At 35.4% G+C, this 59,862-nt stretch overlaps 1 protein-coding gene across 1 annotated transcript; it reads right to left on the reverse strand.

Moving 5' to 3' along the window:
* Nucleotides 1-23,610: 23,610 nt before the first annotated feature.
* On the reverse strand, nucleotides 23,611-35,847 carry NTS (neurotensin). The gene is made up of 4 exons (XM_025882337.2): nucleotides 35,625-35,847; nucleotides 33,111-33,172; nucleotides 26,530-26,754; nucleotides 23,611-24,365 (listed from the first exon to the last, which is right to left on the reverse strand). The coding sequence occupies exons 1-4, from the start codon at nucleotides 35,695-35,697 to the stop codon at nucleotides 24,213-24,215; spliced, it is 513 nt and encodes a 170-aa protein (XP_025738122.1). The 5' UTR covers nucleotides 35,698-35,847; the 3' UTR covers nucleotides 23,611-24,212.
* Nucleotides 35,848-59,862: the final 24,015 nt, after the last annotated feature.

Below are 59,862 nucleotides of genomic sequence, written 5' to 3' on the forward strand. Positions count from 1 at the left end.
ATTGTTGCTTTGAGCTATTTTTATAGACTTCTGCTGAATTTCTCAGTCTCATTTATTATTTCCTTGAACATATATAGTACATTTATTTTAAACTCTCTATGATGGTTCCATTATAAGGACTGCCTATGTTAGGCATTGAATATGAAAATTTTCAGGTGTTTTGAGATGTAGAATGATGTTATCTCCCCCCCTAGAAAAGATTTATATTTGTTTCTAGCATACAAATAAAGGCACTATGGATACAATCCTTCAGAACTAAAAATCAGTTGGACTCAACCCTTTTCCATTAAGAGAGATTCCATCTGATTCTCTTGTTCATGAATCTGAGTTTATAAAAAGCAGTTTTGAATTAATTAGGAAAAAGTACCTTACCTGTATTTGCATAACATTTACTTCTGACAAAGATGATAATATTCGGGCGCCTGGGTGGCTCAGTTGGTTAAGCGACTGCCTTCGGCTCAGGTCATGATCCAGGAGTCCCTGGATCGAGTCCTGCATCGGGCTCCCTGCTCGGCAGAGAGTCTGCTTCTCCCTCTGACCCTCCCCCCTCTCATGTGCTCTCTCTCTCTCTCTTTCATTCTCTCTGTCTCAAATAAATAAATAAAAAAAAAATCTTTTAAAAAAATTTTAAAAAATATGATAACATTCACTATGGCCTAAAGAATGCAGTTCTGCTGACATTTTTGTCAAAATTTACTTTTTGGAAATTTACATATATAAAGATATGAGAATTAGTGTTCTAATAGCACAAAAACCTATTGTAAACAATGGTCCCGTATTATTTTAAAGCTGTGAACATATTAGAGAAATGCGCTATGTGTTTTACTGTCTGATTTTTAAAATATCCATTTGGAACAACAAAATAGGTGTTGTTCAATACTATGAAGATTTAACAGCATTAAAATCTCAGCATATAAATATTATTCTTTAAAAAACTTAGTTTTTCTGTATTGATACTTGCCTATATCTTCAAAGGAAGGAGTCTGAATTACTACACTTTACTCGTACTAACTTTATGATACTTAAAAACAGAAAATTATAATTTAAAAAAAACCCTGCAGAAATATTACCTATAAACTGCCCTCTTCCCGCCTTTTAAGAATATGGCTGCATAAAATAGAATATGTATATGTGATATTGAAATTCACTGGCAAAGTATTTATGTGAGAAACCACTGATTGACTAATTTAAACCTTACTTTAAAAATTAGTCTAAAAATAACAAAAGGAATAAACGTCCAAAAGAAAAAATCTTGAGAGCTGCTTTATTACAATTCTGTGGATTAGCAGTACCACCTAGTGGTCAACGATATTTATGCTTCCCTAACCGCCTTTGATGTAGATGCCTACCTACTTACATTCCTTCTTAATTTCATTTCTCTCTAGCATATTCTTACTTTCTTTTTAATTTAGAGTTTTGAATTTTCAATCAAATTAAAGAAAAAATAGTCTAAATCCATGCAAATATATTTACTTGAAAATAAAGTGGCAGAAATACGTGAGAATATATGAAAACAATATATATTTTTAATTTTTACTTCTGGTTTAAATTAATTTTGATGCAATAAAATATGAAATGTAAAAGAGAGTAAGAGTTGAACAAAAATTTACTAAAATGTAAGTGCTTATAATGTAAATATTTGGAATATTTGAATAGGAGATTGATAATTGATAATTACCAATCTTCATAAATGCCTCTATGAGAATTTCATTTGCTACCTGACCCCCAAATCATTGCCTTCCAAATAAGTATTCACAGTTATCGATTTCAGCTACATAGGGACTGTAGTAGGTTGAATAATGGCTCTTAGATATGTCCACATCCTATGCCCAGAACCTGTGTATATTATTTTATAAGGCAAGAGGGACTTTGCAGATGGGAATAAATTAAGATTATGTTATAGAGAGACTACTCTAGATTAGCTGGCTGGACCCAATGTGATTGCAACGGCCCTCATAAAACAGTAGCCGGATGAGCAAACCGCAGAGGGGCAGGCAATGTGATGATGAGTGCAGAATTCAGAGTGATGAGCTTTAAAGGTGGAGGGAAGGGCTACAGGGCTACAACAAGGAATTTAGGCTGCAATGAGAAGCTGAAGGAGACAAGGAAACAGATCCTCCCCTCAGAGCTTCCAGAAGGAACCAGCCGGCAGATACCTTGACTTGGCAACTAGTAAAACTGATTTCAGACTTCTGGCTTTCAGAACAGCAAGAGAATGTAGTTATGTTGTTTTAAGCCACTCAATTTGTGGCAATTTGCTGTGGCAGCAATAGCAAATTTATACAAATACAGTCATCCTTTACACAACACAGGCTGGAACTGCATAAGTCCACTTAAATGCAGGTTTTCTTCAATAAATGCAATACCGTACCGTAAATGTATTTTCACTTCCTTGTGATTTTCTTAACATTTTCTCTTCTCTAGCTTACTTTATGGTAAGTTTATAGTATATGGTACATATAGCATATAAGATATGTGTTAATTGACTTGTTTATGTTACAGGTAAGGCTTCTGGTTGACAGTGGGCTATTACATTTTGGAGGAGTCAAAGTTCACGTGTGAATTTTTTACTGTGTGGGGTATGGACGCCTCTAACTCTTGCATTGTTCAAGAGTCGGCTGTACTTTCCTACAAATCATGAGTTTGCTATTTGTAGAGCAATGACAGTTTTATTTAGAGCTGGAATAATCCTGTGACTTCACTGAAAATTTTAGTTCTGAACTGATTTCGAGGTTTAGTCATTAGTGTTCCATAAAAAGAATAAAAAGTGTTTATTAAGTATTTTATTTAAATTTTTTTTTCATTTCAAAATTCTAGTTTTCTATTAGGATAGCTTATTAGAAGATATATTGACAGACTTTTCCATCTGATTTTATCTTAGTGCTGGTAATCCCTACACCTTCTATTTAGGAGGTTTTCACTAATATGTGCCTCAAAATGCTCTTATGTGTTTCCATTGGTAATAACTCACTGGTTCTGGGCCTACGTTGCATCCCAGGGATACCAATTTTTATCTTCCCTTACTGTATACTATAGTCCATCTTGTTAAACAGTGTCCAGAATATGGTAAATGGGGAAGGTCCTGCAAGATGGTTTTAAGAAAAACATGATGGGGCTCCTGGGTGGCTCAGTCGGTTGAGCGACCCGCTCTTGATTTCGGCTCAGGTCATGATCTCAGGGTCTGTGAGATCAAGGCCCATGGCAGGCTCCGTGCTCAGTGGGGACTGTGCTTGAGATTCTCTCCCTCTCCCCCTTCCCCCCCGTCTCTCTCTCTCTCTCTCTCTCTCAAATAAATGATAAATACATCTTAAAAAAAAAACAAAAACATGAGAAGCCTATAAGTACACACATACATACCATCACTGTCACTCCCACTATAACACCTTTGGAATCTAAAGGCCTATTAACAACTTTCTCTTTGTATGCCTCTCAGCAGACCAGTGATCTCTCTCTCTCTCTCTCTCTCTCTCTCTTTTTTTTCTAATTTGGATAGCTGGTTGTTATACGTAGAGGATTAATCAGGGTAGACTATTAGGGATGCTGCCACTTTAAGTGACAACCCTTCCCCAAGAATCCTAGGAAGGGCAACACTGGGTATGCATAGAAGAAGCAGAACATTAAAAAAAATGTTCCACTAATGGACAAATTAAGATAATTTTTTACGTTTACTATTTGCACTCATGAAGGGAAAGAACCTCTTTATAGACATTTGCCACTCTATCCACTAATACATCTGTTCATTTGTTCATTTAGCCATTCTTTTGCTTATTTGATTAATATTTAATGATGGCTTATTATGTATCATCAAACTATTCTTCTCTGGACATCCACCAAGTTTTCTGAGTGCATTATAATTCCTGCAGTCTTAATCTCCTCTAAGCATCAGAGAATCATACATATAATATACAAATCTTATATACTGCCAAGGAAGGAGTTAGCAATGCCAGGATAGTGGTTTTATAGTGCAATTTGTACAATTAAGCCTCTATTAAATGGAAATCTTCATTTTTATTTCAAATGTGAGATAAAGATGCAAACAGTAATACTTTTATTTTAAAATGCAAGCTATACCATGTGACTTATGGTCAGTACACATTCAACTCAAATTATATTTCCTATAATATTATACAAGAAATGCTGGTTCACAGTGTGACAGGATTAACTGACACCTCTCTTTTCATGTGAGCTTAGAAACGTCAGGACAGGGAACACTGTTTGGTATTAGCTCCCTATTTTTGGTGGCTTAGCAGGGGAATTTTCAGCTAGATAGGGTTCCTTGTAATCAACAAGAAAAATACTCCTTTAACATAAGTGGTAGGACTATTGAATAGGAGACATACTCTTATTAAATACTAGACAGTATAGTTTTTATAAAGAAATCAACATTCATGACAATGGTGTATGCTTGTCTTTAGGTAAGTAGTTCAGTAGAAACTGAACCACATTCATTGCTGGTTCTGAGACATTTCCTCTCCTACTTTCCAGGGAGCTGGTGCTCACCTCTATAAGCAGGTGTACAGAGAAAAAAGAAAAGAATATGAAAGTGTATGCAAGAAACAAGAAGGGACAGAAAACTGGGTTTCCCTTATATTTCCATTATACTCAGAAGCATTATGGTGGGATTAAAGAAGGGAATGCTTGCAAGCTCCTCTAATCCATTTATCTATCTCCTTCCTGGATCTGGCCAAGATCCTAAGGATCCAGTTTTATGGTAAACAGTTAAAAATTGAGCAAAGAGTAACATATTCATAAATGTGTGTGGCTTAAACTTGACTCATTCTCAAACCAATATGAAAATATGTAACCATTATTTGATTAATTTTAAGGTAATCTACCAAAAGAAAAGTGTATATTATACTTATCTCTTGATTCTTTTCAGTATTTATTGACTATGATGAAGCTTCCTGCCTTCAAGGTGTAAAAAAAAAAAAAAAAGCTTTCCTTTTCATACCACTTACAACCATTAGGTGGCAATATAATGCAAAAAATAAAAATAGTTAAACCCTTCATCTCTAAATTTTCTTTTGCTCGCAAATAGTCTTAGGGACATTTTCTGTGCTTCTCTGAGGTTTACTTTTTAATTCAAGAATAAGATTCTATAATCGCTGTGTTTATCACCTTATACACCTTACTATGAAATTATTTCTAGGTATATAATCGCAACTGAAAATTATGCCAATGATGACTTTAAAATGGATGGAACTTAAAACGATGTAACAAGAAATACTAGAGTATGCAAAGATAACTTACAGGTTCTCTTTTCTGGTAAGATCAGGAAAGACTACTTTCCAAAATAATTAAAAAGCTGTAAGTAGGGGCATCTGCATGGTTCAGTTGGTTAAATGTCTGCCTTAGGCTCAGGTCATGATCCCAGGCTCCTAGGATCTAGTCCTGCATAGGGCTCCCTGCTCAGCGGGGAGTCTGTTTCTCCCTCTGTCTCAGCCCCTTCCCCCTCTCCCCTGTTCGTGCTCTCTCTCTCTCTTTAAAATAAAAAGGGTAAAAAAAAAAAAAAGCTGTAAGTATATCCTCTCCTTTAACTCATCTTTGATTACTACAAAGGAGTATATCAGAGACCCTCCAGGACACATGTGAATTAGGCCTCAGGATTCACAGTTACTCAGAGCAACAGTGAACTGAGGAGCCCAGATGCAGCCATAGTCAGGAGCTCAAAGGTCTAAAACTGACCGATAATAAGTCCCTTCAACTACAAGGTGGATGGATTTAGATCATTGGTCACACCTCTACCAACATTCCTCAAACTACTTTTTAATTGTTTATTATCCCTTTAAAATTGTCCACGAATATTTATATTAACCCAGTTTACTACAAAAAGTATTAGAGAAAAAAGAGACACCATGAGACACAATTGCTGTTACAAGAAATTTGATCTTATATGTAGAAAACCCTAAAGATTCCCCAAGACAGACAGACACACAACCTGTTGGAACTAATAAACAAACTTAGCAAAATATCAGGGTACAAAATCAACACACAAAATCATTTGCATTTTTATAAACTAACAATGAACCATCTGAAAAGGAAATTAAGAAAAATAATTCCATTTATAATAGCATTAAAAATTATAAGATACTTAGGAATTAACTTAATCAAGGAGGTGAAAGTCTCATACAATGAAAACTACCAAGCATTGCAGAAAGAAATTAAAGATATAAATAAATGAAAATATTTCCATGTTCACAGGTTGAAAGACTTAATATTAAGATCTCAGTGCTACCCAAAATGGTCTCCACCTGACCCTTGGGAGCCCGGGTTTGAACTGCACAGGCCCACTTATACACAGATTTTTTTTTTATGAATATAATATATTACTATAAATATATTTTCTCTTCCTTACGATTTTCTTAATAACAGTTTTTCTTTTTTAAAAAAAGATTTTATTTGTTTATTTGAGAGAGAGAGAGCACAAGCAGAGGGAGTGGCAGGCAGAGGGAGAAGCAGGCTCCCGCTGAGCAAGGAGCCTGACTCCACTTGGGGCTCGATTCCAGGACCCTGGGATCACAACCTGAGCCAAAGGCAAACGCTTAACCAACTGTGCCCCTTAATAAGATTTTCTTTTCTCTAGCTTACTTATTGTAAGAATATAGTATATAACATACAAAATATGATTTTCAACTGTGCAGATAGTCAGTACCCCTAACCCCCACATTGTTCAAGGGTCAACTCTACATATTCAATGCAGCCCCTTCCAAAATCTTAACACAGCTTTAGGCCAAAATAGAAAAACCCATCCTAAATCATACAGAATTTCTGATAAAGAAGAACAAAGTTGTAGGAAGCACACTTCTTGATTTCAAAATTTACTTTAAGACTACACTTATGAAAACAGTGTGGTACTGGTGTAAAGACAGACATATGGACCATTTTAACAGGATAGAGAGCCCCAAAATGAATGCTCACACAGATAATCAAATGTTTTTTAGCAGTGGTATCAATATCATTAAATAGGAAAAAGACAGTCTTTTCAATAAATACATACAGGAAACCTGGATATCTACATGCAAAAAAAGTGAAGTTGGACCCTTACCTAATACCAAATACAAAAATTAACTTAAAATGGATCAAAGATGTAAAGATAAAAGCTGAAACTATAACATTCTTTAAAAAAAGGAAACATTCTTTTTAAAAAAGGAAAAGCTTCATGACATTGATTTGGCAAAAATTTCTTACATATGACACCAAAGGCATAGGTAACAAGAGAAAAAAGTAGACAAATTTGACTTTATCAAATTTAAAAAAATTTTATGCATCAAAGAACACCATTAACAGTAAAAAGGCAGCACACAGAGTGGGAGAAAATATTAGCAAATCACATATTTAATAAGGGATTAATATCCAGAATATATACTGAGCTACTTAAACTCACAAAAAGCAAACTATCTAATAAAGAAAATATGGACAAAGGACTTAAATAGATCATATAGGCTACAAAAGAAATTATATTGCTATGAAGCAGAAAAATAATGTTATTATTTATAAGGGCAATTACAGTATCAAATATTTAGGAATAAATTTAGCAAAACTTTGTGAGACATCTATGTAAAACTTTTTAAAAATATATTATTGAGAAGGATTAAAGGAGGATTAGATAAAAGAATTGAAAGGCTCAGTTATGTATATGGATTGGAAGACTCAATAGTATGAAGTTGCCAATTTTTCCCAAACTGATCTATGGATTTAATGCAACCTTTATAAAAATCCTTGCAGGTTTTATTTGTGTGTGTGTGTGTATGTGTGTGTGAGTGTGTGTGTCTGTATGTGGTACTTAACAAGTGAATTCTACATTTTTAATCGAAGGCAAGTTCCAAGAATAACTAACAGTCTTTGAAAAGAAATTAAAATTAGGAAAACTTGTTTAATGAGCTATTACAAGGTTATAGTAATAATGAAAGTGTATTTATGCTTCAAGGACAGAAACTTAACTGATGGAAATGAGTAGAGGTAGGTTCCAGACTATCACCCAAGCATAAAGGAACACAATTCTTGATAAATTGGACACTTTGGAATAGTGGCAAAAGTAAAGACTCCTCAGTAAGTGATGCTGGGAAAATGAATACCCATATGGAAAAAAAAGAAAATTTATCCTTTCTCTACATTTATACAAAAATCATTTCAAAGTGGATTTTGGATCTAAACAGGAAAGGTAAAATACTAAAGCTTTCAAGACATTACAGAAAAATTCACAAGACAGTGAATGATTTCTTAAACACACAAAGGATTAAACATAAATAAAAGAAAATATTTACAAATGTGACTACAATAGAATTAAAGATAATCATTCCTTTATAATACCATCAATAGAATGAAAGACACCACAATTCTATTTAAAAGATATTCACAGTACCATGCAATAGTGTAAAAAATAAAAAGATCTTTTTTTGTCTTATTATTGATTTCTAGGTGATAAATGTCAAAATGAGGATATTTAAATAGCCAGTAAAGATATGAGAAAGTGTTCAATTTCATTAGTCATTAGGGAAATGTGAATTAAAAACAAAATTCAATACAACTGTATATGCGTGACAATGACTAAGATTACAGACTGACAGTACAGCATGTTGGTAAAAGTGTAGAAGAATTTTCATACATCACTGGTGGGATTATAAATTATAAATTGGTATGACATTTTCAGAAAGCAGTTTGATTTTCTTTAGAAAATTTAAGAAATGCATCATCTAAGAGCCAGCATTTCCACTCCTCGATATATGTTTCAGACTAGATGAGTATGTAACTAAATGCACCAAGAAACACACTTAAAAATGTTCATAGCAGCATTACTTGTAGTAGCAAAATATTAAAACCATTCCAATGGCCCCCAAGAAGAAAATGCATAATGTATGTGGTGAATTCCATTGAGCAATAGAAGGCAATGAACTACAGTTACATAGAGCAACGTGGTTAGATCTTACAAAGTAATGTCGAGCAAAAGAAGCAAGACACAAATAGAACATTGTGCATGATTCTATATAGGAGACAGACATAACATAAATACATAAATACATACCATAAAATACATAACAACAAGTGAGGGTGATCCAGAAGAGTCAGGACAGTGATTGCCCTCATGGAAAGGTCATTGCTCGGGATTGTGGAGATTCTGGCAGTGTTCTCTTTTTTCAGCTAGGGGTTGATCACACAAGCTTTTGCTTTATAACAATTTATGAAGCTGTACTTTTAGATTTTATGCATGTTTCTGTGTTATATTTCCCAGTAAAAAATTTTAAACATAAAAAAAGAAATTTAGTCTCATTTTGTCTTGTATTGCACTCACTGAGGAAAATAGAAATTTATCAAAATATCTACGGAAAATTTAAAAAGTTCGTAACTTTAACCTGAGTACGTGGGATGTTTAAACCTGAAATTTTAACTCAGGAAGTAACCATTTCATATCTTTTCTGAGGATCTGATCACCCAACCTAAAGTTGCCCCCATAATTTTTCATGTTATTTTATTTTTCTTCAGAAAGCAACTTACTAGGTTAAATTTTATTGTTTATTTGTTTTTTTTAAATTTATCATTATCTTTGTTCCCAGGTCTAGAAAAGAAGCTTCACAAAGCAGTGACCTTGGATAGCTTGTTCTTCTTGTATTCCTAGCACCTATAACCATTCCTCAAGGGGTTCAGGGAGTAATTGTTAAGTTAGTGTTGGTGTAGGTGATATTTCTCAAAATGTGTACATGGACATTGTCAAAAAATGTTCCAATAAAGAGAGTTCTCTGATTCAATCAGTTTAGGAAATCCTGTATCTTATATTTTCCTCATGGTGATATGCAATGTATATCAACATATTAAGGGTGGTGCCGAATCTTAAATATAGCGAATTAATTTCTCAGAGCATTTTCCAAACTTTGTGTAAAATATTTTCTCAGAGTAGCAGGCCAGAGGCTTGTCAAAAATGAGGAGTCTGACAAATAAATCCTAAAGAAGTTATGGCCCACTCAGCAAAGCATATTGGAGTTATTAGATTATAGGAATGTTTGGTGAAAGTGGCTTCCCAAGTTCCCAATTCCTCAGAGAAGACAGAATGTAGTAGCTGATAATGATATCCTCCCTGCCCCGAAGTGGGCCTTCATGTCATTGGAAATTCAGAGTAGGTTTTTCTATATATTTTATATCCTAAACATGTCACCATGAAATCTCAGCGTAATTACCTTATATGGTTATAAAACTACCTTTTACAAGCTCTATTTCTTGGATCTCACATCTGGGTTTGAGGTATAATTGCTTCCTATGGCCTTAGCCATAGGAAGTTACTTGTAATTATGTCCAGGCATCAAAAATTTGGCGTTCCATCGAACCTACAGTGTGATGAATAGTCCCAGGACACATACAGTTGTTCAGGTGTCTTGAAGGAAATGACCACACTAGGCCTGGTGGGGCCTCCTCCATCCAGGAAACTTAAAAAAAATAATAATATTTCAGGGAACTAGTGTCATATGTAAATATTTTGGAACAACTCGGCTAGGTAATACAATAAATGTCTACATATTAATTGATTTTTTTTACCAAAGATTTATTCTTTTTAAACTTTGGATGAAAATACATTGACAATGTTTCAATTTTCACACAAATATTTTGACATAATATAAATAAAGTCAATGCCAACTAACAATATTTTTCAGGCCATCCCAACCTAAAGGTAAAAGTTGGATTGCTCTTCATCATTTTAGAGAAAAACTTCAAAATACACTGGCTTTTATATTTCATTCAGTTTTCCTTTTGATATCGATTTGGTGTTTCCTTTCGTTATTTTAATATTGAACTCTTTCATCACTTCCTGTCATTGAGCTCTTGAAAGGAGAAAAGCTTTTTCTCTCCATTCTCATGTTGGCATATTATTTCCCCCACTCCCTTCCAAAATCACAGGGGCTACTCTCCTTTACATATTTATGGCAAACTTTGACTAATGGCCCAGAGGATTGAGCTACATGTAGAATTCTACCCCTTTCCCAGTTAACGAGTGTGACTTTGCTGTGGAGGCAGAGTGGCTCTGGGAGCTGTTTTCCCTTAGCTTTTAGTCACAAATAATGGAGCAACACAGGTTCTGCACCATTACCGATAACTCCTCTGGATTGATGCAGCATGCTGATTGCTTCAATGAGAGCTACAATGAGAATGATTCTCAGAAATTGCCTGTTGTCAAAAAACATTGAGCTGACCTGGTTGACATACAGCCCATTGCAAAGAGATGAAGAGATGCTTTTCAAAGATGTAGCCAACTAGCTACTGGGTACTTTTCATCTTTGCATTTGGCTGAAGGATCCAAATAGAACTGTATACATACTTATTTCAAAGACTGTTTGGGTCCTGGGAACAGGGCAAAATATGATTCATAATAGTCTCCTTGCATCAAATCATAGATTTTTTTGAAGCTGCTGTGCTCCTTTGTAGTTCATATAAATGTCCAAAACACATGTTGGTTCTTTGTCCATAAATACATAGAAATTCTGACTCTGGTCTCAGCATGTTTACGTTATTTCTCAAACCACGATTGATTGAAAAAAACTGAACTAAAAATTGAAAAGGTCGTCAGTAGCTGGTGGAAAACAAAATTAGTTTGGAATAACTCTAGCAATTCTCCAAGCTAAGTTTTGTTTTGTTTTTTTAAAGTTCTCATTCAAAATACCTCATTCCAAATCTTCACCTCTAAAACTCAAGCCATCTGATACAGACATAGGCACACAGCGTTATGAAGGAATTAGGTTTTTAAACTGCTACTGGAAGGAGAGAGAATGCTTATGACAATTTAATAGGGTGAAGTCCAGCCCATATTACCTTCCTATTTTGTTCTGAAAGATGATGATGTTTTAGTGTCTCCTTTAATTAATGAGTTTTGTGTTCTGTCTTCAATACAGTACTTTCTATATGCCCTTATGGATAGCTGAATAATGATATTATTAATAAATGTGGTTCTAGTCATTTTTCTTCAATAAAGCTCAATGTACCATCCCAGCTTCTCTTTATTATCTTTCCCTAATTAACATCATTAATTAATTAATTAATACCTATATAGGTCATTAATTAATACCTATATAATTATGATTCCTAATTTTATAATGTGTATCTACAGCTTGATCTTGCCTTGAAGCACTATCTTCTATGGGAATATCAAAGAATGTCTCAAACATTTATGAGACCCAGTATGAGCCAACGTCAACTCCTGAACTGTGGTGTCCTTATTATGAATTGAACTGTGTCCCCCTCAAATTCTATGTTGAAGTTCCAACCCCAGTACCTCAGAATGTGAAGTTATTTGGAAATATGGTCCTTGCAGATGTAATTGGTTAAGATGAGATCATATTGGAGTAGGGTGGGCCCCTCATCCAGTATGACTGGTGTCCTTATAAAAAGGGGGGATTTGGACATAGACACCCTCACAGGGAGAGTGCCAATGAAGATGAAGGTAGGGATCAGGTTGATGTTTATACAAGCCAAGGAATGCCAGTGATTGCTGGCAATCCACAGTAGGGGAGACACAGAAGAGATTCTTCCTCACAGCCCCTGAAGGTGCCAATCTTGCTGCTACCTTGATCTAGGACTACTTTAAATATCCAGAACTGTGAGACTCTACATTTATGTTGTTTAAGCCGTCTAATTTTTTACTTAGAGGAGAAGTGGAGAAAACACTCCTGTGTTTAGCTGATGTCATGCAGCAGAAGGTGGGAACTTTCCAGGTCAGAGAGCTCTGAAAGGTGGCAATGATTTGGGGCTGATATACAGGGCCATCTTTGGGCCATTTATGTCACAGGCTCCAGACTCATCGTATTAACTATTTACTGGACCTTGCCATCCCAAATATCAAATAGATATCAGCAACACAAATTTCCCCAATCTGACTACATAATCTATTCCTGAAAAACCTGTTATTCTTATTTCTTTCTTTCTAATGAAATGGCATCATTATTGTCCCAGTCAGACAAGTTAGAAATCTGAGCATCACGTTCGATTCTTCTTTCATACTCCATTTCTTGTTCAGTTATGCGACTAGAAAATCCTTTATCTCTTCCTTCCTAATTGTTCTTGATTTTTTTTCTCTCTCTTTTCTCCATCCCCTTGTCATTGCATGTGGGTCATTCCCTCTTTATTTGTCACGGCTTTCCTTGTTTCCAGTCACACTTCTGTTCAATTCATTTTTTGTATTTTTAAATTAAGATTTTCCCAAAAACCAGGTCATGTCACTTCTCTGCTCAAAATTTGTATATATTGCTTAATTACTTTGAAGGGGAAAAAAACTTATAAAAAATGCTGAGCACGTGGCAGGTTAGCCCTTTTATGTTCTGTTACTGAGCCTAATCTTGTTACATGACCTCATGCTGTTCCATGAATGGACCATATCACTTATGGAGCCCTTCCCACAGGCCAGGCACTGCTCCCAGGGCTTTCTGGGAATTAACTAATTGATCCTCACAACCATCTCAGGAAGTAGGTATTATGATTATCAGCTCCATTTCTTTTTTTTTAAAGATTTTATTTACTTATTTATCAGAGAGAGAGAGAGAGCCCAAGCAGGGGAATGGCAGGCAGAGGGAGAAGCAAGCTCCCTGCTGAGCAAGGAGCCAGATGCGGGACTTGATCCCAGGATCCTGGGATCCTGGGAGATGCTTAACCAACTGAGCCACCCAGGCGCCCCAACTGGCTCCATTTCAAAGATGAGGAAACTGAGGTGCATAGGTAAATAGGTGCATAAATAAATAAAATCTTTAAAAAAAATTAAATAAAAATATTTTTTAATTAGTTTCAGAGGTAGAATTTAGTGATTCATCAGTTGCATATAACACCCAGTGCTCATTACTTCACATGCCCTTCTTAATGCCCATCACCTGTTACCCCATCCCCTCCCCTCCAGCAACCCTCACTTTGTTTCTTAGAGTTCTGCATCTCTTATGGTTTGCCTCCCTTCCAATTTTCATCTTATTTTATTTTTCCATGCTCCTTCCCCTATGTTCATCTGTTTTGTTTCTTAAATTCCACATATGAGTGAAATCATATGGCATGTGTCTTTCTCTGACTGACTTATTTCGCTCAGCATAACGCAAATGGTAAGATTTCATTCTTTTTGATGGCTGAGCAATATTCTGTCGTATATATATTCCACATCTTTTTTTTTAAGGATTTTATTTATTTATTTGACAGAGAGAGACACAGCGAGAGAGGGAACACAAGCAGGGGGAGTAGGAGAGGGAGAAGCAGGCTTCCCGCTGAGCAGGGAGTCCGATGCGGGGCTCGATCTCAGGACCCTGGGATCATGACCTGAGCCGAAGGCAGATGCTTAATGACTGAGCCACCCAGGCACCCCTATATTCCACATCTTTATCCATTCATCTGTCGATGGACATCTGGGCTCTTTCCAGGGCTTGGCTATTGTGGACATTGCTGCTATAAACATTGGGGTGCAGGTTCCCCTTTGGATCACTATTTTTGTATCCTTTGGATAAATACCTAGTCGTGTAATTCCTGGGTTGTAGGGTAGTTATATTTTTAACTTTCTGAGGAACCTCCATACTGTTTTCCAGAATGGCTGCACCAGCTTGCACTCCCACCAACAGTGTAGGAGGGTTCCCCTTTCTCTGCATCCTCACCAATATCTGTTATTTTTCTGAGTTGTTAATTTTAACCATTCTGACCAGTGTGAGGTGGTATCATTGTGGTTTTGATTTGTATTGCATTTTGGCACATTTTAGGCAGCAGGAAGCCATTTCAGGAAGAAATAAACGGAACATCTATAAACTGTTGTCTGTAGGCAGATTTCCCTTGAATAAAAAAATTGGTTAGGAACAGCAAGTGAGTCAGATTGCTTTCTTGAAGACACAGCAGGCTTCTATCTACTGAGGAAGTGGTAAGATTTTAAGTGAACAGGAACTAGCTTTACAAGCAACACACTAAGGGTATTTTTACATTCATTGAATTTAAGTCTTAGGGACTTGAAGCCTTTTTTGTAAATGTCAGATGCCTTTGTCTTTCATTAGGTGGTACCATGGTAAATGAAGCTGCCCATTAAGTGAAGCTTTACACCTCCTTTTAAAAGGTACCAATAATAATAGCGCAAGAAATGGCTTACATCCTCTCCCTTTATTTTTCCCCTGGACCTTGCTGAGAACACTTAAAAACCCTTATTTAGGTTCATTGGGCTCATATTTCCTGCTGATAGTATTTCAGTATTTGTTTGAATTCTCCTAAAGTGAAAATCCATATATTGAATGCCCTATAAAAGTCTGAAGTAATTTAAATTGAAACAAGATCAAAATCAGATGCCATCATTTGCAAAAAGCTTCGAAGCACTGAAAGATTTTCTGTCACCGAAAGCCTGCCTGCACGTAAGCAGGGAAAAAGGGATTTGCCTTGGTCCCACTCAGGGTAGCGAGACCTGGGGAATCCATTTGTGGACCAGAGTAGCTGGACTTGATAAGAAGATATTAAACTTCGAATGTCTCCTGGATGGATCTCAGACAGCTAGGATTGCTTTCTTTCAAGAAGGACTCTGTTATGTATGCTACTTATCACACACTGAGCTCCATAAGTGAATCCTTAAAGCCACTAGCTCTTTACGGTGCTGATGGCACTCCAGATTTTGGGAGAGCTCCATAGCCATTCTGAAATAAGAACTGGAGAACTGCTATAAGCAAAATCCTTACAGAAAGCGTGTATCTTATAGCTGAGTCTACAAAGGGGTAGATTTGGTTCTTTCTAGAGGGCATCTTGAGGATTATCTGCAAAGAAGTAGGTTGAGAGTAAGAGATGGCACCGTGACAGTTGCCTATCTCAGCTAAGCAATGATTTATTCATTCAACAAACATCTTCATGAGTGTGCCAAGAACTGTGCCAGAACAGTGAAGGGATATAGAGATGAGTAAGGCATAGTATCTAACTTAAAGATGTTTGGACAGTTTCCAGAGAAGCATACAACCTCTTATTGTAACAGGTGGAAAATATCCCAACAGAGACATCCGTAGGGTATTAGAGCAGTGCAGAGGGGAGCACAGAGGAGACCTAACTGACCTCTGGGTGGTGAGGTGGTAGGTTAGAAAATGCTTCCAAAAAAAGAAAAGAAAATGAAGTGGCATTTCATCTCATTCTCAAAAAGAATGAGACATGATCAATTGGACAAGGGTAGAGCAAAGTGTAGGTACAATAAACGGCATGAGAAAAGGTGTGGAACAAAGAACACAAGAAAAAGAATCACTATAAACGCACAGAAGGTGAAAACGAGGGAAGGGGAACCCGAGAGATAGACCATATACTCGTGTGTAATGTATGTCATGCTAGAGGCTGTGCGGCCTCTTCAGATGTGCTTTCACATTCAAGTTTGGGGCAGAAGGCAAGTTCAGGCTCATTTTCATTACAGTTTTCAGTTTTATCAGGGTGCACAAATTTAAAGCCTTGTACTATTTTGATCCTGTGAGCTGAAATGTCTGGATGCTTTATTATATCGGTTTCCACTGCCTTCAAGAGTCTGTCTTCACCATTAACAATCATTCGGGTGAAAACTGAAAGACCGGTAACCAGCAGATGTCCCCCTCTAGGACACCCAGCAGATGTCCTATCTTAGTGTGGCACGGAAGTTTTGTGGAGGAATGGGAGGAAGATTGTCTAAACATCAAGAGCCTATGTAAGGAAAAAACAGATCTTGTTTCTAATCCCAGTTCTGTAGTAAATTACCACTGTGGCCCTAAAACATGTCACTTCACTACTTTGTACCTTGTTATGCCTGGGAAGCTAAACGTGTTGTATAGGAGGGACCACAGAGCACCTTCCTCTCTGGCCAATCACAGAGAGCTCGGTGACTCCAGGACACATATCCCCTCTTCAACAGGAGAAGAAGCTGTTTCGGAGGCAAGAATTCCCTCCGAAACAAGCTTTATGATGAAGCATCAGTGAAAGGACAGAGAAGGCATACCTGGAAAGATAAGGGACTTTGCAGAAGAGCCGGTAAGCTCCTGACAGAGAGAACCACCCGCCCCCCAGTCTGTCCATTCACTGATTTGTCCACAGTGCCTACCCCAAGACCTGGCATAGGCTCAGGAAATATTTGCTGACTAAATGAATGAATGAGACTAATTTGTTTTCATATTTCTGTAGCTGCTGTAAATGATTTAAAAACACGATATTCGGCCCTGCAGGCCAAGATTTGATCCCAAGAGAAAGTAATTAAAATCATGTTAATAAATTTACTGAGGGGTAATGAAGAGGTCTGAGAGACTCGTTTTAAATTCCTACCCAGAGGAGGAAAAAATGATAAAAGATGGTGGCAGAAGATAAATTGGAGAAAATTATTTACTCGCAATTTTGTCCAGGATTAATTCTGACTTCCCCAAAGAATTATACCACAGAGATAGACTTGGAATTAACTCTCTTTCTTATAAAGTCTAATTTGTCACTTCAGTCAATTCATCAGTAAGTTAAAATGTTTTGAGCACTGAATGCTGGACTTGCAGTACAAGATTTTTTTGTTTTCTCCTTTAGAGTAAAATAGTACTTAAATCAGTATCCAGTTGATATTTGAATTGACAAGCACTTTTAAGTCCTTTGGCCATTGTCTACATTTGAGCAGGATGTGCCCCGCACAAGGATGGAGAAGAGAGGGTGGGTGGGCACAAGGCTGACCATATTCTGCTCACCCAGTCATGTCCATGAGCAACAAGGCTGTGCCCACTGGGAGGAAGGGGCACTCTTTTCTGAAGACGGTAACTGGCTTCTTTATGTATTCTCCAGCAACCTGGTTTCTAAGAGGGATCGTTTATTTGCAATGCACGTCTCAACAGGAGATAAAAGGCAAGTAAGAGTATAAAGTTTTTGAAAACCTTAATACATTTTTAAATTCCAAGATTCTGAAAGAGACATGTTTTATAATACTAATTGCTGTGTTTTACAAATAATAAAAAGATTGGTAAAGGATCAAATGGTTTAGTTTTTATGTCATTTTTGGTACAATAAAAGTTCTTCCATTTTAGGGAAATAGATGGCTTTTCTTTTCAAGATCTTTGTTTTTTGTAAAAGCTGAATTATGTTTTCATATGCAAATAAATAGGAATGAATAATAGCTAACCTTTTCAGTTGTTAAAAAAGGTAAAAAGATTTCCATACTTGGATAGTGCATGTATTAAAATACAAAATAGAATTTTGTTGACATTTCTGTATGGTCATTTAATGATTATATTTTGCCCAGAAAATGTAGACATTTATTCAGGGGAAAAAGCAGCAAAAGAAATATTTATGCGTAATGTAACAAATGTATTTGAAAAAGTAATGTTCTAAAAAGTTTTCAAACCATTCATCATTCAATTACTGATATTTATCTGATAAAATAATTAGAATGTATTGAAATGTTTTGTTTGAGAATGTACATAATTAGCACATTAATACAGAATTGGAAATTACATTTTCAGAAATATTGTGTTCATTTTCTTCATGCACCAAAAGAATGTATTTAAATGTTTTTTAGCCATTATTCATATAAAATTTCAAATATGGAACCTCACTATCTAAAACCCAAGTATGGTGTCAACAGTGTATTCTTACTGGGGTTAACAGGAGTATAGCAACAGGACCGTGGGCCTTTGAATTAAGCACACTTGAGTGCAAATCCCAGTTCTGTCACTTACACTCAGTTCAAAACTGGACAGGTCATTTAATCTCCCCTCAGATTCAATTTTGTCTTTTGTAAAATAAGGTTGATAATATCCACCTTTAAATAATATTGTGTGTTTTAATATAATAGTGTACCTTTTATATAATATTGTAAATATATATTTATAGGAAGAGAACATGCAAATAAAATCCCAGAAACGTAATAGGACTTCTAAATTTTTTTAAGATTTTTTTACTTATTTGACATAAATAAATTATGTATATATGTACAAATCACATTTTCTTTATTCATTCATGTGTTGGTGGACACTAAGGTTGTTTCCATACCTTGGGTATTAAAAATAATGCCACAGGGGCGCCTGGGGGGCTCAGTCATTAAGCGTCTGCCTTCGGCTTGGGTCATGATCCCAGAATCCTGGGATCAAGCCCCGCATCGGGCTCCCTACTCCGCGGGAAGCCTGCTTCTCCCTCTGCCACTCCCCCTGCTTGTGTTCCCTCTCTCGCTGTGTCTCTCTCTATGTCAAATAAATAAATAAAAGCTTTAAAAATAAATAAAACAATAAAAAAATAAAAATAATGCCACAATGAACATGGGAGTACAGATGTATTTTCAAGATAATGGTTTTGTTTTATTTGGATATATACTGTTTTCCATAGTGCTGTATCAGTTTACATTCCCATCAACAGAGAACAAAGTTTTTCTTTTCTCTACATACTTGCCAGCATTTATCTCTTGGTTTTTTGATAATAGTCCTAACAGATATGATATGGATCTCATGATTGTTTTGATTTGCAGTCCTTTAATGATTAGTGGTATTTAGCACCTATTCATACTTGTTGGCCATTTGTATAACATCTTTGCAAAAAAAAAAAAAAAAATTATTCAGGTCTTTTCCCCATTTTTAATTGGATTATTTGGTTGGGGAGGTTGTTTTGTTTTATTTTGTTTTTTGGGGTTTTTTTTGGCAGTTGAGTTGAATGAGTTTTTTATATATTTTGAATATATGATTTGCAAATTCTTTCATTCAGTAGGTTGCTTTTTCATTTTGTTGATTGTTTCTTTTGTTGTGCTGAAGCTTCTTAGTTGGGTATAGTCCACTGTTGTGTTTTTGCTTTTGTTCCTTATATCCAAAAAATCATTGCCAAGCCAATGTCAAGGAATTTTTCCCTATGTTTTCTGCTCAGAGACTTCTAGTTTTAGGTCTTATGTTTAAATCTTTAATCCATTTTGACTTAATTTTTGTGAGTGGTATAAGATAGGGAACCAGTTCATTCTTTTGCATGTGAATACCCAATTTTCCTAGTACCTTTTATTAGACAGACTATCCTTTCCCCATTGAGTAGTTCTGGCTTTCCTGTCAAATATTAATTGATTGTATACACATGGTTTATTTGTTTTTTTAAAATATTTATTTATTATTAATTAATTTTTTATTTGAGTATAGTTGACACACTGTTACATTAGTTTCAGGTGTACGACTTAGTGATTCAACTTCTCTATGCTTCATGCTGTGCTCACCACAAGCGTAGCTACCATTGGTCACCACACAACGCTATTACAATATCATTAACTATATTCCCTATGATGTACCTTTTACTCACATGACTTATTCAGTCCATAACCAGACTCTGTATCTCCCATTCCCCTTCACCCATTTTGCCCCTCCCTCCTATCCCTTTCCCTCTGGCAACCATCAGTGTGTTGTTTGCATTTATAGGTCGGATTCTGCTTTTACAGGTCGTTTATCTATGAGCTCTTGATTTTGTTCATTTGATCTTTGTGTTTGTTTTTATGCCAGTACCATAATGTTTTGATTACTATAGCTTTGCTACATAATTTGAAATCAGAAAGTGTGATGCCTTCAGCTTTGTTCTTTCTTAGGATTGCTTTGGGTATTGGAGGGGGGAGTTGTGGTTCGAGATGAATTTGAGGATATTTTTTCTATTTCTTTGAAAACCACCATTGGAAAAAAAAAATGAGAGATAAGCTCCCCAGGCTGTCACTGTAAGTGAAAGTGAGCTTCAACATCTCAGATTCTCTGTTGCTTCATATAAGACCAGGTACCTCTTGTAGATACTTGTGCTTTAAGTTAGGGCTTCAAAATCTGTAGACACTATGTCTAAACCTTATTGTTATAACAGAAAGTGCCCTATTGCTGCTAATTTATTCATCCATGAAATCAATCCTTGCTGACATCTACCAGGCCTTATGCTCAACCTTGGGGATTCAATGATGAATAGGAAAGATAAAATCCCTGTCCTCAGAGCCTACAAATTCTAGTAGGAGTGATAGACTATAAGTAAATAAATAAATGAGTATGTAATTCCAAGTTATCCTACGTGTTGTGCCGATGTCCTCCAACCGAAGACCACTGGAAATATCTTCACATGAAGTTGGGTTTACTGATCCTGGAGATCTCATTATTTGCGAAATCATGTGGTTTCTCATTAAGGGGGTTTAAGTAGGGGCTTTGTACAGGACTTGAGCTTGTGTTAGGTGCTTTGGGGAATATTCCAGAAGTGTGGTTTTGCTCTGGTCTGGGTGTTTTCAGAATGTGAAGGCAATTCTGAAAAAAAAAAAAAAGGGCAATTTTTTTGGGTGTTATAATAGTTTTTATCCAGGAAGTGGAAGAACAGAGAAGAATTAAAGCAATAGTTGGTTAAGAAGCAGTGGTCACTCAAATTATGTGGGAAAGGAGGGTGAACGTTTGATCATTTTTGTGGTTTACAGTGTTTTTGTTTTTGATTTGCTCAGTGTGGGTTTGTTGATTGTCTTTGCCATCACAGTTAGAGTGACCTTGTCTAAAGTCTTAGTTCAATGGAATTATTCATGTTTAACAGGAGAAACCTAGCTATAATGTGGCCTAGCTATAATGGTGCCAGGCCAACTCCCAGCTAATGGCTCTCAGTGACTGTTTTGTTTTGTTTTTCTTCTTAAAATATTCAAAAAAATAGAGCAAGTTAAATGGAGATAGTGACTCATGAACGAAGGTTATTTAAAACAGATTGTTAAGAAAAGGTCTCATTGTGCATATCATATGTGCAGAGATCTGGATGATCTGAAGAAATAAACCCTGAGAAGGCCTGCAGAAGACCGTAAAAATTAAAATAATGGTTGAGATGTTTTATCAACCAGGTTAAAAAGTATAGTGCTTCTTTAAGTAACTTAGAATGCATTTTTCTTTCAAGTAATGGTCTGGTTGGCCCAGGATAGTGAGGCAGCTTTTTTCCATGAAGTTGTTTAAGGATTAAGCTCTATCAATCAATGCCATCCTCAAGAAAATGATATTCTTTGTGTGGTTAAAATAAATTCATATTTAAGACACAAAAAATGAGGAAAAAGTCAAAGTTTAGGGAATGAGGTTTATGTTTAAGTTATAAAGGACCCACAAGTTGAACACATTTTTTTTTCCCATTTGATTCCCATTGGCTCCAGCTTAACCATTCCTACCTACATGTAGTCTCTAAGTGGGTATTTTCACAGGCTCATATAAGATAGAAAGTCAAGATGTTCAGGGTAACAACAAAGTGATTTTAGTTTTGGCCCACAGAATCTAAGCCAAGTAAAAAGCACAGTGGGGTCATGAGTAGAAGGTGAAGAGTGAAGGAGGTTGAGATAATGGATTAGTTGGCATGAGAGTGTTAGGTTATATGAACTGGAAAGAGAAGATGACGTGTAGAGAGCAGAGTACTTACAACTGAGATTTTGGAGAGGTTGAATTTATTGGTAGTAAAAAGTTCTATGGTGTGACCATGAAGTGATTGATAACAAAATGGATTAAATGTTTATTACTGGAGGTGAAGATGTCATGAACCGAGAAGGGAGATTATTGGATGGCTCTTGCACGTGGACATGGAAGTCCTCAAGGACATTGAATGAAGCAAGTAATTAGGAGATCAGTAGTTGCTCAAAACAGAAGGTTAGTATGAAATTGTGTTATGCTCTGTAGTTTTTGAAAGAGAGAGAGGAAAATAAGATGAAAGTGGCTGGAAGAATGTCAAATATAGTGTATTATGAATATGTTCAAACTCCATTCTAGGCATTTTACATATATAAAGCCATTTTATCCCCCTCCAGATTCCATTATTATCCACATTTTATAGTTGAGGAAACAGAGGTTAAATAAGTTGTCCAGGGTTACTAGTGAAAAGTAGAGTTGAGTCTGGACATTCTGATTCCAGAGTACACACTCATAAGCACTAGGAAATAGTTTTTGCCTTAGGATCAGGGCCTTGGACACTTTTTTTTTTTAAGATTTATTTATTTCAGAGAGAGAGAGAGAGAGAGCACAGGTGGGAGAGGCAGAGGAAGAGAGAATCTCAAGCAGACTCTGGGCTCAGTGCAGAGCCCAATGTGGGGCTCGATCTCATGACCCTGAGATCATGACCTAAGCCGAAATCAAAAGTCAGCTGCCTGACCAACTGCGCCACCCAGGCACCCTCCTTGGGCACCTTTTTAATGTTGAAGCTGATGAGATGGTGAAAGACAGTTGAGTGTTGGTCATGAGAATTCATGGTTTTACCAGAAAAACTCAGAGACTACTACGCTGTTGTAATATCCTACTGAGTGGGGTTTAGCCTAGGGGTAGGGCAATCTTATCAAAAGTACATGGAGTTCTGAAGCCTCCTTCATTCCACAACTTCAATTCTGATATTTTCTCTCATATGTGACTATGAGCTAGGTTGCAGCCCTGTGAGGAGAGGTCTGCCTAGACCTCATGTTAAGAGTGAGAATCTAAAAAGCCACAGCTAATGGTGGAATGTATAGACTGTGAGGGTTTATGAGACCATAAGTATGGTCTTAAAAGAAATTTATGAGGAATTATTTCAAGTATTCCTTCTGCCTCAGAAACGTTCTTCTAGTTGGAAAAAAATATTAGTCACATAAATTCCTTAGCCAAATTAAAAATAAAGCTATCATTTACTGGATCAAGGCGTGAGAAAAAAAAGTCTGTAAAGGGTGACACTTCTAATGGAAGTAAATTTGTGGAGAAACGTGTTGCTCTTTATTAGCCATTAAGTTTATTTAAGAAAGACAAATTCAGCTGAAGACCATTCATTAAGATAGGCATAATTAACAATCATTTATTAATCATTCCTTTAAGATGATCCTATCTTACCACTATTACCTTCCCCATATCTGAGAGATTTCTGTGAGTCTTGGAAAAGAACATGTAATTCTCTCAGTTCAAAAAAAAAAAAAATCGAATAAATAAAGAAGAACTATAACTTTGTTTTGAGTCAGTGATATCTATACTAGGCTTTGCCATAGGACTCTGTTGTAATCCCTTGTAATTTGCTTTAAAATGTCAAACATTTTGACTATTTAAATAACCCATTAAGTGCTCTGCAAAATCACAAGACATTCTATATGTAACTTAATTACTCTCTACTCCAATTACACACAACACATTATCATGCTCAAGATCTAGATTTATTTTAAAACATTTAGTCCAATTTATATTAATGCAGAAAAATCACAACCAATAAACCACGACTGCAGAAGAGACACAATAATTGTGTTCTGTCACATTACCACACAAATATAATTTGATATTTAATTAAAGGATGATCAATCACAATCACATGTAAATGAAATATTTATCCTCTCAGTAGTAGTAAGAACCTCTTTTGAGTATGTAGGGTCTTCTGGGTTTATTCTCATACAGCTGCCGTTTCAGAATGTAAGGGATTTTTCTCTTTATAACTTCTTCCTTTTCATTTTTGTCATTTCCAGCATCAAGAACATCTTCCTGAATTAACTGCAAGATAGGCAGAATAGAAATCAAACTTACATGCATGACATCTTCCAGAGTATTTTTCTACATTTTATCTCTTTTGCTATTCAGACAGTAAGACACATGTGGATGAGCTATATGAGGTTTAAAGCAATTAAATGTTTTGTCCTAGGACAGATGACTATCAACTGACTGAAATAGGATGAGAACATGTTTTTTTCTGACTCTCTGTTCAAGGCCACACACTAATAGCTCCAGCTGAAGCAACATGCCCAGTAAGTCTATGAGTATTTTTCAGGCTGTAGTTTATGATAGAGAGACAAAAATGTTATGAAAATATATCATAAATTACAACAAATATAGAATTTTGAATTTAGTAAGCCAAGTTTGGCCTCAAAAGGCAACAGGATTTTGTATTCTCTTTGGTTAATTACTGACTTGACTTGAAAGCCATTCCAAAGATCCATTTCTTAATCAAAGAGCGAGGAATGCCTGTTCTAACTTCGTTGTAGAAATTAACACATGTGAAAGCTCTGTTTAAATGGTAAAGATCTCTTTAGATTGTGGTGCCTAATATTTAGAAGCAAGTTCAAATTCAATAACTTAAGGGAGTTCATTTCCATGTAGAATCTAACCCAATATCTCATTGAATATGCCACATTCTAAAATTAGTTCTGAACACCTTTTTCTGATACAGTTCTGAATAAAAAATTTCAGCTAGCAGAAAATGTTTAAGAATTTGTCCCAGAATTTTGCCTTTAATTTGTGTGAAATTTTTAAACAAATGTTCAAGATAAGAATTGTATTTGTATTTGTGATTGTCTTCTAAACTTTGGGGTCATAAGAAACACTAAGAGGAGACTAAGTTTTTAATTATAATGCATATGCATTGAATTGTATCACCAAGTACTTTATCTCAACCCACAGCATTCAGTTTCAGAGAAGGTAAAACAAATACTGTCAGACAATCTAGTTTCTTAATCTTATGTTTCTCTGTGAACATAGTCTGTAATTATTCATATTATGTTCTGAATGATATTATCATTTTTTAAATCACTCAATAACATTTAAAATAATAAAAGTTCTAACCTTATGTGTGCCTGATTTGTGTGTATCATAGTTTATTGAGTTGTTGTTGTTGTTATTGTTGTTTTTAATTCCTGGATAAATAGTACACAGTTGACATTTCCCTATGTTAAAATTAGCATTTTTCAAGTTTTATTGACTTAAAGAATATTTTAAAGACCTAAGCTATTTAGCTGGAATCGGAATTAAGGGATGAGTAGGCCACCAAGTAAAATTAAAACTAGCTTTTTGGTTTTTCATTTAGAAAACATCTTTTTGTTTATAAGTTAGAATGAACACTAGAAATTCTGTTTTGCATTTCTTTTTTCCACAGGGTATCTTTGTGATAGTCATGTATAGAGATCGCTATATTAGCAGGAAAGGCACCCTCGGATTTCCAATGTTGGTGTAAACCCAAAATATAAAACATTAAGCAAATTTCTCTTAGACGTTAATAAGAAAGAAATGCTTCCCTTGTTGGGAAATTTTTAATTTTTTTTCTTTAAAGCATTTTCATTTCTCTTTTCCTCCTTCAAACAAACAAATATTCCAAAACCAAAGGCAGTAAATCACTAGTATTTAATACAACTGTTTTATCCTACTTCAGTGTAGTTCTTTCTGTATAATGGATTTTGGATGTCTTGGCTGTGATGGACCTAGTTTAGATCCTAAGGAGCTGAAATCTATGTATTCAATTGAAATAGGAATATATATATTTCTTTCCAGTTTTATTTGCCTAATATATTCAAATACAAATGGAAACTTTTGTGTTTTGTGCTTGTTTATAAACACACATGACTGTGTTTCTAAGAAAACATTTTGAATTCTTAAATTTTGTAGGCATGCCACCACCAAAAATTGCCTGAGTATGCCATCCATTTAAGTACAATAAAAGCATGTGGATCAAATCTGCCTTAAGATATACCTCCCTTTTAAGATTGAAGATAAAATATTTTGCTCCAAATATTTGAAGATCTGAAGGAATGTTAACCTCAACATGTGGTTTATTCTTTTTTAATATTTGTAAGTCTTCCTGTTATGCTGATCAGGGTAAAAAAAATCAGTACAAATGAAAGTTAACTAGTATATCGATAATTACATTCGTATTTTGTTTTTGCTTTACCTCCCATTGTTGAAAGGCCCTGCTGTGACAGATTTTTTGGAGCTGGTATATTGTCAGCATTGCTTCCAAGCTAAAGCCATCTAAGGCAGCGGGAAATTTCCTTCTTGTAACAAGCTCCTCTTCAGGAAACTCTCCTGTTTCCTCAGCTTGGTTGTTCAGGTTATTTACAAAACTGCAAACATTTAGCAGGGTCATTTTCCAAGAAGAAACGCTTGCTTTACTGATCTGAAGTATAGAAAAAAATAGGTACTTAAAATTAAAAAAAAAAGTAGTTAAAACTTGTATTATATGAACAAGAAATAAATTTCCATTGTGCTAAGTCATTACATTTTAGGGCCTGTTACTCTAGCCTAATAATTGTTATTTATTTAGTAACTTTATATCACCAAATTTATTATATTTATATGTATTTCCATTTTTAAAAATGTAATACAGTTATACACATGCACACAAGCACACATAAATGAGCAAAGCAAAAAGTAGAAATAATAATGAGTATAAATATGCAAATATATGTATACATCACAGATAAAAATACTAAAATTACCCTTCTTTTTGGTATACTTCAGTTTAGTGTCTAATGGAGCATGGACTACGATGATACTAATAGGTTTGGACAATTACAGTAGTGTGAGATCACTAATCCATTCCACACATTGATAGTTCTCATAGGCAGCATCATAGTTGATCAATATATTTATTTGCAAATTATAATATTTTCTAGAATTACCATTTTTTAATAAGATCTTATCCAAAATCACTATTACCATCATCAACTTTCCTATGTGCTAATACTAATCAATGAGGAAACATAAGGACTTAGGAGAGCCAAAATGCAAAATAAGAAAAATTAACAAAAATTTCAAACGGCATAGATGAAGGAAAGCATACATTTTTCCTAAAGACACACACACATAGATGGGAATGACCACTTAACCATGATGGGAGGATTCAAAAACAATAATATCACATGTGAATTCTCTCTGAATTACTCCCCACCTGTAATGAAATTTCGAATCAAAGTTCCAATTTGGAAAACATGGGGAGACTGGAATTTGGAGGTGGGAATTTGGCAAAATAATTATAATGTTAATTTGGAAGTATGAATGTGTGAGAATAACCAAGAATATTTAGAAAAATGAAAAGGTAATGAGGAGGAAATTATTCTACCAGATATTGAAATGTATCTGAAAGGCTCAGTAATCAAAGGAGTGAATTAATAGAGCAAGAGTAAACATTATACCCAACAGGAAATAATATCCTAAAATTGGTCCAAGTACAAATGAATGTGTAGCATATAGCAAAGTTTGTATTTGAAATCCTTGGGACAGTTGGCTACCAGGAAATCTGGACTTAGATCTAGTTATAACTTTCTTGACATATTGTTGTTTAACAGTATCCAGATGGGTTAAATATGAGTAAAAATAAAATAATGTCTAAATATATAGAATTTGCTTTATAAACCCAAAAAGGTATTATTAAACAAATATCCAAACCACAATCCACAATGAAAAGGATGATTTTAAATACATAAATGTGTAGAACATCTCTGGAAAATTAAGTCTGAACCAACATCAGAAGCAAGCTATATTGTAAAAGCTGTCGCAGAATGTTAATATCCTTAACACAGGTAGAGAGAGCTCTCCAAAAAGAAACTGTTGAATCCACCATTAAAAAAAAAAAAACAAAAAATTTTAAAACTTAGATACGTAAAATGAGTGAACAAGTCAGAATCACTCCTCGAAAAAGAAATATGTGGAAAGATGTTCAACTTGGCCACCACCAGATCAGAAGATTTTCAAAAGAATAGGCATACTCATTTGGTGTAGTTATAGGAACATGAGGAGACAGACACTTCCTCTTCTAAATATTTGTTAGTCTGGGTGTAGACTGTTGTAACTTTTTAAAGTGCGTTTTGCATTACAATTCAACGTGTGCACACCCTTTGATTAAGATTTTATCTGAAGAACATGCAAATATTTGAGTACAAAGATAGTCATTTGAAAACATTATTATGATATACAACAATATAATATATGATGGTTTTAATCAGTTTGGAAATCCTTTCAGCTATGCCCCGTGAATACAGTTATCCAGCCATTGCTTAAACTTTTCTGCTATGGGAAACTTGGAGAAGACATACTCCATTGTCTGGCAGCAACACCTTATATCATGCCAATTAATGGAATACCATATTTTTACATTTTGAAAGCTCTTTATAGATCATCTAATTGAGTGTTTTCTCAAGTGTACTCCTTAGAACACCAGTTCTGCACTCACTGTTTTTCCAAGAGCTCTACTGTCAAGTAAATTGGAAAACTTGAATTTAAAGAAAATTTAAAGATTTCTTGAACTTTGGTATCCTCTGAGCTTTTAACTTGCAAATGTTCATTGTAACTTTTATGTATTTTTAAATATTTTATTATTTTTATGTAATCTCTACACCCCATGTGAGGCTCAAACTCACAACCCCGAGATCAAGAGTCATATGCTCTACCAACTGAGTCAGCCAGGGGCCCCATTGTAAATTTTTAATGGTGTCAATATAGTATCAAATGTTTCCCAAACTAATTTGACCACAGAATGCTTTATTCATAAAATATTTGTTGGGACTAGTGTTATCTGGTTACTTTTTTGGATGAGGAAACTGAATTAATCATCTCGTTTCCTTCTGCCAGTTAAAGTAGTCAACTACATGGCTCAGTAATTATTTAAGGTCCCATTAGTCCCTGTCATACCTAGGAAGCCCAGCAGAGAGAGCACTACTGACTAAAGGATGTCTAAGTAGGTATCTTGCATTTGAGAACACTGTGTGTAAGGTTTCACTATTTCATTCAAAAAATGGCAAAGACTCTCTTTCTTTGAATCAGGCTCCTCTGAGCCCCCTTCTTGACTAGGTCCCAACTTTGGGCTCTGTCTTTGGTCTCCTTAGTCCAGTTTTAGCAAGAATCATGCTGAGTCAATTTACCACACGTACATGCCTCTCACCCTTGGTATCTGATCACCTTAGATACCTGATCAAATATCAGATACTTTAACAAATTTCTGTCCTTAATATCAGAATCCTGTTGTGTCTTCTAGCAAGAATTCTTCTAGCCTTAATGTTTCCTCTTATTCCATCCACTGAGCCCCACTCCGCCTCGGCTATAAATGCACACTTGCCCTAGTTGTATTTGGAGTTGAGCCAATCTCTGCAAAACCCCCATTTCAGTAGTCCTCTTGGCTAAAGTCTTCCATACTACCTTTAACTAGCATCATGAATAATTTTTCTTTAACAATAAACATTCTTAATTATCAAATTATTTTATACAAATGTTTATAATAGACCTAAGCCTATAGATAAGAAATTTAGAATATTATCTCTTCTTGTTTTCAAGATAAGGAAAACAAGAATATTTGTGGTTCTTACTTAGTATTACTTGAATCAAGTTTTTAATGCTAAATAAGATTCTGGTTGAACTTTTGTTACCATAATTAAATGGGAGCTAATCTATATGACCAATACTCACTCCCTGTACATTGAACTCAGATGAGGTTCACTCAGCAAATTGTGAATTCAAACATTTCACTGAATTGAAAATAATTTAAGTCATCTGTGGTGGAGCTTTGAAGTTTTGTAGTTGAATACAAAATGGTTAGTAATGAATCCTAGATTCCCATTGTTAGTTCAGAAATACTTATTAAACTCTTACTGTATACTAGGCATTAAGTTTGACCATAGAAAATTACAACATTGTAGCAGCTTTTTGAGATCCTGAAGAAAACATACTATACCAGGTTCTCTTTCTTAATAGAACAATACGAGGGGCGCCTGGGTGGCTCAGTTGGTTAAGCGACTGCCTTCGGCTCAGGTCATGATCCTGGAGTCCCGGGATCGAGTCCCACATCGGACTCCCTGCTCGGCGGGGAGTCGGCTTCTCCCTCTGACCCTCTTCCCTCTCATGCTCTCTATCTCTCATTCTCTCTCTCTCTCTCAAATAAATAAATAAAATCTTTAAAAAAAAAAAAAAGAACAATACGAAAGCACTAGCCCTGATAATAAAGAGAATTGTATTGTGAGAAAAAATTATCTTCCCCTTTTCAAGCTATGAACTCTCCCTTAACCTTCTGTTGCTTAAGTAAATTTTCCCATTAGTATTTCAATGTCTAAATAGCTTTACTTTAAAACTGAAATTGCTCACATATTCTACCTTTAAAAGGCGAAAGATTTATGCGATCTGAAGAGAAACCAGAGTATATATTATTATTCTACCTTTAAAATGGAAAGAAGAAACCTGAAGCTTTCTGAAGCTTTTAATAATGGAGTTCTACCAGTATCAATACTATTACTCTTAAGTTTTTAAATGTGGTAATTTAGTTAAAATGATCATAAGTTTGGAGTTTTCATTTGCATAGAACGCTACACACACCAAAAATCAATTGAGTCAAAGAGAAATAAACAATAGTAGTTTTGTGAAAAATAAGGAATGAATTGAGCGTTCTGTTCCCATCCTAGCAGCAAAACTGAAATAATGATGCTTCTGGGTGCTTTCTCATTATAGACTGTATTTCACTTTTCTCAATTAAAAGGAGGCAATGCAATTCCATTTTTTTCCATGATGCATTTTAGAGACATATTTCAAGACTAAATAAAAGAAAAATTTATTGTGCTGATATTTTTATGTATTTCTTTTAAGAGAAAAACCAAACCACTCCATAAACTGGAATTGTTTTACCCTTGTAACTCTAGAGAAGGAATCATAATTCTACTTCCACGCTTTCACAAAGTAACTAACACTCCCCCAACTATACTACATTTTGGAGATTATTTAGGAGTTTTATGTGTCAGTGTAAACTTGGAATTATAGAAGTAAAATCTCTACTGAGAAACTAAGGCATTCCAATCTGCCCCATTTGAAACATAGACTATTGGCTTTACTTGTCTTCCTATTTTTGAGTTGAAGTAATTGTCACTGTTGCTATTCAGACTGAGTATTAAACAAGGGATCCATTATCTTAAGTTATTATTTGGTTATTGAGGGTTTTTTTAATACTTTTTTTTTAAAGATTTTACTTATTCATTTGCGAGAGAGACAGAGAGAGAACAAGCAGGCGGAGAGGCAGAGGGAGAGGGAGAAGCAGACTCCTTGCTGAACAAGGAGCCGGATGTGGGACTCGATCCCAGGACCCTGGGATCATGACCTGAGCCGAAGGCAGACGCTTAACCATCTGAGCCACCCAGGCGCCCTGGTTATTGAGTTTTAATGACTAAACTAAATTTGACCTTTCCTGATATGAAGCCTACCGAATTATGAAAAAATTTGGTTTCAATCCATTCAACTTTTGTAGATCTGGGCAATGGTAAAAATATATGCACTCAAATTTTCCCCAAATGTCTTTTAAGGATCATAGTAGACGACATATCTTTGTTAGCTTTCAGATAATGATGTCTTATATTCTCAAATACCGACAAGAAATGGGTATTTCCCCTTCAAACCCACTATCAAACATGATTCTACAAATATAATAGGGATTGTTGTACCTAGAACATGCTCATCCAATTAGGGAACAGAAATGTGAGATGGCAGGACCTGAATTGGAGTATTTCTTCAAAAATTAGACAGGAGTTTTGAGCACTTACTTTCTTACTATAACATCTGTTGAATCCTCTGCATTGATATCCCAGTGCCTATAATAGTAATTGTAACAGGGGTCCGCCTCAACTCAAAATTTATTTTTCTTTGAGAAACATCTTTCGGTTGGGAACACTTTTTCCTTTCCTGCATTTAGATACCCACTGATCGACTCACCCTGGGTAAATCAATACTGTGTGGTAGCATGGTAATCAGGTATTCTCTAATTGTGTTTTATTCCTAGGTACAGGTTGGGATCTAGGACTCTTGTTTTCAAGACACCAACAGAGGAATAACAGGTATGGGTATACAAAATTTCACTTGTTTCCATAAAAACCATAAACAGGTGTAGATGATACTTCTGTTATAGGGAGAATGTAAATCTAGTTCCAACCCCAGCATTTAAAAATAAGGAAACAAAGGCAAGCAATGTTAACTAAGCCCCTTGCTTAAGATCAAATAGTTCGTAAGTCACAGTTGGAGGATTAGATCTCCAAGCTTCTGTTTGCAGTCTACTGCTCTTTAGTTTCTACCACATTTATTTCATGAATTATTGTCATGAACTTTCATTTTTAATTTAGAACTCCATTTTACTCTTCCCAATATAACCAAAATGTCAACTTCGTTTTCCTGAATGGATTTAACTTGAGGCATACCTTTTGCCATACACGATGTGATAGGAATGGAAACAGGATTCCTTTAAATACATTTTCATCTCCACATAAATAATATGTGACTACCTAATTAAAGTTGCAATATGCTGATTGATAGTCACTATAATTTCGTTCCCTTTTGCATCAACACCCTTAACTCCTTTGAACTCAAGGAAAAGTTTCCCGAGAAAGGAAATGCCTCTTGATGAACTTTTCAGTCTTGACAGGAAGTTATTAACTATAGGAAAAAGACACCATGTTTATAATGAGAGCTTATATGTTCTTCAGTCCTTGGTTAAAGAAAAGAAAAAGTTACCTTTGATGTATGCACATTGGTCAATAAATCTGCTTCTAATGCTTTCATTTCCTCTTCTGAATCTGAGTAAAATCAAAACCACATGTTTACTATATAATCATATATCAAATAATTATATTATAACCTACAGATTTTAGATTAATCTCAAAAAAATTTAGTCTTAGAGGCTTATTGTTTTTCTATGCATTTATTATCCTTAAAATAATATTCAGAAAAAAATAATTATGGTTTTATTTTGGACTAACAGGCAGCTAGAATAATAAAAACACTCCTAAGAAAATAAACACATGATTATATACCAAAAGAGCTATTGACGTATTGGAGTTGTTTAATCTCTGAATCTCAGTATTTAAAAAAAAAAAAAAGTGATTATATCATATAGTAGAGATTTCATAAAAAATGCTGGTTAATTTTTACCAGCAATAGTTTATATATATAGAATATATGCATATTGATATTTTTAAAACAACATGATGAAAAGATGTGTACAAAATGTTTTTCAAAACCAAGGGGAATTATATACTGATCATATTAGAATAAGAAAGACACTGAGATTTAGTCAACTTGAGATGCTATTTTACAAAACACTTGGAAAGATTTGTTTTTCTACTTTAAATAGGAATTTAGGATTGTGTGTATTTAGCTATTTTATCACAGGCTATTAAGCAAATTGGTTAAGCCAAAATGGGGTTATCCATCAATACATGTGTAATTGTGTTGAAAATGGACTTCCTTTTTTTTTTTTAAAGAATTTTATTTATTTTTTTGACAGAGAGAGACACAGCGAGAGAGGGAACACAAGCAGGGGGAGTGGGAGAGGGAGAAGCAGGCTCCATACTGAGCAGGGAGCCCGATGCGGGGCTCGATCCCAGGATGTTGGGATCATGACCTGAGCTGAAGGCAGACACTTAACGACTGAGCCACCCAGGCGCCCCTGAAAATGGACTTCTGACTTTTATTAGGATATCCTTTCCAGTTTCCCCTAGTGAATATATTGCAGAGAAGAAAACTTTAGAAAATACTGTAAGTAATAGAAATAAAGTTATAGAACATCATAATTACATGACTTATTTCACTCTCACTGATCTGTCCTAAAACAAAGCAGATGTTAAAATGACTATCTTCCTTGTAGTACACACTCTTTTTGAAAAGAAGTGTCACATTTAGAGTAACCACTTGTTAAATTGTATCCAGGACCTACGTTACACCAGAAATCTTTTTCTCCTATTTCTTCAAGGCCAGTCTGTTTCTCAAGGGAATGACAAATTCCTTTAGCCATTTATGAAAAATGTATATCAAAATCCCTACAAATTCTGGCTTATCACAGCAAGAAGCTCCAAGAGTTAATAAACACAGTGTTTAATCAATAGCCTAATTTTTCTCATACACTCTAAATATACCTTTAACTTCATGTAATAGACAAAATCATAATTGTAGAAAATTTGGTATTTATATCATTAAAAATTTTGCAAAGTTAGAAGCTCAAGATCTTTTTCTCATGATCAAAATAAATAAGAAATTTGGCAAAGTAACATTTATATCTTCTGCTATTTTTAATTTCATAATTTAAATAAAATCATAACAGGAGTGTGAATTAAATATTTCAATGTCATATTAATAAAATATGAAGGTATACAACAGGCTAAATGATTTTTGCTGCATTTATCCCCTATTTTTTCCCCACTTGGATGTGATATTGCAATATTATAACATCACATGTTACTCTTTTAAATTTAAGTCTTATTTTCAAGATAAGTTATTGGTAGATATTTAGCAATACATGGCTTCTTAATTATCACATGCAAAACACTCTATAGGTAAATAATTTCCATTAATATAACTATACAATTTTCCAGTTACATTTTGCATGAACTTAAACAACATGCAAAAAAATTAAATTAATAGTATGCTTATTTGTCACATAGAAAGACTATACAAAATGTATTATCTAACAGTACTTGGAATATTTTTATATTTTTTAGAAACAATTTTCTATAAATAATGGTTAATTCATTGACTCATTAAACATCAGTTTTCACTTTATTTGTATCTTAACATACACACATAGTTAAGAAAATAATTTGGGGGAGGGAGAAGCCACTGCTTCCTAAGAGAATGACTGAGGATGAGAAAAAGCATTTTGAATGGACTGGGTTTTAACTATGGGTTCTCACTTTGACAGGTAATGCAGCTACACTTCTCATCAGATTTTGACCAGCCTAATTTAAGTTCTCCACCGTTTTTTCTACTCTGGTGGCTACATTCCAAGGGGAGGGCATGAAATGTTTCATTGAAATCTCTTTTATTACCTTGCAGATTTAGAAAGAGAAATGAAATCTTTCAGTTCTTGTAATCATAAAGACAGAGAAAGAATATATTCAGTTTCTATCTCTAAAAAGCAAATCCAGAATAAAGGAAAAACCCTTCTCCCTGGATGAAATAACATAAGTAGCAGTATAGTGCAAAAAAAGAAAAAAATCACCTCAGGGAACTGTGAAATGCAGTTGAGCTTACCTGAGCACAGACTCCAAGAGCTGAAAGCCAGAAGTATCATGCATACCAGCTGGATTTTCATTCCTGCTATCATCTCCTTGAGCCCTCTAGCAAGCCAAGTCCATAAACGTCACAGACACACGGAAGGGGGCTTTCTCTAGCGCTTCCTCTTGCCTTCAGCTGACTTGGAAAGTGAACTATGAGAGATGCTTTGGCCATTCCCTATATATACATGCAGAGAGATGATGTCATGAGAGCACAAGGATTATCTTTTCTGGATGTGCCCTCCTTCATCTCTATCCCTCCTCTCCTCTCTCCACTTCCTCCTCCCCTTTTCCTTTGCCCCCCCACTCTCCTCCCCCACTTCTTAACTTCAAATGAAAGTGTGACATCTACCCTAATTGCCACTGTTGCTCCGGATTTCTGACGCACAGGAATCATTCAAAAGCAATTCCATATAGAGCATACTGGAAAAAAAAAAAACAAGTTACAGTGCCTCTCTTTCCCCATTTCCTCTCATTTCTGACTCAAGGAGTTGTCATTTTGATTTTGTGAAGCATGAGCTCTGTTATTTCTAATATAAGCAAAGTCTCCAGGATGAATGCATGAAATCAATAACTCTTAAGCTTTGGAAGTCTTAAAGAGTTGGGATTCTTTTCTGATAACCCTCACTTGTGAGCAAATGTTTTGTGGCTTAGGGACAAATACAGGTTCTAGATAATGAATGATAGAAGAAGGAAGAAAGTGGAAGATAATCAGAGAATCAGTTAAGGCATAGGGATTAAGCAAAAAAAAAAAAAAAGGAAGAAAGAAAAGAAAAGAAAACAAAACAAAAGATTAGTAACTCTAAGGAATAGGACATTCTTTCTTTCTTTTTTTTTAAGATTTTATTTATTTATTTGAGAGAGAGAATGAGAGAGAGAGAGAGAGAGAGAGAGCGGTGAGGGTCCGAGGGAGAAGCCGACTCACTGCTGAGCAGGGAGCCCGATGCGGGACTCGATCCCGGGACTCCAGGATCATTACCTGAGCCGAAGGCAGTCGCTTAACCAACTGAGCCACCCAGGCACCCTAGGACATTATTTCTTAACAAATTGAAAAGTTTTTATTTTAAGTAACTGGGAGAATGACTGAATTATGTACGCTGACTTTTGGTTAAATGTCTTACAAAAACAATGTCATGTTTATGAAATCCAACTATAAACTATTTATGTGGAAATACATATAATTGTATCCCTGAGGTTTTCCGATACTTTGCTCTTTTCTCTCTGCATTGCTCTGCTCCTTTTGGATTCACTGACGCTGTATCCTATTCTTTTTATAATCCCCTTCTTACTGGTTTTCACCACTGCATCAATTTTTTCTCCTGTTATAGTCATAAAAATGACATTGTTCTTTTGGAAAGGAAACAATCCTAAACAATCACCATCCACCAAAGTCAGATTTCTAAGACAGTGTCTTCGCATCATATTTTATAAATTACAGTGATACTCATTTCATCTCTGGGTTCTCAGAAAAAAAAAATTGCTCAAAATATATTTTGGAGTGAAGCTTTCTTCCTGTATTAAGTATTTCAGGACACACGGAGTGATCTGAAAAGGTGATGCTATTAAAAATGTGAATATTTGAAGGTAAAAGTGTCTGAGACTTTTTCACTTTTAAATATATCAGTCATGTAATAACAATAGAGAAAAATCTGGATTATTTTCTATAGAGAGTTGATTTATATTTTATGGTATATTGTATGAGATTAACTTCTCTATTTTACTTTAAACTTAAAAAAATGATTTAATTCCAAACATTTAGTAATTATTTAAAACAGCAAGGAATCATTTGTATAATTTGATATTCAGAAATTTAACAACGGATATTTTTCTTACTTTTAGTTTGTTTTACGAACTTAATGTACAACGCAATATTGAACATGTCTCACTTGAAGAAAGTTTTATACGAAGGGTCACTAATTGGCAAAGAAATGTGAAATATATACTGCTAAATATTTGCTTTCCTACCACACGAGGGCGCAACAGAGGTTTGAGAGGCCTTTTATTTTCACTTAATTAGAATTATGAGGATTATATTTACTTTCTGACTATCTTTGTGACAGAATCCTTTTAAAGCCACTTTATGAAAAAAAATAGAGGAACTTTATATTCTTTGTGCGATATTTAAATTAGTTGCTTTATCTGCTTTTGGATTGCAAATACAAAGAATAATTTTTAAAAATGTGTGATAGCAGCCTACTAGTAAAGAGGAAGTGTAATTCCTATTCTCCTCAAGTGATTAATAAATAAAGCTCAAGGAAATGTTGACAAAATATCACTTGAATATTAGCTGTAAATGTGAGAATTGTTTTAAATATATAATAAATCGGAAGGATTTGGGGGAAAATGTGTTAACTAATGTCAAATGATCCAAAATCAAATAGATGCTAGACACTATTTTTCTTTTAGAGGGAAAAAAAAGATGTGTAACTTTTTGTGGTAAAATTATGATATAGATAAACTTTATCTGATCTCTATCGGTATTTTTAAAAAAGTTTTTTTTTTTTTAGCCCTGGTGCCTTCAAGTGATAGAAAAGCCAATTAAAGGATTTTTCAGAGGTTAGGTTATGTGTGGATATTTGCCTTTAAAAAGTACTGTAGGAAATACCCAAATGATGCCCTTAAAGCAGGATTTCAGGTGCTTTCCTATGGAGATGGGTAAACTATTTTTACTTTAAAAGATTTGCCTAAAATCCTGCTAGCATTTATTTAGCCCATAAAATAAGTAATACAGAGTTTGACTATCACCCTTTGATAATCTTCATGTGTTGGCCTTCCAGTTTGAGGTCACCATAGAGTGGCTAACTCCAAATAGGTTTATCTATTTATCCATCTAAATAGGTGTATTCTGGGTACCTATAGACTGCAACATCCCTATCTACATAGACTTCAGAGCTTCTACTGTGAATTTAGCCAGACCTTTATTAGGTAATTACTTGAAATAAGCAACAGAAATGCCTGTAAGATTGACATTTGGAAAGAGTGGTCTGTGGACTGACTTACTTTGGAGATGGGAAATCTCAGAAACAACTTGATGAGTTCTTCTTTTCCAGTCGATTTCTTCCTGTCCCTTTGGAGATTCCGTCATCCCCATTAACAGCTTCCCAGGCTCTCCAGCTTTTTAATACTTTAATACCTAAAACTTCACCTGTGGGATTTCTACCGTCTGGAATCTGCCCTCCATCTCCCCTTTGGTTTCCATGTCTCTCATTTCTGATATCATCTCTCATTTTTTAAAAGACTGCAAAAGCAAACCTTTCCAAGTTTGAATTCTGAAAGTAGTTTGATCTACTTCTACTCCTCCCAGTTTCTGTTAAATGCTTATCTATTTGTGGCAAACTGGGAAAGAGGGCAGAATTTGCCACCTCAAAATACGCTCTTTGGTGTATTGATTCTCTTGAAATGGTTATTTTTAAGAAACTGTAGACACAGGAGCTCTGAAAACCATGTAGGAGTTCCTTTTTGTAAAACATATTTATGGTAATAGGGAAGATCCTCATTTGTAAGGGCATCTCCCTCTGTGTACCAGGAAGAGGAGGAATGGCCAAATCTCTAGAAACTCTTACCCGTGGAGAAGGACTTAAATCTGCACAGCAAACTTACACTTGTCTATGGTGCTTTTCTTGATAGCCTTCCATCCCTGGCTCCCTCACCCACCTCATTATCTTCTCTTGTCTTTAGCTGGAGATGGCATTTAAGGTGGAGGGTTGGGTCATTTTGGGGAGTTACCTCTCATGGATATCTCCATGTATACAGGCAGTATGCATGTTATTAAACTTCTGTTTGTTTTTCTCCTGTTAATCTGTCTTTTATTATAGGATTTCTCAGCCAAGAGTCTAGAAGTGTAGAGGGAAAATTATTTTTTCCTCCTCTACAACTGTGACCTTCTAGAGGAAAGGACTCTTAACTCCTCATTGTATTCTTGCAAGGTTTACAATCTATTAGGATTAAATGCATATCTACTAAACTGAGCTGAAATCCTAATTATTTCAAATTTCTCACATATTTTTCCATGTTTCCATTTGTAACATTCCTTTCAGCCACATCTCTACTTTAATTTCAATTATTTACGACTCTGTCATAAAGATGACTAGTCTTAATACTTGCTGTGAGCTTTTAACTAAGGCAGCTTTCTCAGCCTTTGCTCTAGTCATCCTTTCCCCCCGCTGACTGGGAAAGTCAGCTTTTAAAAATTACTTATGAAGAGCATCCTGGGATCATGTGCATTCATCAGCTGAGTGCTTAGGATAAACTGTGGGTTTACTCCATTCCTCTAAATGAGTCTCTGGTTTGGAACTGTAACTCTGATTCATCTGAACAAACAATGATGTCAATCTCTTTGTAAACTCAATTGATTTTTCCATTCAATTAAAGTCCATTTTCTAGACATACAGATAGCTATATGCATGCACACACCCACACCCACATATACTATCATACACATGAAATGCATATAACCCAGACATTGAAGACTCAGGTAAATGTAAACCAAATGCCCAATTTCTTGATCTATGTGTAACCATGCTTTGCCCATAATCTCTGTAAATTCCCAGCTCATTTCCCTTTGGCTCTTCCTGTCTCTACTCTTGAAGCTTTATAGGTAATTAACTTGGAAAAATTGATGATGAACTTTTTAGTCAAAGCATATTTTGCAACTTAAACTCCAATTATAACACAAGCTTTGCCTGGAATCCACTCGTTAGTGAACTGCCATATTTAACTAAGGTTGCTGCACATTGTAATTACTGTTGATCTCACTTACAATCTTGTTTCTCATATCATATAGTCTTGTTTCTCATTTCAAAATATTGAGATGCTCACAAAACCACTACCCACTACATGTAATGCTCAAGTAGTTGTCCTTATAAGTTTCCTTTTAGAGTAAGACCAAAACGAGAGCATTACAGAAAAAAAAGTCCCTAACAACTTTCTTCTTTTATTTTTCTTACTTTTGCAAATTAAAATGTAATTATCTAGAGTAGAAAATAAGATGAATTTTTCTTGAAAGAAAAATTTTACCTCTTTTTTTTTTTTAATGTTACGAAGTCTAAGAAAATTTCTGTAGCACCTGTGACACTCAAAACAGAACAGATGCACCTGAGCTACCATTTGCTAGGAGAAGATTTAGTGAAATACTTTTTCTTTCTTTATCTTAAGAAGATATTAGATGTTGAATTTGGAACATAATGATTTATGTTATTAGTATTCCTTGGTCTTACTATTTTTTTTCAATTTAGATTCTTTCCTTGGGGTTCCTGATTAGTATCATGGCTTTGAACACCATCTATTCCCTAATACCCTCCCAAATTGCATCTCTGTCTACCCAAATCATATATCCAGTCACATCCTCAGCAGCTCTACTTGGAGGATCATTAAGCAAACTTATTCTCCAAAACAAAACTTTCAAATCCTCCAAACACCATTCTAAAAATATCCTTCTCTTCTAGTGTTCTCCATTTCAGTTATCGGAACCATCATTCACTACATTGCACAGATCAAAAACTAGAAGCAATTTACAATTTTTTCTCACTCCCTACCATTTCCAAGCTATCAAAACCCCCTGCGATGGAGGTCTGCCACCAATATGTATTCCAAATCCAAATGCTTTTTCTTACTCCATTATCACATCCAGGTCTAAGCCATTACCGCTCCCAAGAGACACTCAATAGCATCCCTACTGACAGTTTTGATCCATTTCAATGCAGTCATCACAGAGTAGCCAAAAAAGTTGTTTTGTTGTTTTTGTTGTTGTTGTTTTCAGGTAAACGTATTCTTGTTACCCTCTGCTTAAAACCCTCTGAATGTTTCCTATTGCACTTAGAATAAATGTCTGTCTGTGGCCTAAATCTTCCTGAGTGGGCCACTGCATCCCTCTCTACTGTCATACCCTACCTACAGTTCTTCTCTTCTGTTGGTGTATTTCAAGCACACTGGCCTTCTGGCTCTTCCTCAAACAGGCCAACATTTTTCCTCCAAGATTTTCAATGAACATTGAATTAGATTACTGTTTAGCAAATATTCATTCCTGCTTCCTCCTGGAGTGCGTAGAATATACTTTCCACTCTCTGACCATGACTTCAGCCATGAAGCTCGCTTTAGTCAATGGGATGTTAGCAGACATAAGGAAAACAAAGACTTGCTATGTGTTTGCAGCAAGGGGCTTGCCTCCTCGCTCTTCTGCCGCTGCCCCAAGAACTTTTCCTGGATGGTCCCCAAATGAGGAGAAATATGAATCAAAACTGAACTAGCTGTCTTGCAAGCCTGCAGTGTTATGCAGAGTTTCCTGAGCTTAAAGCACAATCACCTTAGCTAACTCACATATGAACAGGATTAGATAATTTGTTTTAAGTAACTGAGTTTTAGGGTAGTTTGTGATGCAGCATTTTTGTGGTGTTAGTTGACTGATACAACCATCTACATTAAAACTCATCCCACTGCTATCCTAATCGATCTCTATAGTCTTTATTTGTCCATTATTATTTTGTCTTGTAAGTAAAAGCAATTAATCTTTTTTTTTTTTTGGTGTGTGTTATTTCTTATATTCTCAGAACACAAAACAATGCTTCTCAGTGAATATTGTTAATTGAATGAATTAATAAACTAATGAAATTCTAAGCACCCCTCCCTGATGGTTTTAGGGTAGTTATCTCTCCCTTACCTCTCATAAGGACATTTTCATTTTCCAATCTTTGCAGAGCGAAATCCAGGAAGCAAATTGCTTTTGGAGAGATTCTTAGCCAAATGGTATGAGAGAATGCTTTTGTTGAGAGAAAGCGAGTGAGCACAAGCAGAGGGAGAAGCAGGCAGAGGGAGAAGCAGGCTCCGCGCAGAGCAGGGAGCCCAATGCGGGGCTCGATCCCAGGACCCCGGGATCATGACCTGAGCCGAAGGCAGATGCTTAACGACTGAGCCACCCAGGCGCCCCTAAACTAAAGATTAAACCTGAAATTCATTCACTGAGAACCTATTCTGTGCCCCGTGGCACACTGTGCCAGGTTAATTTGATTTCATGTAACACAGCATACTGTGAAGGAGGGTTCAATATTATTCCATTGTGTAGCTTAAAAAAATTTAAAAAGGGCAGTAGAAAGTTTAAATAAGGACAGGGGACTTATTAAGAGTAGAGAGTTTAAATAAGGATAAGGGGACTTATTAAGTAGAGCTTGGATGAGACTAAACAATGCTTTCTATTACAACAGCTCATCGTTCTAATATTAACACTGGATCCAAGTACAAGTTAAAGAATATCTTGTATTAACATGTTATAGAAAATAGTATGCCAGGTAAAAGACAGGCTAACACTTTTAAGTTAGAAGTACGTTTAGTAAAAAGTCAGATTGGATTGTATTTTCAAACTGATTGCGGTTCTTCAGTTCAACCTTGTCTTTCTTCCTTTCTAGGCTTAAGTGTGTATTATGCATATTAAATAAAGAAACTTTTTATGTCAGTATCTTTCTTTTTATCATAAGGACCATGTAGAATCTAAGCGGGCTCTGCATGAATTGAATTGTTTTAACTAGGGTGGAGGATAAGGTAGTCTGAACAAAGAATGAGTAGGAAAGTAAGGTTACTTCAGCCCAAGGGGAGTCCAAGTGTGTGGCCTTGGAAGAAGAACATTTCCCACTTTGTACTCTAGGTGGAGACACTAGTACGTATAGAATGAAAATACCAGAAAAGCCCTCTCGGGTAGGAGAGCTTTAGTGCTATCCTAATCCCTGAAGTCAAAGAACGTTGGACTGAAAAGGGCTGTATGGAACAGCTAGTCTTATACTTTAATTTTACAGGGAAGGAAACACAGACCTAGATACTCTAAGTGGGTTACAAATCTCCTCCACCTTCCAAGCCTTTACCACATTGGTCATGACTGCTCAGCCTACCCTCCCCTCTTATTCTAAGAGAAAGGTTATTCTCCAACATCAGTCAAGCTATTTTGAGAAATTAATTGATCTTCTGTGAGTCTCCCTATTATTATTACAGCATTTTCACAAGTTGGGGAACATCCAAAGGGTATTAGTCACTATCAAATGGGCTTTCCTTTTGGACAGGCCTCTCGTTTTGTTCTTTTCTGTTATAAAATGCCTTGCTTTTGGCATTATTAGTCTCCGTTGTTATCTTTCAGTAAACACAATCTGTTAGTTTCTAAATTATGGATTCTCTATATGATCTCTTGTCTCCCCTCTATGTTATAATACCACCTTTTTTTTCTATGTCCTTTTTGGCCATAAATCAGGGATCTATACTCAGGCCTTATATCAGGGATCCACACTCAAATGCCTACTGGAGCAAATAATATGTCCAACTTAAGTCTTATTTAATAGGATCATCTGCTTGCAACTGAGCTTAGATTATTTTTCTTCATGTGGATATATAGACCCAAGATGGCAGATCTTCCAATTGTTCAGCATTTCCCAGAAAGTCAGATTTTTATGGAAATGTCACAATCTTTAATTGCAAATATTTAATTAATTTTTTTTCACAACACTCCGTGAACTATATGGGCCAAGGTGAACCACTTTGGCATGAATATTATTCTGAGCTGAAGACAATTGAGACTCTAAGGGCTCAAGAGGAACTTTTGCCCCTCCCTTAACTATATAAAATAAACTAAATTGGAAGTCTTTCCCAGAACAAGAGTTATTAGCAGAAATAAATTTTAGCTGAGTGTCCCATCTGCATGGCCGGGTAAACATCTAATTACTAAACATCTGTTCTCTTCTTATTGCCCTGTGAATTGCATTCTTTTCCTCTGACGTCCCAGACCCACACCCCTTCTCCTTAGTTCAGAATGATATATACACCTCATTTTGCCTGTCTTTGGAATGTCTATACTTGTGTGGATTCCCTGTATGTACGCTATTAAAGTTGATTTTCTCCTGTTAATCTGTCTCATGACAATCTGATTCTTACCCCAGCTAGAAGGACCCTTGAAAGAAACAAGGAATCTTGTTCCCTGACAGGACAAATTGAAATGTCTATGTCCTGAATTGAGCCTCAAGATCCACCATTTTGTTATTCCCTGGTTTAAGTCTTATTCTAATCACTGTTGAGTTGTGGCTTTAAATTTTAACTCTCTGAGCCAATTTCATCATCATGTGAATTATAGTTTTTCCTATATGGTAGGCATAGATCACAAAGTGTGTATGCCAAGCACTCAATAGTGTTAGCTTGTGCTTCAGATTGTCCTCTATCTTTCTATTTGACATTTACATATCTTAATCTTTTTGGATCATTCTGGTATCTGTTCACAAGATCTTAAATTAGATTCCATCTCAGAAATTCTATGTAAACATTTTTCTTCTTCTTTCTCTCCAAAGACTCTTTACTTTCCAATTTGGAGATCTTAAATGGTAGCTCAATATATAACTTTTGTCCCTCTGTGGCTTGTTTTTTAATTGAGGTATAATGTACATACAGTGAAAGGCATAGATGCTAAGTGTAAAGATTGGTGAATTTTGACAAATGTTTGAATTTGTGCAATTTAAAATCCATTAAAGATGAAAATCATCTTTCACACCTGAAAGTTTTCTTATGCACATTCCCAGTGAACTCCTCTGACATCACAGGAAAACACTTAGTTTTGCTTATTCTTGATCTTCATATAAATGCAATCAAACATTGTGTACTTTTTAAATTTTATTATGTTATGTTAATCACCATACATTACACCATTAGTAAACATTGTGTACTCTTTTGTGAGCATCTACTATTGCTCAGTATGTTTTTAAGACTAACTTAATTTATTGCACATATGAGCAGTTTGCAACTCTTTATTGCTATTAGTCTGTTGGAGACTTATACTATAATTTGTTTATACATTCATTTAATTGGATCATCTGTGATGGACATTGTGTTTCTCCCGTTTGGAGTTATTATGAATAAAGCTCTTATGAACACTCACATTTAAGTATTCTCCTGGACATATATTTTCACTGCTCTTATAAAAATATTTGGAATGGATGCTCTGGGTTATAGAGTAGATGTGTATTTAACTTAAAAAGAAATTGCCAGTTTCCTATGTGGGGTTCCATTTTAAAATCCCACCAATACTATTCTTGCAAATATTTGGTGTATCCATTCTTTTGAATTTTAGTCATTATATTGGGTATAATTATACCCAATATAATTTTCCTTCATGACTGATAATGTTGAACTCTTTCATGTGCATGGTAAACATTCTTTTATTTTTGGGGGGAAGTGTTTTTTTCAGGTTTTGATGTTTGATTGCTTGTCTCTTTATTGCTACATTATACGGTTTTGTGAGTAGATATATGTATTGTAAATACTTTCTCCCAATTTGCAACTTGGTTATTTTTATAAGAATGCCTTTCAATAAACAAAAGTGAGGAAGTTTTATGAAATCTAATTTATCCCTTTTCTTTTTTCTGGTTAGTGCTCTTAATATCGTAAGAAATCTTTGCCTATCCCAATGTCATGAAAATGTTTCTCTATGTTTGCTTTTAGAAACTTTACAATTTTAGCTTTTAAATTTAGATCTATAAAACATGTCTCTTTTTTGTAAATGCTTTAGAGGTCAAGATTAAAATTTCCCTTTTAATATTCAACTGCTTCAGTATCATTTGTTGGATAGATGTTTGTTTCCCCATTGAAACTTTGGCACCTCCTTTAAACAACCATTGATCAGATGTGTATGGATCTATTATCTTTCATTGATCTATTTGTCCTTATGTAAATGTCACATTCTATTAATTACTGTGGCTTTATAGTAGTTTTGAAATCAGCAAGTATAAATTCCTCAACTTTATCTTCTGCTGAATCATTTTTGCTACTTTAAGTTCTGTGTATTTCCCATCAATTTTAAAATTGGGTTCTTTGTTTATATTTTAAAACCTTGTTTTGATTGGGTTTGACACGACTCTAGAGACCAAATTGAGGATAGTAGATATGTTTGAAATATTGAGTCTTCCACTTAGCATATTCTCCATTTATTTGGGTCTTCTTAAACTTAACTTCCCTCAGTAATGTTTTTGCAGTTTTCAGACTAGTGGTCTGTTTTATTAAATTTTATTTTCTAAATGTTTATTGTTAGCATATGGACACCATATAGATATTTGTATTTTGTCATTGTGTCCTGTGATCTTATCAAATTCACTTATTAGATCTTCTAGCTTTTTTGTATATTCTTTTGATGTTTCTACTTAAACAATCCTATTTTTTTAAACATTTATTTATTTATTTATTAGAGAGAGAGAGAGAGAGAGCACAAGCAGGGGGAGAAGCAGAGGGAGAGAGAAAGAGAGAAGCAGACTCTCTGCTGAGCAGGGAGACTGACATGGGACTTGTCCCAGGCCCCTGAGATCATGACCTGCGCTGAAGGCAGACACTTAACTGCTGAGCCACGCAGGCGTCCCTGTACTTAAACAAACACATTATCTACCAGAAAAGACATCTGTTCTGTGTTCCTTCTAAACTTTAAGTCATTTCTTGCTTTTATACTGTTTGGAAAGAGAAAATCTGAAGGAAAAATCCCATGGTGAAAAAAAGAACACTCTAACTGCCAACAGTTCTCTTTGGTTGGCATCGATCTTGGTGAATTCACCATGGTTTAGGATCCAGAGAACTGGATCATGTCTTAGCTCTAGATACAATCAAACTCTAGGCAACTAATTTGTGATAACTGAACTCACCAGAGAATAAAGTACTTTAATCACAAGCAATTTCTTAAATTATACTAAGATCTCTAACTACAGTGTCTGCTCTCACACCCTCAGGCCAAGACATTCTTTCATTGCACACAAGTCTATTATAATCAGGAATAGTTTTATGAGAATGAAATCAGCACAAAGACCATTAAATGATAAGAATGGTTTCTGGCATCAGGCTCTGATAATCTAATATTTCTTCCTCACAGGAATAATAACTAATATTTGTTGAGCCACTGCTTCCTCGCAGCATTTTGATGTGGTACATACCATTATAACCTGTGTTTTACAAACAGAGACACTGAGGCGCAGAGAGTCTGAGTAACTAGTAAGTGGTAGTGGGATTTGAACATACGGAGTCTGTCGCAAGAGCTCAAATTCTCAACCCCTCAGCTATAGGGCTATGCAGAGTCTATTATATCAAGATCTGATATATTGATTCTTGGGATGGGTAGTACTTGTACTGAGATTGCTTGGCAAGTCACTTCTTTCTCTCTACTTTTCTGTTTCAATAACTGGCTAGCACCTCTTTGACTAAGACATTATTTCTTTAGATATGATAATGAATTTAATCATGTTTCAGTGAAGTTTGTCAGGTGGCCTTGAATAACTCTCCTTAAACCATTATTGTTAATTAATAGTGAGATCTCAACCTGGAACACTCTGGTTGGTGTCTGCATTCAGAAATATTGAATTTGGCTTTAACATCTTTAAAATCATAATTTGTTGCCATGCTTTTAATATGGAAAGATGTCACATTGAAAAAATTCATTGGATATTCTTTCCTGCTTTGTTAAGGATTACTTGACCATACAATTGTGGGTTCATTTCTGGGTTTTCTCTTCTGTTCAATTGATCTGAGTCTATTTTTGTGCCTGTACCATACTGTTTTGATCACTATAGCTTTGTAATATAACTTGAAGTCCAGAATTGTGATGCCTCCAGCTTTGCTTTTCTTTTTCAAGTTTGTTTTGGCTATTCAAGATCTTGTGTGGTTTCATACAGATTTTAGGATTGTTTGTTCTAGCTCTGTAAAATATGCTGCTATTTTTTTAATAGGGATTGCATTAGATGTGTAGGTTGCTCTAAATTGTATAGACATTTTAACAAAATTTGTTCTTCCAATCCATGAGCATGGAATGTTTTGCCATTTCTTTGTGTCATCTTCAATTTCTTTCGTCAGTGTTCTATAGTTTTCAGAGTACAGATCTTTCACCTCTTTGGTTAGGTTTATTCCTAGGTATCTTATTGTTTTTGGCACAATTGTAAATGGGATTGATTCCTTAATTTCTCTTCCTGCTGTTTCAATGTGTATAAATTGCAACTGATGGTGTTGGGGAAACTGGACAGCAACATGCAAAACAATGAAACTGGACCGCTTTATTACACCATACACAAAAATAAATTCCAAATGGAGTAAGGACCTAAATGTAAAACTTAAAAACACAAAAATCCTAGAGGGCAACATACACAGTAACTTCCTTGACATCAGCCATAGCAACTACTTTCTACCTATGTCTCCCGAGGCAAGGGAACAAAAGTGAAAATGAGCTATTGGGACTTCAAAATAAAGCTTCTGGAAACAGAAGCTAAGGAAACAATCAACAAAACTAAAAGGCAACCTACAGAACGGGAGAAGGTATTTTGCAAATGGGCATTTACAGGAGAAGGCATTTGCAAATACATCTGATAAAAGGTTAATATCCAAAATATATAAAGAACTTATAAAACTCAACACCCAAAAATGAATAATCTAATTTAAAAATGGGCAGAAGACATGAATAGACATTTTTTCAAAGAAGACATAGAAATGGCAACAGACACATGAAAAGATGCTCAACATCAATCATCATCAGGGAGATACAAATCAAAACTACAATGAGATATCACCTCACACCTGTCAGAATGGCTAAAATTAACAACATAAGAAAAAGCAGATGTTGGCCAGTATGTAGAGGAGGTGAACCCTCTTGCACTGTTGATGGGAATGCAGACTGGTTCGGCCACTGTGGAAAACAATGTGGATGTTCCTCAAAAAGTTAAAAATAGAACCTACTTATGATCCAGCAATTGCAGTACTAGGTGTTACCCAAAGAATACAAAGATATTAATTCAAAGGGATACATGCACCCCGCTGTTTATAGCAGCAATATCTACAATTGTGAAATTATGGAAACAGCTGAAATGTCCATCCACTGATGAATGGACAAAGAAGACGTGGTGTATGTGTGTGTGTGTGTGTGTGTATATATATATATATACACACAATGAAATATTACTCAGCCATAAAAAAGAATGAAATCTTGCCATTTGCAATGACAATGATGGAGTTAGACAGTATTATGCTAAGCAAAGTAAGTCAGTCCGAGAAAGACAAATACTATATACTTTCACTCATATGTGGAATTTAAGAAACCAAACAAATGAGCAAAGGGGAGAAAAAGGAGAGAAAGAGGCAAACCAAGAAACAGACTCTTGACTATAGAGAACAAACTGATGGTTACGGGAGGGGAGGTGAGGGATGGGTGAAACCGGTGTCGGGGATTAAGGAGTGCACTTGCTGTGATGAGCACTGGGTGTTGTGTGGAAGTGTTGAATCACTATATTGTACACCTGAAACTAATATTACACTCTATTTTAACTAACTGGAATTTAAATAAAAACTTTTTAAAAGTTCAGATTTTCATGGGTTCTGAGAAAATGTAGCAATAACGGACCCACATTGCACATTGTGGCAACCCGCCAGCCCTATCCCCGCCACTGTATTCATTAGCATCCCCTGCTTACCACCCTTGGGCATTTTCATTAGCAACCCCTGATATGCAGTTTAACTGGAAGGAAAGTAATTACTGCTATCATTTCATCAAATTGTATATACATCTAACTTATTATTTTTACTATTCATCGAGTTGTCTGTAATTGGAGTGCCTTATTTATTTAAACATTCTGTAGTTTAAACTACATTCATATGACAATCTATAAGATCTAAGCCACTAGATTGGGGTAGCAATAGAGTCACATTTTTATATTTCTCCCATCAATCACTTGAGTAAATGCCTATATTCATCAGGAAACCTAGCATCCGTTCTCTCTCCTTCCCTTTCCTCCTCTTTATCTATCAAAACAAAGCAGTCCTGCTGACAGAATACTGGGAAGGGCATTTTGAAAATTCAAACAGCTTACTTGCAGCAATGGCTTTTTAGCTGCCCCTGTTTCTCTTGCTCTTATAAGGTTTCAGGCTCAAGGACTGGAGCCACAAAGTCAGATCTGTGCCCACTGCAAACAGGCTCAGATCCCTGAAAGTGCAGAAAAGGCAACATTGAGAGTCACAGCTTTCTTCCTAACCTACACTAACAAAGTTAGCTAAAATTTGAAAGCTATGGTGGCTGTGTCTTTAAACTTTTCCAGAATGAGTATTCCCTTACCATGCTACATACAGGGGTTTCTGTAGGACCCTACTGAGAAGGATACAACCTGCAAACTTCCTTACAGTGGATTTGAATCAAGCTTAGCAACTCTGGGATCCTTTCAGTCAGAATAGCACTTTTATTCTTTGCAAAAGTCTCTAACATTGAACCTCAAAGAGGTGTGGACTGAGACCCCTGAGACCCCCAGGAGGTTCCCAGATCCAGGTACAAACTCACCCACCTCTTCTCCTGGAACACAAAGTGATATTACAGGAGGTAGCTTTCTTTTTCTTTCTTTCTTTTTTTTTTCAAAGGGCAAAAAGTACTCTGATGTTCTTCCTCAAGGATAAATTAGGCCAAGTTTATATGCTTCATGTTATTGTTATATTAGTCTGGTTGGACTGGTGGCTCAAGTAACAGAAATTCATCTTCTCTGAGCTCTGGAGGCCCGAAGTCCATAATCAATGTTATGGCAAATTCAATTCTGGTGAGGATGCTCATCCTGGTTTGTAAATTCCCATGTTCTTTCTGCATCCATGTGACCCTTTGTTGTGTGTGCTTGCAGTGAGAGCTCTGTGTCCCTTTTTCTTCTTATAAGGATCCTAGCCCTATTTGATGAGGGCCCCACCCTTATGACTTCATTTAACCTCATTTAGATAATTTCCTAAACACCCCATGTTTGAATACAATCAAATTGGGGATTAGAGCTTCAACATATTAATTTTGGGGGACACAATTCAATCCATAACAACTGGTATTTGGCTTTGATACATATGAGGCCTATATGTTCTCCATATCACAAGGAAAGATGGCTTGCATGGTGAATGAAGCTGACATTCACACACATACACACACAAAACTTACATTCACGAAGTATCGTTTAAGAACAAATTTCCAAAGGCCATGTAAGTAATTGTATTATAATTCTAAGCCATTATTGTTGTCAACATCTATAAAATAGCAATACTACTACCTACTTCTCAAAGTTACTATTTTTCCTCAACTCTCCTTAGCAGATTTAATTGCTTCCCGCCCACATCACCACTGTACTTTCTGCATAGCTCAATTCAAGCAATGATATTTTGTATTATAATTGTTTTTCCTATTCTACTCAAGCTTTTTGAAAGCCAGAACTGTGCCTTCTCATCTTTGAATGGTGGGCTTTATATCAGTACTTTGCAATACTCTAGGCAACCAATTAATATTTATTGTATCAAATAACTAATTAGCTTCAAGTCAATGTGTTTTTTAAACATGAAAAATACATGGTAAGAAATAATGATTAGCAGATTTAATATTATGTTTGTATCATTTAACGCTAATAATTTAAGAATTTTAAATCTGTTATTACATAATAGTCTCTAAAAATTTACTGAAAATTTATATTAATCTCTCATATGATGCATTTCAAAGGGGAAACCAGGTATACGATTTTTATTTTTGGTATTAGTAATATTCAGAGTAAACTCTAAGGTCTTAAACCAACAAATGATTGTTCTTTGTAACATTTTTAAAATGCTCTGAGTTGAAGTATATTTGAATTATTTCCCTCTGTATAAATGCTTGCTCATCTTTAAGATTTACTGATAATATCTATAATCTAGGCAGACCTGAAGACTAACCACCAACTTTAATTCCATACAAGTAATAATTCTAGCAGTTTCATGTGTGAGTAGTTGAAGAGGTGGGAAAAGAAAAAGTGATCCTAATTCTGTGTAGGAACAATCCATTCCAGCATAATAATTTTAACCTGGATCATACATACTCAAAGGGGCAGGAACTGCAGGGAATCGAGCTAACATTTATTGGCCATATATTATGTGCTTGGAATGGTCTATGTTATCTATTGCAATTTTCACAACAATCATAATAGGGGTGGATTCTATCCATTTGAAGTTAGTTAGGAAAATAAAGTTCAGAGAGTTTAAATAACTCAATGCCCCAGTGTCACACAACCAGTAAATAACCGAGGCTGAATTCAAATTCCGATATATCTGATTCTAGAACTCATGATCTAAGTCAGTAGGAATGATATTATGTGGCAGTAGTTCCCGCTCTCAGAACATTTGTGCTTTTCTAAAGGGAAGGAAGTATTAACTGGGAATTTTCATTATCAAGTTCTGAGCACTCACTGTTATATTTTAAAATTTACAGCAGTCTTAAAAATAGGACACATCCAATAGCTTTGCCTTTACTCAGCCTTTCTCCCTTGGAAGCATGTACCATGGTCCTGAATTGTTTTATCCCCACTTAGTTCATACACAGAAAATGTCTTCTGTAATGTCTTATACTCTTGGTAATGTCAGATGTCTTGGTAATCTAGGTAGCAACATATTGTAAAACTATTTACCAAATGTCAAATCGTGCATGATTTAATCATTCTCAACTCCACATCCTTCTGTATTTCCTCCTGTGGCAACAGGGTTAGAAGCTTGCCAACTATATTTTAGAGACACTTTGCCAAGCTAGAGGCTTAAGTGCCAACCTTTCTTAAATTCTAATGTTGAGAAATATTAGCAGAGGTGTGAAAAGCAGGAGGAGCAGAGAGACTTGCAAATATTGGCCAGGCCTTGTTGGAATACCCACTTCAGGGTTTTTGAAAGGAGCAGCCCTGCAGTTCTCAGGGTACCTGGGTGGCTCTGTTGGTTAAGCCTAGGACTCTTGATTTTGGCTCAGGTCATGATCTCAGGGTCAGGAGATCGAGCCCTGTGTTGGCCTCTACGCTGGGTGTGGATTTTATCCCTCTCTCTCTGCACACAACCCCCCCCCCCCCACCCCCTGCCATGGCATAGCAGTGCTTACAATCAAAAAAAAAAGAAACAGAAAAAGAAAAAAAGAAAAGAAAAGAAAAGGGGAAGGGAAAGGGAAAAGGAAAGGAAAGAAGAAAAGAAATGCGAAGCAGCCCTGCAGGTCTAACAGGAGCGGAAGGTCAAAGAAGTTTCTCCAGCTAGCAGACGCCATTGTTGCTCATGGGTTCCAGCACAAGTATGGCAGCAGCTCCCCGGTTTTCTGCTTCTGTTTCTCCATTCTTTTCAACACTTTTGTAACCAATTCTCTGCATCAAACTTTACTTGGCTTGAACTACCTAAAGTGTTGTTTAATATCCTAACTGGAAACATATGGTATTACCTTTTCTTTCCCTATCTATCCCATATTGTTAAAGGAGAGTTATGAATTTTATTTTTTAAACTTATTAGTCTTTGACACATTAAAATTTAAAGAATAAATTTCTAGTAATAAGCACATCAAATATCTTTATAAGACAGTGTTGTTGTTGTTTTTAAATTGTATTAGTGTTTCATGAATTCATAAAAATCCTTGTCACTGGATTAAAACTATTCTCTTTATAAAACCATGAAATAGAGGACATTTAGGCCTGTGAAATTTGAACCCAAGTTATTTAAGTACTTGCAGATCGACTGAGCATATACAGTTATGTGATTTTAAAAGAATACTGAATCTGGAGAATTCTCTTTCAAGCATACTACTGTGTGAAGTGCGACATTTCGGAATTAATTTATTTTCTTCTGCACTCAGAATCTCCTTAGCAGAAAAATGAGTCCTGGCGTGGATGAATTCTGTCTTTTAGTCCCTAGATCTTTACTTTGTTCTATTTTTATATGTTAATTGAAAAGCTGTATCTGAGTTATTAATGTGCTCCACAAGTTCTATTCTTGGTTCTACTCTATGCTAACACATGTCCGCGAGCAAGTGCATTTATCTCTGAGTCTCGCGTTCTTCATTTATATGAGAGATTTGAAATTGATGGTATCTATGTTTCTTGCCTACTCTAAAACCATCTTTGATTCCAGTTTAACTGTTGTTTGTTTTGAGCAATAGTTAAATTGATTTATCACATGGCTCGAAACTTGGTTTTCTTATTCATAAAAACTGAAATAATATGTTCTTTTTTACTGATCATATTATAATCAAATGAGATATCAGACATAAAAGTGATGTATGCAAAGCACTACAATATAATATTATGATTTTATTATTTAGTATAGTAGGTGAACATATATCTGAGGTGTTTATACATTGACATGCACCCATCTAATTTTATTAAAGTATCTGTGTTTCACAATACTTTCTTTGAAGTTGAGCAATTTCTAGTGGCAGCCACCCTAATATGGATTTGTCACTTTATCTCATTAGAGTTAACAAAAGCCGAGGCTACTAAGTGAAGAAATTTGGCCTTTTATTTAGGACACAGGTATCTGGCCAACACCCAACTAGTTAGCTATTCAAATACTGTTTAATTAATTAAAAGCTTGGAGCCGCCTATTGAAGCTGGGTGACTAATTAGACACATTATTATATAAGTCCTACAAAAGTTAAAAGTGCCATTTTAAGCTTTTCTGGAGAAGCAAAAGAACATAGAACCCTAGAGCTGAAATGGAGTCTCTGCTTCTGGGCTTTTCCTAAACCATACAACGTAGTTATTTCTTCCACGCTCAAAACATTTTAGATAGGTTATTTCACAACCCATGACACCAATACACATTATTAAAAAGATTCTGTAAGAAGTTACATTCATTCCAATTTTTAGACATGATTTCTATTACCAGGAACAAACTTTACCCAGGAAAGAATTTCAGGAGACAGATACTCATTAGAGTAATAATAATTATATTAATAATAATGCCTTTGGAGTTCAGTTTAACCACTTCTCTACTGACCTTTGGGGGGTTTTCTACCTTCTGCCATAAACAGCTCTGTACTGAGTAGCACCCTTTTGCCATGTCTTAATTGTCTGAAGATTCTCATCCCAGTTCTGATTTTACTCTTCTGGCCAGGTTTAATTATTTCTGAGCCCTCAGTTGTCCAAACAAAACAGGTTCTGTATCTTATTATTTTTCCATTAATTGAGAGTGGGATTTTGAATAAATCAGATAAACTGATTGATTATAACAAGCCATATAGTGTGTTATTTCCTCACAGATGACCATGTAAGTGGTGACAAATCAGCTCAAAGTCAAGTATCTGTGTATAATCCATAATCTAGAACCTGAGCTCTGCTCTGCTTTTTATTCAGGCCCTGGGGAAAACTGGCTTTTACCGGCTTTTACAGATGTGTATGATAATTATACCAGTAAGCCAGAATAATCCTTAAAATGTGAAGAATAAATTTCTGATAATAAGAATATAACACATTGGCACAAAACAATATTTTTGAAAAAAAAGTCCCCCTAACTTAACATCTAATGGAAAATGAGAATTTGTTAAGAATTATTATCATTTTTTTTTCATTTTGGAGATCAGAAAACTGAAACTCAGGTTAAGTCATTTATCCAAGATCTTCACCAGAAAATGACAGAGCTATGACATGGATCCCTGTCTACGTAGCTTCAAAACTCATATCTACTACCCTTTTAATGAAGTCATATGGGTTAAAGCTAAAAAACAGAAAAGTTCATATAATTACAAAAAGCCTTGAATATGGATATGAGAAGTGAAGTGGTGGCAGTGGAGACAAACGGGGTGGGGGTTTGTAAAAGGTGGTCAAGAGGTACAAATTTCCAGTGACAAGATAAATAAGGACTGGGGATAGAAAGTAGAGCATGATGACTACAGTTCATGCCGCTGTATGAAATACATAAGAGTTGGTGGGGGAGCAACTGCTACAAGTTCTCATTGTGACGAAAATTATTCATTTTTCTTTTTTTGTTTTCTCTTTTCGTTGTGTCTATATGAGATGACGGTTGGCAACTAAAGTTATTATGGTAATTATTTCACAATATCTGTAAGTGAAACCTTTATGCTATGAACCTTAAACTTACAGTGATGCATGCCAATTATATCTCAATACAACTGGGGAAAATTTCAATTAAAAAATCCTTAATACAAAGAGAGCCTGGGTCTATGAATAAACTAGAATGAGAATTGATACACTCATTTTCTGTTTATTTGTTTCTTAATTTTCTTTTTCAAAACAGGGTTTTTCCTCAACATACATGCTCTAACACTGCTTAGCTGTTGATATCAACTCAACCACAGATTACATAATCCTCCTTTGATGGAATAATATTCATTCATTCTTTTATTAAGTATAATGCACCATCTTCCATGTTGATTTTTCATATGTTTATCTAAATATGTAAAGAAATAGACATCTATTTATTTTGGCCGAGCTTCATATTCATAGATGAATGAAAGGACATTCTAACTATTCTCTACCATCAAAACTCATTTTTACACATTAAATCTTTTAAGATAAGTAACCATCTTTCTTCTGTGAAGACTTCCTACTGGTTCAGAAAAAAACTGATGCAAGCTCAGACTTATTAAAAGTACAATTTTCAAAAAAACTGAAATGTATGAATCTCATAGAAAATATATAGTGGGCAAATGTCAAAGATTTAACTTCTTAATGAGGGGTCTAGTAGAATTGCAAAGCTGGTCCAAGGGTGAATAGGAAATACTGCTATATATAGTTAGTGAATTAAAGAAAGAAGGCTGAAATAAAAATAGGTTGAAGGGCACTTGGGTGGCTCAGTGGGTTAAGCGTCTGCCTCTGGCTCAGGTCATGATCTCGGAGTCCTGGGATCGAGCCCCACGTGGAGCTCTCTGTTCAGCGGGGAGTCTGCTTCTCCCTCTCCCTCTGTGCACTCTCTCTCTCTCTCAAATAAATTAATAAAAGATTTAAAAAAAATAGGTTGAGTATCAAATTGGTTGATATCGTACATGGCAATAAAACCATAACCTTTTGTGGTATCTTTCTACCAGACAAAATCATTTGTCTTGCTTTCTGAACAAAAATCATTTGCAATTTACGTTTTTTAAAAAAATAATTTAACATCTAATTTCATAGAATTTGGGCCCAATCAATAGTAAATAGTATGTTAAAAAAATGCATTATTCCAGAGAACTGGATAATCTTTGGGAGGAACTGTTAGACAATGCTCTACTGTATCATTGAGAGGACATGCATTCATTAGTTTACCTTACCTTCAAGTTGAGATAACTTTTTATATTATTCTTTACCTTGTACAAAAAATAGTACTTTGTCTAATACTATGTGTCAACACTTTGTATGCAATATTTCATTTAGTTCTCATGAATATCAATAAACAATCTGAAAAGCATAAGGCTTTTTAGGAAACTGATTATTTCCATGGAAAATGTTCTTATGAGAATAAACTTAGATAAAGGAGTTTGAATATTTTGAAGGTTATTGATATATAGAGCCAAATTCATTTCTACAAGGGATATGGCTATCTGTACTACTCATGTAGAGAAGTCTACTCTGACCATCATACTGACAGAGTTGGACATCATCATTCTCAAAATCATGCAATTTGGTAGATGCAAAATTAAACCTCATTTCAATTTACCTATATATATCTGGTTACTTATAAAGTTGATATTTTAAAACACGGTTTTATTATTTTCTTTTAAAATTGTTATTTGCGGGGTGCCTGGGTGGCTCAGTTGGTTAAGCGACTGCCTTCAGCTCAGGTCATGATCCTGGAGTCCCAGGATCCAGTCCCTCATCAGGCTTTCTGCTCAGCAGGGAGTCTGCTTCTCCCCTCATGTGCTCTCTCTCTCTCAAAATAAATAAAATCTTTAAAAAAAATAAAAAAAATAAAATTGTTATTTGCTTATTTTTCTATTTAGCTATTAGTGCCCAGGTGTTCTATTCCTTTCAGCTTTTAATATCTAAGGGACATTAACCCTTTGTGTTTTATTCTTACACATCAAAGAGCTTGTCATAAATAGTATTAATAGCATATTTTATGTGAGGAATAATAACATCCTAAATGAGATTCATCTGTACTAACTTGAAACTCAACGTAAGATTATGCTAATAAAGATGTAATGTTGTTTCCTCTTGTTCCATTGAAACTCTCCTAATGAAAAATGTTTTATGTGAAAACTATATGTACAAGTAATGTTAATAAGGGTGGAGAACCGAAACTAGAGGAAACATAGGGATATTTGTAAATGCAAAATTCTTTGTGAATTGACTGCAGTCATTATATTAATAAGTAAACAGTATAGCTTTAGGGGATTATATTTTGAACAATTTAGAATAACTGGGCAATCTTCCATAATAGTATAAATCATTGTTTTTGTGACATGCTTGTAACATAAAATAAAAACCGAAACTGAAGTATACCCACCATTATTTATGTTAAATATAATGTGTGTGTGTATATATGTATGTAATATATATGTATAAACCAAAATATATCATCACTGCTTTTCGTATTTTAAAGGTTTTCTCTAGTCACACTGCTATAGATCCATTGAAAAGATGGGTATATTTTCTTAAAATTATCCATTCTTCCAGTAATTGAAAAAAAGGTCATTGAATTAAGGCATTTTCTAATTCATAACAAATTGGGATTTATATATAATATTTATGAACAATTATAAACAATACATAACAGATTTAAAATAAAATACAGTCACATAAAATATATATGTTTATTTACATATAGAAATACACATATATACAATATGGAGCACAGGAGAGGAATTATAGTAAATACTGGAAAAAAATGATTTTTTTGAACTCTGTAGAATCTTGACTAAATTGATGCATGTAAGAATTATAGAAACCGTTAAGATCACTTTTTTGTTTGCTGTTGTTGGGGGTGAGGGGGACTCATAAAGAAAGTGTGTGCCATTCATGTTCTCTGCCAAGATCCAGAGATCCACTAGCTTCAAGTGAGTCAGTGTGAACCCATAGTGCTTTGATTTCCTTTCCCTCGCTCCCTCCCCTAGCCGCGGAAGCCAAAGATTGGAAGCTTGGCGTTGCCCAGCAGGGTGGGAAAGCGGGGGGAAGGTGAAGCGGCAGGGGTAAAGACAGGCAGGGAGGGAGTTGGTCTGGGGGCCGAAATCCTAGAAAAAACGACCTGGGGAAAACTCCCTGGGCCCTGGCCTCTGGCCCCTGGATGGCGCTTTCCCACGGCGTGGCGGGCGCAGGAGAGCTGGGTGGGGACTGTGCCTGGCCGCCAGCACTGACGTCCGCTCGCCCCTTTCTGCCCCGGCTGCGCGGGTCGTGGGTTCGAGATCGCGTGATGCCCGCTCTCACCCATCGACCTTCGCTGCACACTTCGAGTTCCATGAAGTCCTCCAGGCGCTTCCTCTCCGACTTCACGAGTTGAGAGGCGGGAGCGAACAGTTGGCTCTTCCTTCAAACTCG

Source organism: Callorhinus ursinus, unplaced genomic scaffold (assembly GCF_003265705.2).
Source record: "Callorhinus ursinus isolate GAN/ISIS: 27379988/994484 unplaced genomic scaffold, GSC_fseal_2.0 scaffold14, whole genome shotgun sequence".
Lineage (NCBI taxonomy): Eukaryota > Metazoa > Chordata > Mammalia > Carnivora > Otariidae > Callorhinus > Callorhinus ursinus.

What these genes read in the sequence shown, in the direction of transcription:
- NTS (XM_025882337.2), bottom strand. Translation starts at nt 35,697, where the DNA reads ATGATAGCAGGAATGAAAATCCAGCTGGTATGCATGATACTTCTGGCT. An exon ending in CCAATGTGCATACATCAAAG is followed by an intron (nt 26,755 to 33,110) that starts GTAACTTTTTCT and finishes TCTATACTTCAG; the next exon opens with ATCAGTAAAGCAAGCGTTTC. An exon ending in GGGCCTTTCAACAATGGGAG is followed by an intron (nt 24,366 to 26,529) that starts GTAAAGCAAAAA and finishes CCTATCTTGCAG; the next exon opens with TTAATTCAGGAAGATGTTCT.